Source organism: Triticum urartu, chromosome 7A, assembly GCF_056163025.1.
Source record: "Triticum urartu cultivar PI428250 chromosome 7A, HENAU_Tu73, whole genome shotgun sequence".
Lineage (NCBI taxonomy): Eukaryota > Viridiplantae > Streptophyta > Magnoliopsida > Poales > Poaceae > Triticum > Triticum urartu.
The window spans coordinates 197,475,652-197,546,956 of NC_141879.1; the positions used below are offsets into that span (position 1 = coordinate 197,475,652).

The window sequence follows — 71,305 nt, forward strand, 5'->3', positions numbered from 1 at the left end:
CCTAGAGGCAATAATAATGTTATTATATTATTTCCTTATATCATGATAAATGTTTATCATTCATGCTAGAATTGTATTATCCGAAAACATAATACTTGTGTGAATACATAGACAAACTAAACGTCACTAGTATGCCTCTACTTGACTAACTCGTTAATCAAAGATGGTGATGTTTCCTAACCATAGACATGTGTTGTCATTTGATTAACGGGATCACATTATTAGGAGAATGATGTGATTGACATGACCCATTCCATTAGCTTAGCACCCGATCATTTAGTATGTTGCTATTGCTTTCTTCATGACTTATACATGTTCCTATGACTATGAGATTATGCAACTCCTGTTTGCCGGAGGAACACTTTGTGTGCTACCAAACGTCACAACGTAACTGGGTGATTATAAAGGAGCTCTACAGGTGTCTCCAAAGGTAAATGTTGGGTTGGCGTATTTCGAGATTAGGATTTGTCACTCTGATTGTCGGAGAGGTATCTCTGGGCCCTCTCGGTAATGCACATCACACAAGCCTTGCAAGCATTGAAACTAATGAGTTAGTTGTGAGATGATGTATTACGTAACGAGTAAAGAGACTTGCCGGTAACGAGATTGAACTAGATATTGCGATACCGACGATCGAATCTCGGGCAAGTAACATACCGATGACAAAGGGAACAACGTATGTTGTTATGCGGTCGATAAAGATCTTCGTAGAATATGTGGGAGCCAATATGAGCATCCAGGTTCCGCTATTAGTTATTGACCGGAGACATGTCTCGGTCATGTCTACATTGTTCTCGAACCCGTAGGGTCCGCACGCTTAAGGTTTCGATGATAGTTCTATGAGTTTATGAGTTTTTGATGTACCGAAGTTAGTTCGGAGTCCCGGATGTGATCACGGACATAACGAGGAGTCTCAAAATGGTCAAGACATAAATATTGATATATTGGATGGCTATATTCGGACACCGGAAGTGTTCCGAGTGATTTCGGAGAAAACCGGAGTGCTGGAGGGTTACCGGAACGCCCCGGGAGAAGTAATGGGCCATATGGGCCTTAGTGGAGAGAGAGAAGGGCAGCCAGGGTGGGCCGCACGCCTCTTCCCCCCTGGTCCGAATTGGACTAGGAGAGGGGGGGCACCCCCCTTTCCTTCTCCCTCCCCACTTCCTTTCCCCCTCCTAGTAGGAGTCCTACTCCTACTAGGAGGAGGACTCCTCCTTGGCGCGCCAATAGGGCCGGCCGGCCTCCTCCCCTTGCTCCTTTATATACGAGGGCAGGGGGCACCCCTAGAGACACAAGTTGATCCTCGTGATCGTTTTCTTAGCCGTGTGCGGTGCCCCCTTCCACCATATACCTCGATAATATTGTAGTAGTGCTTAGGCGAAGCCCTGCGACAATTGAACATCAAGATCGTCACCACGCCGTCGTGCTGACGAAACTCTTCCCCGACACTTTGCTGGATCAAAGTCCGGGGATCGTCATCGAGCTGAACGTGTGCTAGAACTCGGAGGTGCCGTAGTTTCGGTGCTTGATCGATCGGGCCGTGAAGACGTACGACTACATCAACCGCGTTGTGCTAACGCTTCCGCTTCCAGTCTACGAGGGTACGTAGACAATACTCTCCCCTCTCGTTGCTATGCATCACCATGATCTTGCGTGTGCGTAGGAAATTTTTTGAAATTACTACGTTCCCCAACACTTTTGTCCCGGTTGGGGGTTTTGGGGGTTAATTTAGGTGTTTCATATATTGTGTTAGCTAGCTAATTAATAGAGAGAAGTGTCCTCTCTTATGTCCGTGCTTGGTCGACGCTATATATACGTATAAAGAGGACTAGACACGCTAGCTAGTAAGCAAATGAAGGAAACAGAAGATCGTCATCAACATATGCATACAGAGAGAAGTGATATCGACCACCTCTCCTTCTCCGAGAGATTGGTCGAACAACAAGTTCTCGTATATCTATCCGACACTACCGGCTACATATATACAATAATTATCTCTTACAATATAATCTCCTAATTATATATGAACACAGGGTCCACATAGTATTCTCCGTCTTCAGCGATCACGTGGTCAAGGAAGAATGCCGCCAATTCCTCTTGAATTGCTCGCATACGATCTGGTGGTAGTTGTTCATCCTGCATCCGAAAGATCTAATTTGAACAAGGGGGTCAATACATATATATATGAATAAATGAAACTCAACAAAAATGATGGTAATAAAATAAAATTGTGAATATTATTGCTTACGCACTTCATATTGTTCGTCAGAGTACCCCCGTTCACAGGTCGTGTGGCGGATGGACTTGCAAACGTAGTATCCACAGAAATCATTCCCTTGTTCCTGCCACAACCACTTTACAATAAATAGAGGTCAATCAAACTGATAAGCAAGCATGCCAAATGGTATTGATGAAACTAGCGCTTGAATCACTAGGAGATGCGCGGAACATGTTACTATAGTGCTTACTTTCGTGTGTCTAAATCGCAGCTTCTTCGGCAGTCCCGGAGCTTTTTTGGTGAATTTTCTCCAAACCCTACTAGACAAATAAAACAATTACTTGATATCAGGAAATGAACAAAGTTGTTGATATGGTGGATAATGATCGATTTAACTTACTTCTCGAGCATTTGAGTCATGTCCGCATAGTCCTGGGGATCTTTTCGTCTCGAGTCTAAGACGGTTACTAGTCCCTGCTCAAGCTTCATCTCTAGGAGAATATAGTGGAAGCTGTGCACGCATGCATAACTCATCAATTACATTACTATAACCTGGACTAATAAGGGAAACCGAATATGCACAAGACAGTAACACTCACTTGAAGTTGTAAGGAAAGAGTATTATATCTTTGTTTTCATTTATTACCAACGATCATAGCAAGTTGGCCTCGGTATCTTCGGCACGATATTTAAACTCAGTTGCATCTATGAGATTTATGTTAATGAACCCAATATCACCGATTTGTCTTTTCTTCAATTCGGCGATCTTCAATCTGCATAATATAGTGAGGATAATTATAAATACATGCAATGAAAGAGCTGACCTATATAGAGAGACTTAATGACAGAAGTAGTACTACTTACAGATAGTAGCAAGTGACCGTTGCTTTATCGAGGGCCTTTTGATTGAAAAACTGAAAGAACTCCTCAAATGGAACATTCAATAGTTCAATTCCAACGAGGTCATGCTCCTCTCTAACTCTCAGCGTCAAAGTATTCCTCCCCCCAGATTCTCTGCAGGTTTTCATGTACCAATCATGGAATCTTCGCATCATCGTTGTTAGAGATCTTTCATCTTTGACGAGAGGCTTCATGTACTCGTATTTGTGTTCCTCCACCTCCAAGAAATCATATTGTACATCATCGGGCAGGTAATCTCCAAGATTGCTATAACCGGGCACCATCCTCGGATCATTAGCGACGATGTCGCTAGACTCCTTGAGCGGGGGGGCACGATTGGTTCGCTTGTTCGCCGAGCTAGGCAATTTTTTTCCCAGCTCGTCGTTCTTTTATCCTTTGATCACTGACAGTACTTCCCGACCGCTCCGCTTCGACAAATGTCTTTGCAATAATGTGCTCATAGTTGCCTTTCGGCAGAGACTTTGATGGTTTTTTCAGGGCAGCCAGAGTGCGCTTCGCTTTCACCGGATCTACCTTCTCCTCTGGAGGTGGATGTTTCTTTGCTTTCACCCCTTGAAAGAAGTTCGTCACTTTGGCTCGCGCGATCTTCGCGTTCTCCTCCGGGGTCCTCTTGTATGGTAACTTCTCTGGAGTCTTTAGAGAAGGACTGAATCTGTATTGCCTCCCGCCTCTGGCTGTACTGCTAGACACCGGCAGAGCAGACGGAGCGGTTGCGGATGTCTTCTTTCCTTGCTTACGAGGCGGAGGAGAAGGACTACGATGCGCCGGAGCAGCCGGAGCGGCGGCGGGTCTCTTCCGCCCTTGCTGACGAGGCGGAGAAGGAGGAGGCTGGCTGTTCAGGCGCGTCGGCGCAGGCGGAGAAGGAGGCGGAGTGCCGCCATGCGCCGGAGAAGGAGGCTGAGTGCCCTGATCACTCGCCGGAGGAGGAGGCGGAGGAGGAGGCGTAGTGCCCTTACTCACCGGAGGAGGAGGAGGCAGAGGCGTCCAGTTCGGAAGGTTGATGAGCTCCTTCCGCCATAGGCATTGAGTCTTCAGAGCAGAACCCAGCCGAGTCTCCCCTTCACCGGTAGGGTGGTCAAGCTGGAGGTCCTCAAATCCCTCCGTTATTTCGTCCACCGTCACCCTGGCATATCCTTATGGAATCACACGACAGTGCAAAGTTGCGCCGGGTTCAGGAGGTTGAACAGAGCCAACAGCCGCCTTAACTTTGAAGTTCTGCCATTGCGTCATAAGGTGGCAATGTTGAGACTCTGTGATAGCATCCACGGGGTAGCTAGCAGGAGCCGTCAAGACATGCTCCGGCTGAAGCATCTCGGTGGAAGCCACGCTACTTCTTCGCTGAGATGGCGGGCTGGCTTCGGGGGTAGTTTTGGCAGGTCGCTTGCTGCGAGCTACTTCTCGTTCCTCTAGTGCTTGAACCCTTTCGTGCAGTGTCTGAATTTGGGCCTGATCCACTTTTTTCCTCCTCTCCTGGCATTTGTAACCACCTGCGTCCGAAAAACCAGCCTTCCACGAAACGGAGCCTGGCATGCCTCGTGTCCATCCAGGGTTCTCAGGATTCCCGAGGGCCATTGTGAGCTCGTCATTCTATCTGTCTGGAACAAACGTCCCTTGCTGCGCTGCATCGATATAATGCTTAAGCCTCTTGACTGGTATTCTCATTTGCTCGTCCGTCCAAACGCACTTCCCTGATATAGGGTCCAAGGTTCCGCCAGCCCCGAAGAACCAAGTCCTGCAACGGTCTGGCCAGTTCATTGTATCTGGTTCGATCCCTTTATCAAGCAGATCATTCTCAGCCTTGGCCCACTTAGGCCGGGCTTTGAGGTAGCCACCTAACCCCGTGCGATGGTGAAGCTTCTTCTTCGCAGCATTTTTCTTATTTGTCACCGACATCTTCTTACTCTTTTCCGATGTCTTGTGGGACACAAATGCGGGCCAGTGATCTCTGATCTTCTCATATTTGCCGATGAATTCTGGTGTCTCTTCTTTGTCGACAAACGTTTTCAGCTCATTCTTCCACCTCCTGAATAGGTCTGCCATCTTCTTAAGAGCATGAGACTTGATTAATTTCTCTTTAACTGGCTTCTCCGGATCCTCCTCTGGCGGTAGGGTGAAATTTGCCTTCAGCTCAGTCCAAAGATCATCTTTCTACATATCATTGACATAAGACACCTCAGGGTCTTCGTTCTTAGGCTTATACAATTGGTGGATGCTGATCAGGATCTTGTCCCTAACAAGAACCCCGCACTGAGCAGCAAATTCTTCCTTTGTCTGGATGGGTTCAATCGGTTGGCCGTCGCGCACGATTGCTGTGATCTCAAACCTTTCATCCGAGCGCAACTTTTTCTTCGGGCCTCGTCTCTTTACCAAAGTTGTGCTCGATCCGGAGGGCTAGAAAAAAGAAGAAAGACAAGAGTTAATTAATATGTGTACATACCAAAACAATGAATGCATCAATTAGCTAGTCAGCACAGGCTTAACTAATATATTTACCTGGCCGGACTCTGTTCGGTCACTGGAGCCGTCACCACGGGCTCCTTCTTGCACCAGCATTGGGTCACCGGAGCCATCATAATCATGTCTTTCCTCCTCCATTATTCGATCACCGTAGCCTGCTTCTTCACCCTGTTCTTCCAGACCATCATTGTCGTTAAGGTACGACAAGACATCACCTCCGGCTAAGATTATGTCCCCCAACACCTCTTCTGCTTCCTCGTCTTGTCTGTGCTCCATTGTTTCTGCAAATATTACAACATGGCAATTATTACACAAACATGACAGCATGTGGATATATTAGTGGCAAACATAGACCTAGCTTATTCCGGGTTTCGGGTGGCCTCGTCAGCGCTTCAAGGGTAGGGGCGCGGCAGGAGGGGGTAGGAGACCGACATCGTTTTTTCTAGGGTTTGGGTGTGTCCTCGAGAGTTTTGGTCGAGAGAGAGGGCCGGGGGGTGCTCCCGTGGTATAATTTATCACTGTCGAAGTTATCCGAGAGGGGGTTATATCGACAACGATGACACACATACATGGGAAAATAATGTTATCGGGGAGGGGGTAGGTCGAACCCCCCCCCCTCGTGTTGAAGTTATCGGGACACGGGGTATATCGACAACGACTTACCCGATTAAATATAAGAAGAAGAAGAAGAAGAAGAAAGGAATAGAGGAGAAGAAGAAAAATAGAAATATTCTATTTTTCTTCTTCTCCTCTATTCCTTTCTTCTTCTCATCTTTTTTCTTCTTTTTTCCTCTTCTTATTTATTTCTCCTCTTCTTCCTCTCCTCTTCTTCTTTCTTCCTCTTCTTATTTTCTTCTTTCCTATCCTTCTTTTTCTTCTTCTTCCCCTTCCTAGCTAGATATATAAAACTTTTCTAAAAATGTAACTTTTGCATATATAAAACTTTTCCATGGATCATCATTTCTCATATATATCGAATATATATCCATAGTCATATATAAAAACTTTCTATATATGAACAAAAAACTTTCTATGAACAAAAAAACATTTTTGACATATATATTTAGCATATTCTAAATTTTCCTAACTCTTTTACAACCAGAAAAATTACATATATGGAAAAAACATTAATACACATATGAACAAAAAAATACATATATGAACAAATTATACATATATGAACAAAAACATGCTCTGAAAAAAACAGAGCCGGGGCGGCGCGGCGGCTCACAGCAGGGGCGGCTAGCGATGACGATGGCGACAGCGGGGGCGGCGAGGGCGCCGGCGCGCGTGGGCGGGACAGGGTAGGGGCTCGGGGCACCGGGGTGGCGCGCGCGTCAGAGCAGGGGAGCTCGAGGCGGGGCGGCGCGTGGGGGCAGGGCGACTGCGACGAGGACCGGGCGGCGACCCGTCGGGGCAAGGGCGCGGGGCAACGGCGACGAGGAGCGGGCGTCGATGAGCTCAATCGGCATCGTCGGGGGCAAATGGTCGATGAAACTGAAAAATTCCTAAGTCCTGCTTATATACACAGAGTATTGGTCCCGGTTTGTGGCACCAACCGGGACCAATGCCCCCTTTAGTCCCGGTTGGTGCCACCAACCGGGACCAAAGGTCAGTTTTCGGCAGCCCAAAGGGCGGGAAACAGAGACCTTTGGTCCCGGTTGGTGCCACCAACCGGGACCAAAGTCCTTGCGCTACGCGTGGCCAAAAGTTTTGTCCCACCTCGCTAGTTGAGAGGGCTCGGAGTGGTTTATAAGCCCCACTGCGGCTGCCCTCTCGAGCTCCTCTCAAATGCAGGCTTATGGGCCTAATCTCACACTATACTGTCTGTGGGTCTACTAGGCCTTCTGTGGGCCTGAATCCTGGCCCAGGTTGGCTTTCTAGTCGTATTCAGGCCGTGGTGGCCCAATAGGTGGCAGTATTTTTTTTTTTGCATTATTTATTTTCTTTTATTTTTTACTTTATTTTTTAATTCTTTTTCCTTTTAGGTCAAAAAAATTATAAACTTTCTGTTATTGCCATTAGTTTTAGAAAAATTATAAACTTTCTGTTAGTGCCATTAGTTTTCAAATTTGAATAGTTAAAATTTGAATTCTTTGAAATTTGTGTGAATCACAAGTTTGTGATTAACTTTACTATAAAAATAGTTTTTTCCATTTTTTTTGTTTTGTTTTTTGAATTATTTATTTTCTTTTGTTTTTTGCTTTATTTTTTAATTCTTTTTTGCTTTTAGGTCAGAAAAATTATAAACTTTCTATTAGAGCCATTAGTTTTAGAAAAATTATAAACTTTCTGTTAGTGCCATTAGTTTTCAAATTTGAATAGTTAAAATTTGAATTCTTTGAAATTTGTGTGAATCACAAGTTTGTGATTAACTTTACTATAAAAATAGTTTTTTTCCAGTTTTTTGTTTTGTTTTTTGCATTATTTATTTTCTTTTGTTTTTTGCTTTATTTTTTAATTCTTTTTGCTTTTAGGTCAGCAAAATTATAAACTTTCTGCTAGTGCCATTAGTTTTAGAAAAATTATAAACTTTCTGTCAGTGCCATTAGTTTTCAAATTTAAATAGTTAAAATTTGAATTCTTTGAAATTTGTGTGAATCACAAGTTTGTGATTAACTTTACTATAAAAATAGTTTTTTTTTCATTTTTTGTTTTTTTGCATTATTTATTTTCTTTTGTTTTTTGCTTTATTTTTTAATTCTTTTTGCTTTTAGGTCAGAAAAATTATAAACTTTCTGTTAGTGCCATTAGTTTTAGAAAAATTATAAACTTTCTGTTAGTGCCATTAGTTTTCAAATTTGAATAGTTAAAATTTGAATTCTTTGAAATTTGTGTGAATCACAAGTTTGTGATTAACTTTACTATAAAAATAGTTTTTTCCAGTTTTTTTGTTTTGTTTTTTGCATTATTTATTTCCTTTTTTTCTTTTTTTTAATTTTTTTGCTTTTAGGTCAGCAAAATTATAAACTTTCTGTTAGTGCCATTAGTTTTAGAAAAATTATAAACTTTCTGTTAGTGCCATTAGTTTTCAAATTTGAATTCTTTGAATTTTGTGTGAATCACAAGTTTGTGATTAACTTTACTATAAAAATAGTTTTTTTCCAGTTTTTTTGTTTTGTTTTTTGCATTATTTATTTTCTTTTGTTTTTTCTTTATTTTTTAATTTTTTTGCTTTTAGGTCAGCAAAATTATAAACTTTCTGTTAGTGCCATTAGTTTTAGAAAAATTATAAACTTTCTGTTAGTGCCATTAGTTTTTAAATTTGAATAGTTAAAATTTGAATTCTTTGAATTTTGTGTGAATCACAAGTTTGTGATTAACTTTACTAAAAAATGAGAATAGATGCGCCTATAGAGAGAATTCAACCTAAATTCATAATAAATTTCTATGAATTTTAAAGAAATTCACTCTGAATTTAGGTCAAATTCCCTGTATAAGGGCATCTATTTTCACTTTGAGAGGAGCTCAACAAGGCAGAGAGGGACGGGCTTATAAACCGGTGTGAGCACCCTTAGGTTGGCGAGGTGGGACTAAACTCTGACCGCAACGAGGACCAACCCTTTAGTCCCGGTTTGTGGCACAAACCGGGACTAATGGTCATGGGCCAGGGGCGAGGCGCATTGGTCCCGGTTCGTGCATGGAAGCGGGACCAAAAGGTCCAGACGAACCGGGACCAATGACCCACGTGGCTGCCCTCTTGAGTGTTCTTGGTGAAAACATAGTTGAGAAGGAGCGAACCGGGAATAATGGTATTATGAGGGCCGAACCATAAGACATTAAAGCATTTCAAATGAACTCTGAAAAAGTTGAAAGTTGGCATGGTATCATAATTTCACCCACATAGCATGTGCATGTACAAAACGGACAATGGTATCATACTCGTCTGTTACAAAATTGGCATGGTATCATCATAATAGTTGCGGGAGAAAGTCTTCACTTTTTCTTCGCTTGTGTCATTTGCTTATTGCGCCGTAACCATGGATAATCTTCATCGTTTATCAGGATGCTTGGGTCAGCCTTGACATTGAAGGGAGGAATTTCATGAAACTTTTCATAATCTTCAGACATGTCTGTCTTGCCCTCCACTCCCACGATGTCCCTTTTTCCTGAAAGAACTATGTGGCGCTTTGGCTCATCGTATGAAGCATTCGCTTCCTTATCTTTTCTTTTTCTCGGTTTGGTAGACATGTCCTTCACATAGATAACCTGTGCCACATCATTGGCTAGGATGAATGGTTCGTCAGTGTACCCAAGATTTTTCAGATCCACTGTTGTCATTCCGTACTATGGGTCTACCTATACCCCGCCTCCTGACAGATTGACCCATTTGCACTTAAACAAAGGGACCTTAAAATCATGTCTGTAGTCAAGTTCCCATATGTCCACTATGTAACCATAATATGTGTCATTTCCCATCTCGGTTGCTGCATCAAAGCGGACACCGCTGTTTTGGTTGGTGCTCTTTTGATCTTGGGCGATCGTGTAAAATGTATTCCCATTTATCTTGTATCCTTTGTAAGTCAATACAGTCAAAGATGGTCCCCTGGACAACAAGTACAGCTCAACACAAACAGTGTTGTCACCTCTGAGACGTGTTTCCAACCAACTGCTGAAAGTCCTGATGTGTTCACATGTAATCCAGTCGTCGCACTGCTCCAGGTGTTTGGAGCGCAGACTGTTCTTGTGTTCATCGACATACAGGGTCACCAAGGTAGAGTTCTGTAGAACTGTGTAGTGTGCTTGAGACCAAGAATATCCGTCTCTGCATATTATTGAGTCCCCTCCAAGCGTGCCTTTTCCAGTCAGTCTCCCCTCATACCGCGATTTAGGGAGACCTATCTTCTTAAGGCCAGGAATGAAGTCAACACAAAACCCAATGACATCCTTTGTTTGATGGCCCATGGAGATGCTTCCTTCTGGCCTAGCGTGGTTACGGACATATTTCTTTAGGACTCCCATGAACCTCTCAAAGGGGAACATATTGTGTAGAAATACGGGCCCCAGAATGACAATCTCGTTGACTAGATGAATTAGGACGTGCATCATGATATTGAAGAAGGATGGTGGGAACACCAGCTCGAAACTAACAAGACATTGCGCCACATCACTCCTTAGCCTTGGTACAATTTCTGGATCGATCACCTTCTGAGAGATTGCATTGAGGAATGCACATAGCTTCACAATGGCTAATCGGACGTTTTCCGGTAGAAGCCCCCTCAATGCAACTGGAAGCAGTTGCGTCATAATCACGTGGCAGTCATGAGACTTTAGGTTCTGAAACTTTTTCTCTGGCATATTTATTATTCCCTTTATATTCGACGAGAAGCTGGTCGGGACCTTCATACTGAGCAGGCATTCAAAGAAGATTTATTTCTCTTCTTTCATAAGAGCGTAGCTGGCAGGACCTTCATACTGCTTCGGAGGCATGTCGTCTTTTTCGTGCAAACGTTGAAGGTCCTCCCGTGCCTCAGGTGTATCTTTTGTCTTCCCATACACGCCCAAGAAGCCTAGCAGGTTCACGCAAGGGTTCTTCGTCACGTGCATCACATCGATTGAAGAGCGGACCTCTAGGTCTTTCCAGTAGGGTAGGTCCCAAAATATAGATTTCTTCTTCCACATGGGTGCGTGTCCCTCAGCGTCATTCGGAACAGCTAGTCCGCCGGGACCCTTTCCAAAGATTACGTGTAAATCATTGACCATAGCAAGTACGTGATCACCGGTATGCATGGCGGACTTCTTCCCGTGATCTGCCTCGCCTTTGAAATGCTTGCCTTTCTTTCGACATTGATGGTTGGTCGGAAGAAATCGACAATGGCCCAGGTACACATTCTTCCTGCATTTGTCCAGGTATATACTTTCAGTTTCATCTAAACAACGCGTGCATGCGTGGTATCCCTTGTTTGTCTGTCCTGAAAGGTTACTGAGAGCGGGCCAATCGTTGATGGTTACAAACAGCAATGCGTGCAGGTTAAATTCCTCCTGTTTGTGCTCATCCCACGTACGTACAGTGTTTCCATTCCACAACTGTAAAAGTTCTTCAACTAATGGCCTTAGGTACACATCAATGTCGTTGTCGGGTTGCTTAGGGCCTTGGATGAGAACTGGCATCATAATGAACTCCCGCTTCATGCACATCCAAGGAGGAAGGTTATATATACATAGAGTCACGGGCCAGGTGATGTGATTGTTGCTCTGCTCCCCAAAAGGATTAATGCCATCCGCGCTTAAACCAAACCATACGTTTCTTGGGTCACTTGCAAACTCAGGCCAGTACTTTCTCTCGATTTTTCTCCACTGCGACCCGTCAGCGGGTGCTCTCAACTTCCCATCTTTCTTACGGTCCTCACTGTGCCATCGCATCAACTTGGCATGCTCTTCGTTTCTGAATACACGTTTCAACCGTGGTATTATAGGAGCATACCACATCACCTTCGCAGGAACCCTCTTCCTGGGGGGCTCGCCATCAACATCACCAGGGTCATCTCGTCTGATCTTATACCGCAATGCACCGCATACCGGGCATGCGTTCAGATCCTTGTACGCACCGCGGTAGAGGATGCAGTCATTAGGGCATGCATGTATCTTCTGCACCTCCAATCCTAGAGGGCATACGACCTTCTTTGCTGCGTATGTACTGTTGGGCAATTCGTTATCCTTTGGAAGCTTCTTCTTCAATATTTTCAGTAGCATCTCAAATCCTTTGTCAGGCACAGCATTCTCTGCCTTCCACTGCAGCAATTCCAGTACGGTACCGAGCTTTGTGTTGCCATCTTCGCAATTGGGGTACAACCCTTTTTTGTGATCCTCTAACATGCGATCGAACTTCAGCTTCTCCTTTTGACTTTCACATTGCGTTCTTGCATCGACAATGACCCGGCGGAGATCATCATCATCGGGCACATCGTCTGGTTCCTCTTGATCTTCAGCAGCTTCCCTCGTTGCAGCATCATTGGGCACATCATCTGGTTCCTCTTGATCTTCAACAGCTTCCCCCGTTGCAGCATCACCGTATTCAGGGGGCACATAGTTGTCATCGTCCTCTTATTCTTCATCGTCTTCCATCATAACCCCTATTTCTCCGTGCCTCGTCCAAACATTATAGTGTGGCATGAAACCCTTGTAAAGCAGGTGGGTGTGAAGGATTTTCCGGTCAGAGTAAGACTTCGTATTCCCACATTTAGGGCATGGACAACACATAAAACCATTCTGCTTGTTTGCCTCAGCCACTTCGAGAAAATCATGCACGCCCTTAATGTACTCGGAGGTGTGTCTGTCACCGTACATCCATTGCCGGTTCATCTGCGTGCATTATATATAATTAAGTGTGTCAAAAACCATTACAGAACATCATGAATAGATAATTAAGTGACCAAATTAATAGAAGTTCATCATCACATTAAAACCAAAGTACATACATAGTTCTCATCTAACAACATATAGCTCTCCAGAACATCTAATTAATTAAACCATACATTGAAACTATGTAAAACATTTCAATGCGAAAACAAATGCGATCATAATCGCAACCAAGGTAACAATTGATCCAACGGCATAATGATACCAAGCCTCGGTATGAATGGCATAGTTTCTAATCTTTCTAATCTTCAAGCGCATTGCATCCATCTTGATCTTGTGATCATCGACGACATCCGCAACATGCAACTCCAATATCATCTTCTCCTCCTCAATTTTTTTATTTTTTCCTTCAAGTAATTGTTTTCTTCTTCAACTAAATTTAACCTCTTGACAATAGGGTCGGTTGGAATTTCCGGTTCAACTACCTCCTACATAAATAAAATCTATGTCATGTTGGTCGACATAATTGTCATAAACAATAAATGAACCAAATAGTTATAAAAAGATAATATATACCACATCCGAATCATAGACAGGACGAGGGCCGACGGGGGCGGATACCAAAACCATCGCACTATATAATAACAAGCAATAAAATAGTAAGAAAATTAGACAAGTATCTATCTAAAGTAAGAATTTTTTTTCTTTCAGAAAGAAGATAAGAACAAGAGGCTCACCACGGTGGTGCCGGCGACGAGATCGGCGCGGGCGATCGACGGTGGTGAAGACGGGAATGGGATGTGACGGGCCGCTAAACCTAGACAAATCTCGAGGAAAATGGAGCTTTGAGGTCGAGCTTCGACAGGAGAAAGCTTAGCTAGTGTGGCTCGGGCATTTCATCGAACACCTCATGTGCATAGGAGGTGAGCTAGAGCACCACAAAGCCCTTCCCTCGCCGGCCAGAGAAAAATAGAGCTCTGTAGTGCTCTGCTCGCGGGTAGGCACCTCATTGGTCCCGGTTCGTGGCATGAACCGGGACTAAAGGGCAGCCTGTGGTCCCGGTTCAAGCCACCAACCGGGACCAATTGTGGTGGGCCAGGAGCGAGGCCCATTGGTCCCGATTCGTCCCACCAACCGGGACCAAAGGAGCCAGACGAACCGGGACCAATGCCCCCACGAGGCCCGGCAGGCCCCTGGCCTCACGAACCGGGACCAATGCCCCCATGGGTCCCGGTTCTGGACTGAACCGAGACTAATGGGCTGACCCGGCCTGAACCAAAACCCTCTTTTCTACTAGTGGTAGATCCGGCAGATGGACACCACGCGGTGTCTAGATATGGCAAGGCTGAGGCCGCTTGAGAGGTTCAAGACCCGGGGCCTTGAGATCTGGAATGAGTACTGCTAGAACGACCCACGGTCCACGGCCATCACCCTCCGCTCGCACAAGGGAACAACCATCACCATCCAGTGTCGCTTCTCGTGGAGGGGTGTCGCCTTCTCCACCCGTGGCAGTCACCTCGTCTTCTTGAGCCTGCACTAGAGATTATAGGGGGCATATCAGGTGCTCCAGCCCCTCAGGTGCTCCCATGATACAAACTCCCGTGGGGCGGTTGGATATGAGATCCCAAGGTTACCAGCCGAGATGTTGGACTTGCGCGCAATTATTTGCCTCCTGGAGTTCTTTTTTGCGATTTTGCCGAAGCTCCTCACATGACCCTTGGATCTCAAATCCAGCGGTTCACAGGAGCTTGTATTATAGGAGCACTTGAGGGGCTGGAGCACCTGATATGTACTCGAGAGCGGACAGCAGAGTGACGAGGACCTCACTGCCACCTTCATCGATGGCAATACAGTTTCCCGATAGGCTCCTCTGGCGGCAACGAGGGAGAGGGACAAAGGGCGGGGCCTGCCGGAGGCTAATGTTTGGTTGTCGCCCCGACGAGAGCGACGTGGACCCGAAGGGGTATCGTGGTCACGAAATAGTAGTGTGGTGGGTGCTTAGCAATTAACAGAGAGATAAGATGATAAATACACACCTCAGATGAGGAGTTGCCGAAATGGGCCGAGTTAAGTAGGAGCGAAGGAACCCCAACCAGGTATAGCCCCACGAAGTTTCCAGGAAAGAGCCGCGGTTACCACTTTACCACACTGTCTTAATGGAGGCCGTGTACATATGCTTCCGTTTCTTGTTTCTTGTGACACTCTAGCTAGGCCGATCGTGTGTACAAATGTCACTAGACAGTCCAATCTTCTCCAGCTAGCAGCGTGAAAGCATTCCTCTCCTCAGTAGACGCCTCGCCACGCACACCTTTGGAACAATGTGATAAAAGGGAACCATTTATGTAGTGCGGCCACAAGAAGCACGGTTGGTAGCAGAGGACAGACCATGGCACGCCACCGATTTGGCATCCAAACAAGGCTCATTACCACGCACCTCTCATCATCTCCCATTTTCACCACGGCCGCCATTGATGCATGCCCAATCAAGCTTTCGTCCAGTTGTCTCCGCTGTCAAAGAGGCGAAGAGCGGGACGGGCCACCAGCTAAGCAGCGCACAAATAGCATCCGGTCACAAATTGCATGCATTGATTCACCCCACTCGAAAAAATACAGCATTAACTCATTGTCGTAGTAACATTATTAAGCATTTCCATATCCTGCTGCATGCACACCCACCCACCCTTCGTGCGTGCGTATCTCCGTGTACAGTGGCGTGCGCGCGCGTCTGACGACGTGTCCCCACCTCGTATCGCCTCTCGCACGGTGGTTCTGGCTCCGGCCGGACCACGTGAGGCTCACGCGGCAGCTTCATCATAGTATATCTAGGGGCCTGGCCTAAACCCTTCCTCCCCCTCTCCAGACACCAGCGGCCCAGCGAGCGACACGGGAGGAGCGCGCGCGGTAGTAGTCCTTCCCCGGCGCGCAGCGGTGCACCATGGCGTCCACCGGAGCCGTCCCCTGCTCCGTCCTCCTCCTGCTGCTCCTCTGCGCGTTCCCGCTGTGCCAGGGCCAGGCCGGACGGCACAACATCACGGAGATCCTCGCCGCCGCCAGCCCGGACTTCACCCAGTTCAGCGCCGCCCTGGCCGGCGCGAACCTCAGCGCCGAGATCGACGCGCGCAGCCCCGTCACCGTCCTCGCCGTCGACAACGCCGCCGTGGCGCGGCTCGCGGAGCGGCGCCTCCAGCCGGACGCCCTCGCGCGCGTGCTCTCCCTGCACGTCCTCCTCGACTACCTCGGCGACGCCAGGCTCCGCACCCTCGACGGCGGGTTCAGGCAGGCCGCCAGCCTCTACCAGGCCCACGGCGCGCCGGGGGCCGCCGGCATCGTGAACATCACGCGGGGCGGCAAGGACGACCACGTCTCGTTCCGGCCAGCGGAGGGGGTGAACGGGACAGCCGCCGTGTTCTACGTGAAGTCGGTCAAGGAGGCGCCCTGGGACATCGCCGTGCTGCAGGTGAGCGACGCCATCTCGTCCTTCACCGCCGAGGCGAAGGTGCCCACGCCGCCGGCCCCGGCCCCGGCTCCTGCTCCCAAGGCGCCTGCGCCTGCGCCTGCTCCTCTGGCGCCGGTCGTGGCCCCTGCACCTGCTAAGGCCCCGGCGGCCCTGCCTCCGTCGCCAAAGAATCACACCGCGCCACCGCCGAAGCCGGCCAAAGAGCCCGTGCCTTCCCCAACGCCCGTGGTGGAGACGCCGGCGGAAGAACCTGGGGCGGACGGAGACCAGCCGCCTGCCGACGAGCACAAGAGTGGCGCCAGCGACTCGGAGCCGTGGAGCCTCGGCGCGGTGGTGGCGGTGGCCGTGCCGGTCGTCGTGTTTCTGCTGTGGTGAGCAATCTGTGCTTGGAATGAATGCCCGCTGTCAGGGGCGCTGGATCCCGCGATTAGTGCTCGCTCTTACCCGATGGAAACAGTGGTTAATGAGCGCTGGTTATCGCTGGCAGATTTGAGCAGAATAATTGGACGATGCTCGCGTTTAGTCAAGGAGTGCATGGCTATGTTTGAATTGTTGCTAGTAATTTATTTCTGCGTTGCATGGACCGAGCTCTAGACTTTCCGATGAATCTTGCAAATCCACCTTTTTCTTTTCTTTGAGGGATCTTGCAAATCCACCTTTGTAAAACAAGGAAGAACACCCATTTAGCAAGGGGGTCTATCGACAAAATTCAAACCTACTCTTGCACGATCACATGGAAACCGATCGATCCAACCGCATTAGTTCATCACATAGGAAATGTTTACTTTTACGGAAATGATGTACAGTGTACGTTCTCTGGAAGCCGATCTCTCGTGCGGCCAATCCCAGCCACAAATCTCAACACGGTGACAATTGCGGCGGGTGCATTGTTCGTTCCATTGCACCCCCTGCGCAAAGCACACAAAACTTTCGATCCCTGTAGCAATCTGAGGGAACAACGCAAGCCCCGTCTTATCCCTTACTCTTCCCCTCAAAATCACATCCGGATGGCAAATTCTTTATCTAGCACATACTCCAAACTAGCATGGACTGATCATCAATCTCACCACACTACCACAGGCACCAAACTAGCATTCAACTGACATGGAAAACATTTACATCTACCAAAACACTATGAGCATCATCATTAACGACAATCAAAACCTATCATACTACCAAAACGGCATCACTAGTATCTGTTCTACCACATCCTCACACACCATCATGAAGCAATAGTCTAATCTACCACATACTCACATATCTAAGCTACAACAAGGTCACAGATCTACTCTACAACGAGTAGGGAGTGATGTTACTTATAGCCATCGGAGTAGCGAGGCGGAGTCGTCAATGAACAACTCGGAGAAGAGGAGGAAGAAGAATCGCCATTGCCAACCATCGTCGACCGGAGAAGATGGCGCAACTTACCTACTTGTCGATGAAGAAGAACCCTAGGAGGGAGTGCTCGAAGGGGAAAGGGAAATGACGGCGCGGGTTCAGACGGTGAGCCGAAGGTAGGTAAATAGGGCGAGCAGTCGGCAGGAGATGACCGTATTACTCCCATCGATTTTTTGGGGACGCCTGCAAGCATGTGTCATCTTCCTATTCACGTGAGCCCAGCATCGCGTTGCCCCTACTTGCACGAGACGAGTCTGGCTGAGTGGAAACTAACAATTATATTGTTACTCGAACGCCTAACTAAGAGGTGCTTTGAGATTCATGTGAGCCAAGATTTTGATGCAACCTACCTGACCAAACGGTCCAAAATTACATCCATGCACCTAACCAAACACGTCCATAGCGGCGCTTGAGACAAGACGAGAAGCGGCACGACTCACAGCTCGACGGCGGGGCAGGTGAGTTGCCTCTACGCCCTACTCCTCCTTCTATCTTCTCTCCAGCGAGCCTCGGGATGTCCGCATGCACCCTCTCTCCCAGCGCCAGTCTACTTCGTCCTCTTCACCCCCCCCCCCCCGGGGCTGATCACTAGATGATGACGAAGAACATAGGATTCTTGAAGATGCCAGGTCCCCCACCTCTCAGCGTCAAAATGATCACTAGGTGCTGAATTTTTAATGGGAATAACTCAAAAGACGGATCAACATCCTATAGGGTGGACATGGTGGGTCACTAATTGAGGTGCGCTTCTTCGGGAGCCTCCCCAAGAGCCACTTGGGGTGGGAAGAGAGCGAGCGCGCTCTCTGCCACCGCTACCTGCCGTGCTCTGGGCACTGCCTCCAAATTTTGTTTTTTATTTTGCTTTTTCACACACGTTTTTGGCTTTTAAGGGTTTTTTGGCTTTTCGGTTTTCTACCATTTTTTCTTAGCTTTTCGACAAAAAAAAGTTGTGCAAAAAACGTTTTTCTTTTGCTTCCGCGAGAGGAAAGGTTTTACTTCTGCGAGAGGTATGGATTTGCTTCCACGAGAGGCACGACCGTGCTTCTCGGAAACATAAAAAGGCGTCTTTCCTAAATAAAAAAATCTTTCGTGGGAGGCACGGCCGTGCCTCACGGAAACGAAAAAAATGTGTTTTCTCTTTTTTTTTGTCCTTTCGTGAGAGGCACGGTTTTGCTTTCACAAGAGGCGCAAGCGTGCCTTTCGGAAAGAATAAAGTGCTTCCGGTTCGGCTTTTTGTTCGAGTTTTTTTGTGAAAAAAGTTTGCCATAATCTATCAATATGTGATCTAGTATTGAAGATCTCGACGCGAGAAATTCAATGGTGAAAACGATTTGAGATTTGAATGCACGGTTTAAGAGATAAAACATTTTAAATAAACGGATCTACGAAAAAAAAAACTCCCAGGTTGCAACAAGTGACACACATGCAGCGTGTCACTTGTCGCAATCCGAAGAGGGTGGAAGTGATCTTTGAAAGAAGTGCTCCTCAATTAGTGATTTCGTGGGTCGTGGCCCACCCTGGAATTTTAAACCGGCCTATATCATAGAAAATTACATATAGACCAGAAAAGAAAACAAGGCCCAACATCAATCTCCCGACCCATCTCAGCCAGCTAGCCCAACAAACATTCTCAAAAAAAAAAGAAGCTAGCCCAACAAACAACGCACGCAGGCACACTGGGACAGACAAAAAAAACTGGGACAGACGCACCGAGCCCCTACTCGCCCTCTACCTCGGCCGCTCGGCTCCTGACCTCGCCGGCTCGCCGCTTACCTCGCCGGACGCCATCGCCCGTCGCTGCCTGCCTCGCCGTCGCTAGACGCCAAGGAGGCGCCCCTTCCCGGAGCTCGGCGCTACCGCGCCCCCTTGGCGCCCCTGCAAACCGGCGCCTGCCGCCCAGTCCGCTGTCCGCCGATTCCGGCACTCGGCCGGCTGCAAGCCAGCAACCCTGCCCAGTGGCCAGCCTTTAGCCCGATTTGAGGACTTGAGGCAAGTTTTCCATTGCGCCACTTCCCATTCCCCAATTTCTGATTTAGGGTTTGCTCTTTGCTGTCTATTGCATTGGAAAGTGCCTCAAATTCCCCAATTTCCTCGTGCCTTCGCCCACCGAGTGGTCAACCAGCCAAAGACCATGTGGCGCCGAGCCGGACCGATCTGCCTCCACCTCGCCGGAATCGCCGGCCGCCGCATCCGACGACCCCCACAGCCTCCTGCTCCCACAGCCACCTGCTCTAGCTCCGCCTTCGCTTCATCCTCTTTCCACCACAATCTTGGAACCTTTCGGGATTCCATCGGAGTTCCTCCCTCTCGAAGCCTATCGAACCAGGCAGGAGGTGATGGCGGCATTGGCGGCGAGTGCTGGAGTTGTGGCGCCAAGGGGGCATTCCTCTCCTGCGGGTCCTGCAGGAGTGTGCAGCCCGTTGATCCTGCGGTCGACTACTTCCGAATATTTGGCCTGTGAGTAGCAACCTTCCTGAACCTTCCATCTTTTGTTGCGTGTTTGTGGGCAATCAGACCATATTTGCCTGTGTGCTGTGTCTTTTGCTGAATTTGCTGTTATTCTAGTTTTGAAACAACTTTATTTATTTTCTTGTGAGAAATGCTGCATCTGGTGTACCGTACTTAACAAATATAATTTATGAGCACACCTGAATTTGCTGCATTATGATGTTAATATACTGGAATTTTGGCTGGTACTCTTTTGAACTTTCGTGTTCCCCATATATCAGCAAGCAAAATAATAAGGCATGGGACTGGTTGATGAATGAACTTTTGTGTGTGGCACAACTTTCTACCTATGATAATAACTGGATGCATATCTTCTGTTGGAATTGTGTCGAATATTTTTACAAGTCAGGTTAAGTTTGGACTTGGATTTGTATGGTGTGTAGATAGGGTATGGAGTCGTGTTCAAGGACACCTGTATCCTAGGCCTCCTATAACCAATGCCAAAATAATAGCACAGGTGCACGGCGGATCTGATGGCATGTCGGTGCCCGGGTGGTCTGGTGTTGGTATTGTAGCCTTTGTTGAGGAAATCGTTAACTGGTAGCTGTTCGGTCGGCTGGTGAGTAGGGGATTAATAGGCTAATCGGCAAGTTAATCGGCCATTTAATCAATTAATCGGACGATTTATCGGGTAATCGGCTACTCGGGGACCCTATGAGTAGGGATTAATCGGCAAGTTAACTGGTTAATCGGATGAATTCTTGAACAGAGTAGCGGTGTCAGCAGGGAGGAGCGCCCGTAGTCATGCCCCGGGGTTGTAGCCGAGTTCGGTGAACCTTGTTAACAAATCTCGATGCCGTGCCTCGTGTGTGATTGCTTGTCCTCGGAAAATCGACTTTGAGGATTGGATTTTCAAACATCTTCAGCCGCTCCGTGCACTTGTCAGTTCCTGTAATGCTACAATATTGTACCATTTGCTTCATCTTAAACATCACTTGCTCACGTCTTAATAATCATATCATTGATTCATCTCCCTTGAAATGATTTCTTGAAAGATCCTAACATTGCAAACATTGTTCATTCTAGTATAGTAACACCCTACGGCTTAAACATATAGAACAGTGGTTGAAATTTTAACTGGTTTCTGTAGGGACAGAGGATATGACGTAAAGGATACCAACTTAGAAGGAAAGTACAAAGACTGGCAGAAGAAGTTACATCCTGACCTTGTTCATTCTAAATCAGAGGTAGAGACTGACATCCTTAGCAAAAGTTGGATATTCCCATTTTAGTTTGAGCCTTCAAACCTCTCCTGATATGGCTTGTGTCTCTTGCAGAAAGAGAGAGATTTTGCGGCTGGGCAGTCAGCACTTGTCATTGAGGCATATCGCACACTGAGCAAACCTTTACCAAGGGCATTGTACTTGGTAAGTTGCTCCAGTGGTGTTCTTAAGTTTCACTGATGCAGAAGTGTTCAACCGTAAAAGCTTGACGTAATGATGTGTGGTTTGTTGGGCCATCCCAGCAGCTGTTATGGTTATATTGAGTTTTTCTTTCGTTGACTTACATAAGTAAATATGAAATTACATCTTACTGCCAAAACGCTTTTCAACCATACCAAACCATTTGGCAGCTGCAACTTGAGGGGATACACGTTGATGAGGAGAAGACTATCAATGATCCAGAACTTCTTATGGAGGTAAAACAATCTCCCCCTTTATGCTTTTGCATGCAGCCAACAAAAATCATCAAATTCTGCTTTCATATAGTTTACTTCCAATAGCTGCAAGAAGAATTAATTATTTTATATTACCAAGAAAATATATCTCGGCACATGATCACTCTGAAGAAAACTATACTTTCATTTAACTTGCAGATGATGGAGATACGCGAAGCAGTTAGCGAAGCCGGTGATTCGCAAACTCTGAAGAAGATCCAATCTCAGGTTCTTCTGAACATGATTACACCATGCCATTATCCCCAATGGGGAAGCAGAATTGGCTCACATTGTATGTAACCTTTCCCAGATGAAGAGTAAGCTCGAAACCTGGGCCAAATCCTTCCAGGAAGCGTTCGACAAGAGGGACTTCGACGGTGCCGTGGAAGCTACACAGAGGATGAGATACTATGAACGTGCTATGGAAGAAACTGTGAAGAAGCTTTGATCTTGGCCCCGACTGGGAGCCATGTAGATTGTTAGGCCTTCAAGAAAACTAGACAGGGTCCACGGCGCCGGGAGTCTGGTGGCTGACATGCGCTTGTAAGCTGGTTGCAGGTCTGTTGAGGCATCCTGAGAGGCAGAGTCCGTACTACGTAGTTTGACTGAATAAAGTGACTCTGTTTTTATACGTTGTTTTCCTTGCGTTACCTGTGTTGTATCCTGGTTGGCTGGTGTGGCCGTGGGAAAATTATACTGCAGACAAAATACTGTGCTGGTTGCTTTTCGTGCGCGTACCGAGGGCAGATCAGGGAACTGTAGCTATCCCTGATTTTGCTTCGTACGTACGTCAGAGGATCTGCATCCCCTGAATAAACCTGATCATATGCCGGGCCGGGCCAGGTTTTGGGCTGGGCTTGAAAAAGCCTGAACCCCGGACTGGCCCGAAGCCTGAAAATGTCCCTTTTCTCAAGTGGAGACTGGCTCGAAAACAAGACTGAAAGCCTGCCTCGAATGCTGTTTTTTAGAAGAGTGTACACATGTAAGGCCAGCTCCAAAACCTGACCTGAAATGCTGAAAAACTGAAGCCCGAGCCTGGCCCAAATGCAGTTTCGGCTGCAAAATGGAGCCTGGGCACGACTCAAATGGCAAGCCCGACTTAGCCTGGCTTGATTTTTTTGGCTGAGCTCGGGACTGGTTGTCGAAGAACATGTTTGTACCGGTTTGGAGATCACCGCAAGATGCCAAGATCTACGAGTTCTGAGAAACTTAGTTCAAGGAGAACAATGTGAGGACTATTGTGCCGTAAGAGCGCTAAGCCTCTTCAACCAAGACGTATAACCAAGCAAAGGTTACTCGTGCGGTGCACATACAGGCTGGTTTCGCCATTAGCGATGAATTGGATTTTGAATAGTTTGAATTTGGGTAAACAAATCATTGTGTCTTCACCAAGCTTACGAGTTACAATTCCTTGAAACATGTATTTTGAGTACATTGTTGTGTTTTGAAGAATTCTTCTCTCTGTCCTCTCTGTGACTTCTGTGAAGACTTATCAAGTACTTCCATTCCATTACTTAATTTTGTTAAGTTATGTACTCATTATTGGTTTTGAGAATTGTGTCTTCTTGCTAGTTTAGTTTAATTGCTTAGTGTTTCTCTATTTACTAGTATCTTACTAGCTCGCTCCTGTCTACTTTTGTTACTACCTCCATCTGGTTTTCTTAGGCCCCCTCGTATTTAGTTCAAATTTTGACCATCTATTTGACTAATAAAATATAAAGCATATGCTAAAAGAATATGTTAATGGATTTGTATTTGGAATAGGTTTTCACTGATATAATTTTCTGACATGTAGTTTACATTTTATTAGTTAAATCTATTGTCAAATGTTAGCCCAAAATAAGAGGGGGCCTAATAAATTCGGACGGAGTAGTAGTTGTTTTCATTGCATGCTCCTAAGTTTAGCTTTCTACTTTTCTAGAATTCACCATTTCTGCTTAGTTGGAGTTTTGTTATTCAACTATTCTTCGAAGAACTTTTCTTTTTCAAAGAATATATTTAAAATACCCATTCACCCCCTCTAATCGTATACTTTGAACTTATAATTGGTATCAACGTAGGATACTTCCTTTGTCTCTGTGATTTGGCTTAACCATCTGACCACCATCGCACCCACAGATCCAACATACGCCAATAGTCTCACTGCTCGTCGTCCACTCGACGACCAATGTCGTGCTCGGTGGGTCACCGCCCGGCTTACTACGGTGGCACGATCGTTGGGACACTAGCGGCGGAGAACCTCCCCACCACCAATAGGGTTTGCCACCAGCGCAACGGAGAAGCAGAGGGCTAGGGTTAAAACTCCCGACTCCTATTTGGCGCCTTAAGCGCCGGTTAGAGTGTATTTTACTAACCGGCACACACCCCCTCTAGGTATCTAGATGGGCCGGCCACTTTAGTGTTTTGCTCCACCAGTTTTTCCCATTTTGTTTCCTTTTTCCTTTTTTGTTTCCTCCTTTTTCTATCTTCCTTTTTTTGTTTATCAAATTCGTGAACTTTTTGCAATTTTTCAAACTTATTTTCAAATTTGAAAACCTTTTTATGTTTGTTGTGAATTTTTATTTCAAATTCATGAACTTTTTTCAAATATTTTTTGAACTTTTCTTTTCCAAATTCATGATCTTTTCCGTTTTGTGAACTTTTGCCAAATTACAAATTTTCCAAATTCATGATCTTTTCTCAAATTCTGAACTTTTAAAACTTTTATGAACATTTTCAAAAAATAACTTTATTGAAATTTCATGAACTTTCTAAAATTTATTGAACTTTTATAAAAAAATGTGAATGTTTCCCTTTTTAAGTCAATGGCTGACTCTCTGAGGTCAACGGTCGCTGGTGGACCGGTTAACGGTCAATGGTCGCATAGGCTCATCAGTCAACCCATTAAAAAACATAGCTGGTCGACCCATACTGTGTTGTGCGTGAACGCCAGTTACCCTAATTGACACAAAATTAAACTGAAAAATTTTAGCTGCGGTGGACTGGCAAATTCTATTAAAATTAATCCCGTTAAGGGCGCTGAGGGCGCTTAAGCAGTCTGGAGAGCGAGGAAGAATAAGATCAGGGAATTGACTTACAGCATCGGAACCGTTCATACGGAGTTTGCAGCGATGAGCAGGATCGCAAACGAGTATTTCCATAATATATTTGCTGCAGACACTACCTTGAATGCATCTGAAGTAGTAAGTTTGTTTGAACGAGTGGTGACGCCGGCTGATAATGACCAGATGTGTGCGCCGTTTACGGACAAGGAGATCTCCGATGCATTGTTTCAAATTGGGCCTTTGAAGGCACCAGGCCCAGACGGCTTTCCCGCTCGTTTCTTCCAGCGTAATTGGAGCACGGTGAAGGAGGGAGTGCTGGCTGCGGTCAGGAATTTTTTCCAGTTCTGGTGTTATGCCTGAGGGTGTTAAATGATACATCAATTGTGCTCATCCCAAAAACATCTAACCTCTCAAGGATGTCTGACTATAGGCCAATAAGTCTTTGTAATGTCACCTACAAGGTAATTTCAAAGTGCCTTGTTAACAGATTAAGGCCCTTGCTGGATGATATAATCTATGTGGAGCAAAGTGCATTTATACCAGGCAGGATTATTACAGACAATGCTTTGGTTGCCTTCGAGTGCTTGCATTATATTAAACAAGAGAAGGATCCCTCAAGGAGTTTTTGTGCATATAAGTTGGACTTGTCAAAAGCTTATGATAGAGTTGATTGGGCTTTCTTGAAGCAGGTGATGCAAAGGTTAGGGTTCTCTCATCGATGAATGCTACCTCTTAAGCACTGCGTTGGTTTTCCCTTAAAGAGGAAAGGATGATGAAGTAAAGTAGCGTAAGTATTTCCCTCAGTTTTTGAAAACCAAGATATCAATCCAGTAGGAGATCACGCTCAAGTCCCACGCACCTACACAAACAAATAAGAACCTCGCAACCAACGCGATAAAGGGGTTGTCAATCCCTTCGCAGTCACTTACGAGAGTGAGATCTGATAGATATGATAAGATAATATTTTTGGTATTTTTATGATAAAGAGAAATAAAGATGCAAAGTAAAATAAACGACAATAGAAATAGCTAAGTGTTGGAAGATTAATATGATGGAAGATAGACCCGGGGCCATAGGTTTTACTAGTGGCTTCTCTCAAGAGCATAAGTATTACGGTGGGTAAACGAATTACTGTCGAGCAATTGATAGAATTGAGCATAGTTATGAGAATATCTAGGTATGATCATGTATATAGGCATCACGTCAGTGACAAGTAGACCGAAACGCTTCTGCATCTACTACTATTACTCCACACATCGACCGCTATCCAGCATGCATCTAGAGTATTAAGTTCATAAGAACAAAGTAATGCTTTAAGTAAGATGACATGACGTAGAGGGATAAACTCATGCAATATGATATAAACCCCATCTTTTTATCCTCGATGGCAACAATACAATACGTGTCGTTTCCCTTTCTGTCACTGGGATCGAGCACCGCAAGATTGAACCCAAAGCTAAGCACTTCTCCCATTGCAAGAAAGATCAATCTAGTAGGCCAAACCAAACTGATTATTTTGAAGAGACTTGCAAAGATAACCAATCGTACATAAAAGTATTCAGAGGAGATTCAAATATTGTTCATAGATAATCTGGATCATAAACCCACAATTCATCGGATCTCGACAAACACACCGCAAAAAAATATTACATCGAATAGATCTCCAAGAGAATCGAGGAGAACTTTGTATTGTGATCCAAAGAGAGAGAAGAAGCCATATAGCTAATAACTATGGACCCGAAGGTCTGAAGTAAACTATTCACACATCACCGAAGAGGCCATGGAGTTGATGTAGAGGCCCTCCGTGATCAATGCCCCCTCCGGCGGAGCTCTGGAAAAGGCCCCAAGATGGGATCTCTCGTGTACAGAAGGTTGCGGCGGTGGAATTAGGTTTTTGTGGTGCTCCTGTATGTTTGGGGATACGTGGATATATATAGGAGGAATAAGTAGGTCGGTGGAGCAACGAGGGGCCCACGAGGGTGGAGGGCGCGCCCCCCTGCCTCATGGCCTCCTCGATTGTTTCTTGACGCCCACTCCAAGTCTCCTGGATCACGTTTGTTGAGAAAATCATGTTCCCGAAGGTTTCATTCCGTTTGGACTCCATTTGATATTCCTTTTCGGTGAAACTCTAAAATAGGCAAAAAACTGCAATTTGGGTTGGGCCTTCGGTTAGTAGGTTAGTCCCAAAAATGATATAAAAATGTAAAATAAAGCCCATTAACATCCAAAATAGATAATATAATAGCATGGAGCAATCAAAAATTATAGATACGTTGGAGACGTATCAAGCATTCGCAAGCTTAATTCCTGCTCGTCCTCGAGTAGGTAAATGATAAAAAGAATTTTTGATGTGGAATGCTTTCTAACATATTTTTCAATGTGATTTTTCTTTATTATGGCATGAATGTTCAGATCCGAAAGATTCAAGATAAAAGTTTAATATTGACATAAAAATAGTAATACTTCAAGCATACTAACTAAGCATGTCTTCTCAAAACAACATGGCCAAAGAAAATTATCCCTACAAAATCATATAGTCTGGCTATGCTCCATCTTCACCATACAAAATATTCAAATCATTCACAACCCCGATGAAAAGCCAAGTAATTGTTTTATACTTTTGATGTTCTCAAACTTTTTCAATCTTCACGCAATACATGAGCATGAGCCATGGATATAGCACTATATGTGAAATAGAATGATGGTTGTGGAGAAGACAAAAAGGAGAAGATAGTCTCACATCAACTAGGCGTATCAACGGGCTATGGAGATGCCCATCAATAGATATCAATGTGAGTGAGTAGGGATTGCCATGCAACGGATGCACTAGAGCTATAAGTATATGAAAGCTCAACAAAAAAAACTAAGTGGGTGTGCATCCAACTTGCTTGCTCATGAAGACCTAGGGCATTTTGAGGAAGCCCATCATTGGAATATACAAGCCAAGTTCTATAATGAAAAATTCCCACTAGTATATGAAAGTGATATCATAGGAGACTCTCTATCATGAAGATCATGGTGCTACTTTGAAGCACAAGTGTGGAAAAATGATAGTAGCATTGTCCCTTCTCTCTTTTTCTCTCATTTTCTTTTTGGGCCTTCTCCTTTTTTATGGCCTTTCTCTTTTTTTTCATTTTTTTCGTCCGGAGTCTCATCCCGACTTGTGGGGGAATCATAGTCTCTATCATCCTTTCCTCACTTGGGACAATGCTCTAATAATGATGATCATCACACTTTATTTACTTACAACTCAAGAATTACAACTCGATACTTAGAACAAAATATGACTCTATGTGAATGCCTCCGGCGGTGTACCGGGATGTGCAATGATGCATGAGTGACATGTATGAAGAATTATGAACGGTGTCTTTGCCACAAATACGATGTCAACTATATGATCATGCAAGCAATATAGCAATGATGAAGCGTGTCATAATAACAGAACGGTGGAAAGATGCATGGCAATATATCTCGGAATGGCTATGAAAATGCCATAATAGGTACGTATGGTGGCTGTTTTGAGGAAGGTATATATGGTGGGTGTATGATACCGGCGAAAAGTGCGCGATATTAGAGAGGCTGGCAATGGTAGAAGGGTGACAGTGCGTATAATCTGCGGACTCAACATTAATCATAAAGAACTCACATACTTATTGCAAAAATCTATTAGTTATCAAAACAAAGTATTACGCGCATGCTCCTAGGGGGATAGATTGGTAGGAAAAGACCATCGCTCGTCCCCGACCGCCACTCATAAGGAGGACAATCAATAAATAAATCATGCTCCGACTTCGTCACATAACGGTTCACCATACGTGCATGCTACGGGAATCACAAACTTCAACACAAGTATTTCTAAAATTCACAACTACTCAACTAGCATGACTCTAATATCACCATCTCCATATCTCAAAACAATTATCAAGTATCAAACTTCTCATAGTATTCAATGCACTTCTATGAAAGTTTTTATATTATTCCTAAAAGCAAATTTCCATGTTGTTCTAAAGGACTCTCAAAATAATATAAGTAAAGCATGATATATCAATTATTTTTATAAAATAAAACCACCGCCGTGCTCTAAAAGGTATAAGTGAAGCACTAGAGCAAAAACTATATGGCTCAAAAGATATAAGTGAAGCACATAGAGTATTCTAATAAATTTCAAATCATGTGAGTCTCTCTCAAAAGGTGTGTACAGAAAAGATGATTGTGGTAAACTAAAAAGCAAAGACTCAAATCATACAAGACGCTCCAAGCAAAACACATATCATGTGGTGAATAAAAATATAGCCCCAAATAAAGTTACCGATAGACGAAGACGAAAGAGGGGATGCCTTCCGGGGCATCCCCAAGCTTAGGCTTTTTGGTGTCCTTGAATTTTAACTTGGGGTGCCATGGGCATCCCCAAGCTTAGGCTCTTGCCACTCCTTGTTCCATAATCCATCGAATCTTTACCCAAAACTTGAAAACTTTACAACACAAAACTTAAATAGAAAATCTCGTGAGCTCCGTTAGCGAAAGAAAACAAAACACCACTTTAAGGTACTGTAATGAACTCATTCTTGATTTATATTGGTGTTAAACCTACTGTATTCCAACTTCTCTATGGTTTGTAAACTCTTTTACTAGCCATAGATTCATCAAAATAAGCAAACAACACATGAAAAACAGAATCTGTTAAAAAACAGTCTGTAGTAATCTGTAGCTAACGCAAACTTCTGGAACCCCCAAAATTCTAAAATAAATTTCTGGACGTGAGTAATTTATCTAGTAATCATCTGCAAAAATAATTAACTAAATATCACTTTCCAAATAAAAATGACAGCAATTCTCGTGAGCGCTAAAGTTTCTGTTTTTTACAGCAAGATCAAAAAGACTTTCCCCAAGTCTTCCCAACAGTTCTACTTGGCACAAACACTAATTAAACAAAAAAACAACCAAAATAGAGGCTAGATAAATTATTTATTATTAAACAGGAGCAAAAAGCAAGGAATAAAAATAAAATTGGGTTGCCTCCCAACAAGCGCTATCGTTTAACGCCCCTAGCTAGGCATAAAAGCGAAGATAGATCTAGGTATTGCCATCTTTGGTAGGCAATCCATAAGTGGCTCTCATAATAGATTCATATGGTAATTTAACTTTCTTTCTAGGGAAGTGTTCCATGCCTTTCCTTAATGGAAATTTTAATTTAATATTCTCTTCCTTCATATCAATAATTGCACCAATCGTTCTAAGGAAAGGTCTACTAAGAATAATAGGACATGAAGGATTGCAATCTATGTCAAGAACAATTAAATCAACGGGCACATAGTTCCTATTTGAAAAAATAAGAACATCATTAATTCTTCCCATAGGTTTTTTAATAGTGGAATCCGCAAGGTGCAAGTTTAAAGAATAATCATCAAATTCACGGAATCCTAGCAAATCACATAAAGTTTTCGGAATCGTGGAAACACTAGCACCCAAATCACACAAAGCATAGCATTCATGATCTTTAATTTTAATTTTAATAGTAGGTTCCCACTCATCATAAAGTTTTCTAGGGGTAGAAACTTCCAACTCAAATTTTTCTTCATAAGATTGCATCAAAGCATCAACGATATGTTTAGTAAAAGCTTTATTTTGACTATAAGCATGAGGAGAATTTAGCATGGATTGCAACAAGAAAATACAATCTATCAAAGAGCAATTATCATAATTAAATTCCTTGAAATCTAAAATAGTGGGTTCATTGATATCTAAAGTTTTGACCTCTTCAATCCCATTTTTACCAATTTTTGCATCAAGATCAAAAAACTCTGAATTTTTGGAACGCCTTCTAGGTAAAGGTGGATCATCTTCGGTCCCATAATTATCAAGATTCATATTGCAAAACAAAGATTTAATAGGAGACACATCAATAACTTTTAGATCTTCATCTTTATTTTCACAAAAACTAGAAGAACACAATTTCACAAAGCAATCTTTCTTAGCACGCATCCTAGCGGTTCTTTCTTTGCACTCATCAATGGAAATTCTCATGGCTTTGAGAGACTCATTGATATCATGCTTAGGTGGAATAGATCTAAGTTTCAAAGAATCAACATCAAGAGAAATTCCGTCAACGTTCCTAGCCAATTCATCAACCTTAAGCAATTTTTCTTCAAGCAAAGCATTGAAACTCTTTTGCGAAGTAATAAATTCTTTAATAATATATTCAAAATCAGAGGGCATCTTATTATAATTTCCATAAGAATTGTTGTAGGAATTACCATAATTATTAAAGGAATTACTAGGAAACGGCCTAGAATTAAAATTTCCTCTATACGCGCTGTTACTAAAATTATTCCTACCAACAAAATTCACATCCATAATTCATTATTATTCTCAATCAAGGTAGACAAAGGCATATCATTAGGATCAGTAGGAGCACTCTTATTAGCAAACAATTTCATAAGTTCATCCATCTTTCCACTCAAAACATTAATTTCTTCTATCGCATGCACTTTTTTACTAGTAGATCTTTCAGTGTGCCATTGAGAATAATTAAACATAATATTATCTAGGAGTTTGGTAGCTTCTCCTAAAGTTATTTCCATAAAAGTGCCTCCCGCGGCCGAATCTAAAAGATTTCTAGAAGCAAAATTCAATCCGGCATAAAAATTTGTATAATCATCCAAAGATTCAAACCATGTGTAGGGCAATTACGTATCATTAATTTCATCCTCTCCCAAGCTTGTGCAACATGTTCATGATCAAGTTGCTTAAAATTCATAATATCGTTTCTAAGAGAGATGATCTTAGCGGGAGGAAAATATTTAGAGATAAAAGCATATTTGCACTTATTCCATGAATCAATACTATTTTTAGGCAAAGATGAAAACCAAGCTTTAGCATGATCTCTAAGTGAAAACGGAAATAGCTTAAGTTTAAAAATATCATTATCCACATCTTTCTTCTTTTGCATATCACACAAATCAACAAAGTTGATTAGATGGGTAGCGGCATCTTCACTAGGAAGGCCGGCGAATTGATCTTTCATGACAAGATTCAACAAAGCAGCATTAATTTCACAAGATTCAGCATTGGTAAGAGGAGCAATCAGAGTGCTAAGAAAATCATTGTTGTTGGTATTGGCAAAGTCACACAATTTAGTATTGTATTGAGTCATCGTGACAAGCAAGCAATCCAACACACGGGCAAACAAAAAGCAAGCGAAAAAGAGGCGAACGGAAAAAGAGAGGACGAATAAAACAGCAAGGGTAAAGTGGGGGACAGGAAAACGAGAGGCAAACGGCAAATAATGTAATGCGAGGGATAAGAGTTTGTGATGGGTACTTAGTATGTCTTGACTTGTGCATAGAGTCCCCGGCAATGGCGCCAGGGGATTCAAATCTTGACTTGACTTGGCACGAATCTCCCCGGCAACGGAGCCAGAAATCCTTCTTGCTACCTCTTGAGCACTGCGTTGGTTTTCCCTTGAAGAGGAAAGGGTGATATAGTAAAGTAGCGTAAGTATTTCCCTCAGTTTTTGAGAACCAAGGTATCAATCTAGTAGGAGATCACGCTCGAGTCCCACGCACCTACACAAACAAATAAGAACCTCACAACCAACGCGATAAAGGGGTTGTCAATCCCTTCACGGTCACTTACGAGAGTGAGATCTGATAGATATGATAAGATAATATTTTTGGTATTTTTATGATAAAGAGAAATAAAGATGGAAAGCAAAATAAACGGCAATAGAAATAGCTAAGTGTTGGAAGATTAATATGATGGAAGATAGACCCGGGGGCCATAGGTTTCACTAGTGGCTTCTCTCAAGAGCATAAGTATTACGGTGGGTAAACGAATTACTGTCGAGCAATTGCTAGAATTGAGCATAGTTATGAGAATATCTAGGTATGATCATGTATATAGGCATCACGTCCGTCACAAGTAAACCGAAACGATTCTGCATCTACTACTATTACTCCACACATCGACCGCTATCCAGCATACATCTAGAGTATTAAGTTCATAAGAACAGAGTAATGCTTTAAGTAAGATGACATGATGTAGAGGGATAAACTCATGCAATATGATATAAACCCCATCTTTTTATCCTCGATGGCAACAATACAATACGTGTCGTTTTCCTTTCTGGCACTGGGATCGAGCACCGCAAGATTGAACCCAAAGCTAAGCACTTCTCCCATTGCAAGAAAGATCAATCTAGTAGGCCAAACCAAACTGATAATTCGAAGAGACTTGCAAAGATAACCAATCATACATAAAAGAATTCAGAGGAGATTCAAATATTGTTCATAGATAATCTGGATCATAAACCCACAATTCATCGGATCTCGACAAACACACCGCAAAAGAAGATTACATCTAATAGATCTCCAAGAGAATCGAGGAGAACTTTGTATTGAGATCCAAAGAGAGAGAAGAAGCCATCTAGCTAATAACTATGGACCCGAAGGTCTGAAGTAAACTACTCACGCATCATCGGAGAGGCCATGGAGTTGATGTAGAGGCCCTCCGTGATCAATGCCCCCTTCAGCGGAGCTCCGGAAAAGGCCCCAAGATGGGATCTCTCGGGTACAGAAGGTTGTGGCGGTGGAATTAGGTTTTCGTGGTGCTCCTGGATGTTTGGGAGGTACGTGGATATATATAGGAGGAAGAAGTAGGTCAGTGGAGCAACGAGGGGCCCACGAGGGTGGAGGGCGCGCCTAGGGGGGTAGGCGCGCCCCCCTGCCTCGTGGCCTCCTCGATTATTTCTTGACACCCACTCCAAGTCTACTGGATCACATTCGTTGAGAAAATCACGTTCCCGAAGGTTTCATTCCATTTGGACTCCGTTTGATATTCCTTTTCGGCGAAACTATAAAATAGGCAAAAAAACAGCAATTTGGGTTGGGCCTCCGGTTAGTAGGTTAGTCCCAAAAATGATATAAAAGTGTAAAATAAAGCCCATTAACATCCAAAATAGATAATATAATAGCATGGAGCAATCAAAAATTATAGATACGTTGGAGACGTATCAATGGATTGACTGGATAATAGTGTGTGTCACACCGGTGAGGTATTCAATAAAGTTAAATGGAACTCTCCTGGATTCATTTGCACCGTCGCATGGGCTACAGCAAGGAGACCCAATCTCTCTGTTCTTATTCTTATTTGTGGCAGATGGTCTTTCAGCTATTTTGAAAAGCAAGGTGCAAGCTGGCGATATTGCTCCAGTAAAAATTTGTAGAGAGCACCGGGCATATCTCACTTGCTTTTTGCAGATGATACCATTCTGTTTTTTCAGGCATCGAGGGATCAAGCGGGGCATGTTAAAGCATCTTTGGATCTATATAGTGCGGCCACGGGCCAAAGTTTGAACTATGACAAGTGCTCGATATTCTTTGGTGAAGCGTGCCCGGTCCCGACTCAGGAGCAGGTCAGGGATGTTCTTAAACTCACAAGTTTGGTATTTGAGGAGAAGTACTTGGGTCTTCCCACTCCCGAGGGACGAATGTCTAAAGGTAAGTTTCAAAATCTTCAGACAAGCCTTACCAAAAGATTTGTCCAGTGGGGAGACGGATATTTGGCGTAGCCGGGGAGAGAGGTGCTTATAAAGTCTGTCGCGCAAGCTTTACCCACATATATAATGGGAGTGTTCAAGTTACCGTTCTCGGTGTGTGACGATCTCACTAGAATGGTGAGGAATTTTTATTGGGGATCGGAGAAGGGGAAGAGGAAGGTTCATTGGAAGGGATGGGATCATCTTATGCAGCCAAAAGATAGAGGTGGGATCGGTTTCCGAGATTTTCGTATATTCAACCAAGCCCTTCTAGCGCGCCAGGCTTGGAGGTTGATCACAAGGCCGGATAGTTTGTGTGCTCGCTTGCTCAAATCCAAATACTACCCGGCTGGTAAGTTAGAAGATACGGTGTTTGCTGGAAATGCCTCATTGTCTTGGCTGGCTATTAGCCATGGTTTAGAGTTAATGAAGAAAGGTTTGATCTGGAGAATAGGCAATGGGAGAAGCATTCGGGTGTGGCGTTATAGTTGGATCCCACGACCCTTCTCGTATAAACCAATCTCAAGGCAGGGAGTTTGTCGCATTCGATATGTGTCCGATCTCTTGAATGACAATGGGTCCTGGAAAGTTCAAACTCTGAACCAATATTTCATGCAAGCAGATGTGGTGGAGATTCTGAAGATCAGGGTCTCACCCAGGCGTGGCGAAGATGTTATTGCATGGGGGCCGGACAAGTTGGGTGTCTTCTCCATGAAGAGTGCATATCATCTAGCGTTTGATGAGTTACACGGGGCCAATGCAGCATCCTCTAGTTCGTCGCCGTCCGGTGCGAGAACCTATTGGAAGTTCATCTGGAGTTGTGGAGTTCCGCCAACAGTGGCAAATTTTGCATGGAGAGTTGTGACCGATGGGCTGCCAACGTGGAAAAATAAGCATAAGATTGGATTGGAGACCACAAGTATTTGCCCAGTTTGTGGACTAGACACGGAGGACAACTTCCACCCGTTTTTGAGTTGTCAATTCGGGAGGGATCTATATTTGAACATGGCAAAAATCTGGAGATTACCTTGGCTACAGTCAATTGATAACTGTGGAAAGGAGTGGCTATTGTAGTTACTTGTACCAAGAAGTGAGATCGAGAGGTGTATGCTTCTTCTTGTTTTCTGGAGAAGTTGGTACATACGCAATGAGGTGGTGCATCATAAACCGGCGCCGCAGATGGATGTATTGGTCCGATTCCTGCAGAGCTATCTTGTCTCACTGATGGCCATCAAGAATGATAATGGTCCTGATTCAGCGAAAGGAAAAGCATACATTACGATGGACAGTAGGTTTCAACCGGTTACTCATAAGGCCAAGTTGCCTAGTTGGGAGAAACCGAAGCAAGGGTGGACAAAACTAAACACAGATAGAGCTTTTGTGTCATGCGATGACGCTGGTGCGGGCATGGTCTTGAGAGATGAGTCGGGAAAAATCATTTTCTCTGCTTGTAGGACGTTACAGTTCTGCCGAGATGCGCTGGAGGCTGAGCTTTCTGCTTGCTTGGAGGGGTTGTCCTCATCGATCCAACGTACAGCTTTGCCGATACAAGTTGAGCTGGATTCTTCTGTTGATGTGGCTATGATCACATGTGGAGATACCGATCGATCGCTCTACTCATCGTTAGCTAATGAGATTAGAGATTTATTGAACCTTCATCAAACTTGTATTACTCTTGTCGCTCGCTCACAGAATAAGACGAGTGACAAGTTAGCTTCTTTTAGTCGTCTTAATAATAGGACTATGACTTGGATAGGGTCAGGTCCTCCTGAAGTTCTGGAGTTAGTTGCTGAGGATTGTAATGATACCTTGATTGAGTAATACAAGGTTTGAGCTCGCAAAAAAAAGTCACCGCAATGAAATTTTTGGTCCCCTCGCCTCCAGTTGCCATCTTGGCGCTGGGAGGTGGGGAAGCCGCGCATTTTCAAGAGTTCTATGTCCTTTGTCGTATTGTGATAATAAGTTTACTCTCGTTATTTTGGCAGTGCCATGAGGTTAGAGAGTTTTTTATCCTCGCATATCTGGTACTCGGATCTGATGGGTTTATGTTGGTGTGTCAAACTTTATTTGTTGGTTTGATTTTTTGTGGGGTTGAAATCTTTCATCAACACCATGGTGAAGATATTGTGATGCGACGGCCTGCACTTCTAGGGGATGATCCCCGGCCCAAGTACGTTCATCGATCAACACTTCCCATCTTTTTGTATGGCGACTCAAGGCGCTTCCAAAAACCATTTTGATAATGTTGTTGCGGGTGAAAGAGTAGCAACATCGTTGCTTCAGTCCAATTGCAGCCTCTTTACCGAAGTCTTTGGAGTATCTCTTTTAGCAGAGATTGATACAACGAAGAAGGTGTTTCTAAGGGCATCTCCAGTCGTTGGCCCCCCAGGGGGCGCCTAAAATCGCCGCCTGGGGGTGAGCCGGCGCAAAAATTGGGCCTGGGGGCGAGTTGGTCCCCAGCCGCCGGCCCCAGGGTCGCCCCCAGGCACGTTTTAAAATAAAAGAAGTTCGGCGAAGTTCGGCTTAAACATGATAAAATTCGGCCAAACACGATAAATTTCGGCCAAACACGATAAATTTCAGCACATTTCGGCGAAGTTCGCGGATTTTCATTACATAGCACATATACATAAACTAATTTAAAGGAAAAACTGGCTGAAGTCGCCGCCGTCGCCGCCATCGTCGTCGTCGGCCTTCTCCTCCTTGACGCGGGCGCCCCTGCTGGACTCCTGCCCGGCGTCGCCATGGCGGACTGCTGGCGGCGCATCATCGTCGTTGTCGCTGTCGCAGATCGATGACTCCGCCTTCGTCGCGGCCGCGTCGACGCTCCGCGAAGCGAAGCAGGGCGGCGCGCTGGCGCTCCTTCACCTTCTCCAGGCGCTCCTTCTCCATCGCTATGGAGTCCCTGCGCGCCCATTCCAGGGCCGCGTCGTCGTCGTCGAGCTCCGTCGTCACCGGCGCGGCCGGCTCCTTCTTCACGGGCTCGAGCCCCGGCTCCGTCTTCAACGGCACGAGCCCCGGCTCCGTCTTTGGCTTGACGAAGCGCGGAGGAGGAGCCGACGAGGAGGCGCGCCGGCCGCCCTCGTTGATGACGATGCCGACGCTGCGAGTGCGCCGGCCGAGCAGCGTCTCCGCCGTGGGCTCGGCCTTGACGCTGAGCAGGGCCGGAGTGCCGGAGGAGTGTGATGAAGATCGGGAGGAGGAAGAAGAGGAGGAGGACCCGAACCTCCTTGGCACCCATGGCCCGGCGCGTCGGTGCTGCGCCGGGGCGGCCGCCCTCGCCGGTACGCCAACGGCGGGTCGTTGCCGCCCTCGAGGTACGTCAGCACGCCCTTGAGTGTGCGGCCGGGGACGCCCCACCACAGGTGGCGCCCCTCGCTGTTCTGCCGGCCGCCAACCACCGGCGCGTCATTGATGGACGCCAAGCGCTGCTGCTGGCGGCGCTCGAAATACGCCGCCCAAGCCGCGTGGTTGTCGGCGGCGTACTGGGGGAGGGAGAGTTGGGCATCGGTGAGGGAGGCGCGCACGACCTCGACTTCCTCGGCGAAGTACTTCGGCTTCGCCACGGCGTCGGGCAACAGAGGAATGGGCACTCCCCCGATGCTGAGCCTCCACCCCGTCGGCCCGGCGCGCATGTCCGGCGGCGCCGGGATGTTCGCCTGGAACAGGAGCTAGGACTCCTGTTCGCGGAGCGAACGGCGGCCGAAGCCGTTGGCCGCCGCCTCGTCTCCGAGGTAGCGTTCCGCCATGGCGACGGGCTCGGGAGAGGTAGAGAGATAGAGGGAGGGGCTGGGCGGCGGCGCTCGGGAGAGGTAGGGAGAGAGAGGAGCTCGGCGGCGGCGAGGGGCGGGGCTGGTGTGGGCACAGGCGAGTGCAGGCCACCGGCTATATAGCCGCGCCGCACCCGTGTGTACGCGTGCGAGGGAGGGGAGGCGTCGGCGCGCCGTCCCGTGACGCGCCGCCCGTGAGAAATCAATGGCAAGGCTGACCGGCGGCAGCCTTGGCATTGATTCCCCGCGGGAACCGAGGCCGTTGGGGGAAGACAAGGCGTCGTGTCGCTGACGCGGCGGGCCCGCGGCTGTTTCGCGCCAAAACAGTTCGCCCCGGCGCCCCCGGGCGCCCCCCAGCGCGCCGGGTTCGGCCTAGGTCCGCCGGCGCTGTTTTCGGCCCAGGCCGGCGAAAATCGGGCTTCTGGGGCGCGACTGAGCCGTTTTTTTGGCGCCGGCGCGAAAAAATCGCCTGGGGAGGCCTTTCTGGGGACGCGGCTGGAGATGCCCTAAGAGATTTTATTGTAATTCTTAGTTATAGGAGTTACTCTGTATTTTTTATCTTAAATTCAGATCAGTGTATCTGTAATTGTTATGAGTATGAATAAAATTAGAAGTGTTTTTTTTAAAAAAACTGTTATTTCCGGACCTGGTGGACAGCTGGCGTCTCTTGGTTCCTTTCTTGGCCATGTACGAGCACGCATCCGAGCACCGGTCCGTTGTTCCTTGCTAAACATAGAAGACATTCTTCGTCCTTGCTTGCTTGTGTAGGAGACGATGCTCACACACTCGCATGGCCCACATGACACGGACGCCAAGAGCAAGTATACGTGCATATACTTCAACATTTCTCTTGCACAAGCGCGCGCCCTGAACCCAACGCCCCATACCAAGATGTCCGAGGCACGGTCCGTCATGGACGCGGCTCCCGGCGGCGACACCGCGCCAACAGCCACCGGTCACGGTCTGCATGGCATCCCCGTGCTCATCACGCCTTTCCACCAGCCGGGCGGCGCCGCCGCGTCGACGGAGGCGATGCGCACGGCGCTCCAGGGCTTCCTCGTCCTCCAGGGGCAAGGGCAGGGGGAGGCCAAGGAGGACGAGCGGAAGAAGTGGTTCAGGGAGATGCGCGGGTGGCTGATGGTGCTGGCGACCGTGGCGGCGTCGGTGACCTACCAGGCCGGCCTGAACCCGCCCGGCGGGTTCTGGCAGGACACCAAGGAGGGCCCCGGCGGGCACCGGCCCGGCAACCCGGTGCTGCGCGACGAGCACTGGGTTCGGTACGTCATCTTCTACTACTTCAACGCGACGGCGTTCGTGACGTCGCTGGTGATCATGGTGCTGCTCATGAGCGAGCGGTTCTACCACGGGGAGGCCAAGGTGGTGGCGCTCATGCTCACCACCTTCGTCGACCTCGCCAGCCTCGTCGGCGCCTACATCGCCGGCACCACCCGCTACGCCACCTCCTGCGTCTACATCGTCGTCATCACCTGCGTCTCCTTCATCTGCGTCGTCTACATCGGAGAGTACGTAGCCACACATCTTTATCCATATTGCATACATACATGCAATATTTATAAATGTATGCGATGTTCTTGCAGGGCGATGGGGGAGATATGCGCCTTCGTCCTGAAGAAGATAAAGTGCATGCGTAATCTGGCGAAGCGGAAGTGGTTCCCGGTGCCGGCGGGTGTGGTGACGAGATCGCTGCCGGACGAGGAGGCGGAGGAACGCAGGAAGAGAGCGGCGAGGAGCAACCGCCCCACTTGCTGCCTGTGCTGTGGGCAGTCACCGGCGACGTCTGATAGGCGCGACGTGGAGGTGCAGTGATCCGGTCGACTAAGCTGTTTGCCATGCACGTTTCATCTCTAGCTTCTTCTTGTTCTCAGACTGTTCACATGTCTTTGGTTTTGTTGCTGGTTAGTTGTTTCGTTGCCAAGATCTGTGCGTGTCGGTGAACTTGTCGGTCTCTATAAAGGAGCGATTATATTTAAGTGGCCTGATTTTTAATTAAGTCTATTTTTCACTGTATATTACTAGTTGTTTCTTCTCTATATACAAATGAGATGTGCATTTTTTACACGTATCTATATTTTGCAAAAAAAAACTTATTAAGGACGTGATGTTTGATGTCCAGTAGTGTTATCTAAATGCTCTTATATTTCTTTACTAAGGGAGTATTTAAAATGGTTGCATGTGTGAACAGATTAAATTTAATTTTCAGAAACGAAGATAAGGATGAATCTAAACTATAAATTTGCATGATACTCTATGTACTATGAGTTGACTCGCTAATAAGCATAAAATCATCTTTTTTTCTTATTAATATTGCATACATATTCATTGTAAACTGAAGGAAACCTGAACAAAAAACAAACTTTATTCTAAGGTGGAATGAATTAAAGGCATTGGTATCCTGAAGAAAAAAATGAAGAAAAAACTCAAAACAAAGGATAACAAAAACTTGCACGTGTTGCATAGAACTTGCACTATTCCATAGTATGCAAAACCAACCATATAGTAGTGTAACTTTCAGACGATGTGATTTGCACACGGATTATATGAAATATGCATGTACACATCCATATTTGTACTCAATATTCAAACAATTAAACAACAATGTTGGAGATTAATCATCTATCGACACGACGAATATGAACTGCACCTCATGTCACCTTCCCATCTCTCTCACGCATGCATATACATCCACATACATACACACATGCATGGTTCCCCAACCCACATGTGTGCGCGCACAAACACATACGGGTCCACGGGTCCAGTACACACACATCAGCATACATATGCACACAGGGAGGGGGGGGGGGGGGGGGGACACTAACACAAACAAAAAAGAAAAAAAAGGATTAAAGGTAAGTAAAAAAAGTGAGTTGCAAAAAGGAATTTTCAGGTGACTTACAAATAGCCCACACAAATTAATAAATTATGCGCATAGAATTTGCTCATAGTTTCTAACAAGTGAACTTGTGTTTGTTTCCTAGAAAGAATATCTTATATACTCCTCCGTGTGTGGTCATTTCCCATCACCAGCAACTGATTCCATTATGAAGAGCTACAACTTGGAATCAAACGTTAGAATCACGATTTACTTTCACCATTAGGTTTCCACGATGGGCTCATCAAAACTAGATCTCATTTGATGAATACTTTTCTAGAAAGAAACTCCAGTTTTAAAACAAAGCAACTTCCTAGTACTAATTGCATACTCCCTCCGTCCCAAAATAAGTGTCTCAGCTTTAGTACAAATTTGTATTAAAGTTCGTACAAAGTTGAGACACTTATTTTGGACGGACGGAGTATGAGTCAAGATTTAGTGTCAATAGTCATAGCATGTACTCCCTCCGTCCCAAAATAAGTGACTTAACTTTGTGCTAACTTTGATTGAATAGTCTGAAACAACCAGCTGAGTGACCATCAAGAAAAAATGACTACTACTCTCGTTTGCTCATCAAGGCTTCTATAATAGGAATCATTCAATGATGTTCTTTGACATTTAACCATCTGTTCATAAAAAACGCACAAAAGATTAATGACTAAAGTAAAATGTGATGTAGAGCTATGATGCTTATTTGTTAATGAATTTAGCAGCTAATCAGACACATGGGATCAGATATAGGAACATATAAAATGCTGCAATAAGACTATGAAGTGAAAGCTTGGCGCAAACATGATGAATGTTACTGCCATTCCAGAAGCAACTAGTTTTCACCCTTTCTACCTGATGATATGGCAGGTAGAGCTGTATATAAGCCAAATCCTGCTAAAACTGTACCCACAAAATAAGAGTTCTCTGCAATACTCAGGCCTCTCGAGTTTCCTTCTAATATTTGAACTTCCAGAACATTGACGAGTGAGAATCATCCACAGCATAGCACAAACTGTCAGAATCACGGTCCATATGACCATAACCCTCAGCCTCTGCTATCAACAACGCCAACAAATCCTTGTAACGAGATTGTTTCTTTTGAAGCACGCGGATGTAGGCAGATAGTCCAAGCCAATTGGTTTCTTTGCGTCTTAGCTTTAGAACTGGGCGCACATTGGATTGCAGCTCCATATCTTGCATACGGCTGACAATCAGACTATGCATGTATCTATTCAACGGAAGAAGGGATTAGAAAGTTATACCTTGTTTGATGAAATAAGTGGATAGATAGTAAACATAAAGCACTTCAGCGTAGTTTTTTATCACAAATATAAATGTCAAGAGAAATGTAATACCTGAAGGTCTTCTTAATGACATGCAGCAACTCGGGTTTGCTTATGCTGGAATAAGGCATGCTCCGCATATAGCAATGAAACTTCATTGCGCATAACAGGAAGGCTTGATATATATTCAGTCTTACAGTGCCCAGTGAGTTGATATTGGAGTCATAGAAAATGGGATGGCACTTCGGACGCATGTAATGGCATAGCTTGCTGCGAAGGTACTTCATGGAAGAATGCATCTTCACAGTGATCGTGGAGATGATTGTAATGCCTAAATACCTGTTTGAGAAATGTGCATACTCATTACTAGTTCTTCAACAGTTTTTTATTAGGAAAATTAGCTTGGACTGGATCACTGGAGAACCAGTAAGACGAACACTGCCAAATTAGGCAATAAAGCAAACGGACACCTTTGTTAAATTTACAAAATTTTGCTAACAGAAGCACTGGAGCTCGTGTGCTCTACTGTAAGTTTTCAACAAGCTTCTAAAAATAGACAAAAATTCAGGAGAATCTTGTATCAACATTTCAACTTATGTAATTGCCTGTGGTTTAAAAGAAATACACAAAAATGATTAATCCAGGTTTCAACAAAAAGATGGCAGAACCACAGCGGTGGTCAATGTATTTCTCAGGGTTATAAACAGGTCAACCGTCCTAGATCCATGTTCTGTATCACTGAAGATGATCTCAATATTGATGAACTGAATCAACAAACTAAAACTAGAAACTGACAGACATACCTTGTATAATCAGCTTGAATTTCTAAATTTTCACAGTTTATAAGCAAACCACTCCATGGTATGAAAGTGACTCCATCATCGCCCATGTAGAGCCTATTATCGCACTGCTCGTTATCTCCAATGTTGAAATTATAACCATATTTGCTGTCATTCATGTAAGTATTGTAGTACACAAAACCTCTTCTCATCCTATTAAAGAAATTCAAAGCATGCTTCTTTGAGAGAGAGATAAACATGAAGTCATCAATGAACCTCATCATTAAAAATTCCGGTTCTGAAATAGCATCTCCTGAATTTCCATCATGCAGAAAATTCAATATCACAGAATTCTCAAGGTGACCATAGTATAGGGAACAAAGGTTAGGGGATAACTTGTTTCCTTGAGCAATCCCTACTTGCTGCAAGTAAAATGTTTGCCCAATCTTCAGAATATTGCACTTGACTTGTTCGAAAAGGACACGTTGAAGCTCTTCCTTCCGAATTGTACTAACAGTTCCCTGATTTCAAAAAAGGTAGAGCTTTAAGATATTCGGTTGGTCAATACTTGTATTCTGTGTGAGAAACAAACAATTGGAAGTAAACAGATTGTCAAAAAAGATAGAGCAACAGCATGGGCAAGCAAAAACTGAAAACATGTTCCAAAATCACTTTCTACTCCCTTAGCCCTTCTCTCAGCTAATGGACCATGGATTTTAACTGTGGTGAAACTTCAATCAAATTTCATGAAACTTGCATATCTTGGTAGAGGACAGAACATGGCAATTATCTGCCAAAAAATCGGTCAAATTTGAAAAATAAGCTCATCGTTCACCGTCCTCACAAAGGCAAGACACCTAATCTGATATGTTCGTGTATTAGGTTAACAGACCAGATGACAAATGTGACCTATGCAGATATACTAGAAATCTGATTGCTCAAGAAGTTCCAAAGTGATTTTCTGAACATGGATGTGTAAACCCTTTTAGAAGCAAAGATTGTGTACATACATCATACATCAATGCAATTGTGTGATCACAGCTTTACTTACCAGATGGATTACATATTTACATTAAAGAACTCACCCCAGAAGTATGTGCCAGAATATATAACATCGCTACATTTTATTATTTATGTTCCATAATTAGTAGGTCCTGTGAAGAACTTCTATTTTTGCATTAGACTTCCATAGACATGAAGGTGGAAATGCAAAGCTGACCCCCTAACTAAATGGGATAGGCAAAACATTATGATTTCAGTAGCTTTCGCCTTTAGTGGCAAGCATTTGCATATTCAAGTGGTTGTTACATATACTCCCTCCGTCCCAAAATAAGTGTCTCACTTTGTACTAACTTCAGTACAAAGTTGCACTAAGCTTGAGACACTTATTTTGGGACGGAGGGAGTACTTAACATCAGTCACGTTCAGTAACAAGTCAAACACCAGAACAAATGAAATAAGCTCTGATACAGTACCTGATCAACTAGAATGCCACCACCTGATGACCGCTGAATTGAGAAATCGTTAATACCGTTTCCGTCGCTGACGACTACATTTGAATCAAAGCGATAAGCCACATTCTTAGACCTACTGTAAATTACTTTGGTACATTTTCTCAAGGCATACTCATCACCTTTCAGAACATCATCCATAATTTTCAGTAGCACGTCATGATTAACACAATCAAATGCCTTAGATACATCAGCAACCACAATATATATCTTTGACTCTTTCAACTGTCTTCTTACTGAAGACATAAAACTGGAAAGATTTTTGTAAACACCATCATAATCAAAAACAGAAGAACCAAACATCTCTGGGTTATCATCCCTTAATTTTTTAATAACTAAATGACACTTGTTGAGAATACCATCCTTTGACTGAGATTTAAAATTTACTAATGGTCTGATATCTTTTGCTTTTGGAAGAAATCTCACTCTTGAAGAACGGTACAAATGTTTTATTGCTCTCCTCGATGTACGACGCAAAATCTTGAAGCTCTGCGCATTTAAGGAAGCAATAGTATTGCTAGTTAGGTTCCTCCACACTGACTTTGGATAATAGAAAACATCATATCGCTTTGTTTCTCTTTCTGTAACATAAAAGTATGTACTGATCAATGGGATCACAATGTCAGAAAATAACCAGCTAATCCAACAATGCAAGAGATTGTTCTGTTTCTGCTCCTCTGTACCATTTGACAGCCCAGTCTCTTCTCCAAGTAGTACAGAACAAAAGCAACTAGTGAATCCAATTTTTGATAGCCAAGAATATTCTGGTGCTTTCAACTCACAAATACAATCAGTTACTTGAAATGTTTCAAACCTGCGTAACCTTATAAACTTCCAAAGGTTCATCCTTAAGGATCTCTTACTAGAAGGATTCCCTAACAAAGGCTGTGGTATGATCCGTGTCAACACTGCCCAGACAAAGGATACTACTTGCTGATGTGTACTGTAAGCTTCCAACTGAGCAAAAGATTCACCACAATATGCTGATTTTCCTCCTGTTGAATATTGTATGTTGCCTGAAGGGAGCCCATCTTTTGCCACCTGCTTTGTATTAAAAGAGAATATGGCATCATTCTTCTAGTTTCACATTAATACATTTGTGCCATTTCGACCAAGTAAACAATATACCAGCCTGTGTAGAATGAAACATCCAAACGCATACATAATGCTGCATGTTTCACCAGCATAGCAGTTAAGAGGCCAGTAAGTCATGCCCTAACAAAAACATTTTTTCCCTATTCTAACCAGATGAAAAGTAGGAGTGGGGTGTTTCTCCTCTCTAAGAGTCAAAGTATATAAGCAGAATCAATTATGCTGAACCAGTGACAGTGGGACGTAGCTTGCCACACTTGACACTAGATTGTGGCGAACTGTAGAAAGCAACAAAAACAAGCCCTATAATTTCAACACTTAAAGCAAATAACTATAGGATAGTTCAGACAAAAGGATAAGAGAAGGCAAAATAGCCATAGACTATTTTATTGTTTGATTCTTAGTAATAGTACTCAAAAGTGGTTTAATTGTTCAAAAGTACCTTAGACTTAACAGAACAATGCTTCAGAAATAGTTTCTTGTACTGGCAGCGTTTAGAATTCCTTACGAGATTTTTCACTAGTTGAAGCATCCAATGATACCTGGTAACAGGAACATTAACCACTTACAATAATAGAGCCAGATAGATAAAAAATCAAAAAGATGAAGTGATGAACATATTATCCTGCATAAGTGTGACAACGGGCGAGAAAGTAATATCTTCAGAATAACGATATCATGGCCTCCATTAATGCATTTGCAGTGGCTTACATAAGGTTAACATGTGTGACTAAAAAAGGATGGGAACGGAGCAAAAATACGGAGACATTTTTAAGGAGTAGTGTATAATGTATATATCTCCATATGCCCTTTAGCACAAGATATAAAGGCCCGCATAAATGTTTACATGTATCTTATTGCAATAGAGGAAAACTGATCCAATCTTTCCTGTTAATAAACAAACAAAATTGTGTTATGACACACCTCCTCATCCAATGGTGACAAATTTAAACCTTTAAGATACTTTATTCGCCTGGCAGTAGGCCACTAATATATTGTCATTACTTTGGATTAGTAATTTAGATAATAAAATATGAAGTAATGGTATCTCAAACAGACGTGTTCAGTAGTAGCATGTGTTTGACAGAGGAAGGTGAAATTGATATCCTCACGTGCAGTCTAAAGCTTATGTGCAAAGTTATGCAAAATGCTGAAATGACACGCTGGCTAGTGGCAATATAATACAAATTAAATTTGTTGACTCACAAGCAATTAGAATTTGGTCTGGAAGATCCATGGCAATCACATTGGAAGAACTTTATGCAGCATTCCTTGATTCCAAATATGCGCTTTAATAAAGACAGTGCGTCTGGTCCTTTCCTTTTATTTGTCAAGTCTAACAGTATTAAGGAAAGTTTGCAGAAGATACTATGACAAATAATATATACAGCATACATACAAATACACGGTAAGATTTGCCGAGTATCACCTATGAACCTCCAAATGTCAGCATTTCAACAATCTAGTGCTTTACGTTTTTTCCATCATGTAACATCTTGTAAAATGTAGGTCCTCAAAAGAGTAAGTATAAAATACAGAGGAAACACATGCAACAAAAGAAGTATTAACATAAAACAAACCAAACACATACCAGAGCTCCGAAATAATATCCACGAGACCTTTTTAGCAGAAGAAATTAGCCTGGAATGAACTGATTTTGGTTTTTCATATATCACACATTCATGCATATCATTTGAAGGGAAGACTAAGAAACTGATTAATGTAAACTATTTACAAGTTATTTGAAACAATTCGGAAGTTTCCTCCGAGTAGCATAGTAGATAACGAAAATTTGCAACTAGATGTTAGTTCAATCTACAAAATTTCATGAAAATATATTCAGATACACATCTCTATCAAAATAGGAACGGTATATTTTATTTACAATATGGTTGAACGTTTGTAAATCAGATGATGTGGTCAATGGTAACTAGGAAAACGTTACTGTGAGTACACCATACGAGATACATGGCAAAATTATCCAGGGAAGGGTGCCAACATACTGTGACAGAGTACACCGAGTGACATACATATGGAACAAAAGCTCCAAAAAATATCCCACGTTGCTATGTAAGTCACCAATTATCTTATCACTTCCGCACAGAACCTTGCTCCCCTCCACCGATAGTCCCCCAACAAGAAAGACAAGAAAACTGAGAGTAGGTTTCGTTCTCCACTTACTGCAACTTTAGAACTATTCTGTTGACAATAATTGCAGGGTACCATTTCAAGAGATTGACACACTTCGAGCTTTGACAGGTACTAAATAGCAAAAGGATACTGCTGCGATGGAAGACATTCTCAGATATTTCTTTGTTATAGAAAATGGCCTGTCTTGCTATCAAAGAATCTACTGACACACATTTCGAAGCATTCAACATTAAGCAATTGAAACAGATGGAACCACTCTGCAAGTAAAAAAAATATGTTGAGGAAACAACAGGTCAACAGCAACATAAAAACTGCAAGTGGTTGTGTAGCAAGCCAATTGATCAGTGCTGCTGAATTTCAAGAACACTCCAAGTAGAAACACACAAAGCCCATTATCAAACAGCAGTAGCAATGTCCACAAAAATCACAAAAAAAGAGTCACATGCTGCACTTAGTAGGTTGCAGTTTTGGCGATTTCCACCGCATGGGCATACAGTATTCACCTTTGGTGGTGACTGGAGAGGTAATGTATAGCAGTGACTAATGCTGTAGCTCTAGAGTTTAACATCCCTTTCGGTATTATTGATCAAAACACAATGGTGGCCTCTCTTTAGAGACTAAAAAACATGAATCAATTCATCAGGACATGGCAAGCAGCTAAATACTTGGGAAACAAACTCAAGCTAATCAATCTAATTAGATAGATATCCTGGCTGACTTGGCTATACAGTCACTGTCCCTAGGGGGGGCATGCGGCAGCACTCATATAAGCAGCCCCGCACACATTTACCAATAGGGAAGCTTGTCCAACACCATCTGAGATGGCTTGACCATTTGAGGGATAAGATCCACCATTAGAATTGAAATTTTTTTAATAACATTATAAAGATACGGTTTTCTGGTCTACTTTTTACCACATGCTGGTAAATTATGCAGTTTGACAATGCAAAGAGGTGCTATTGAGGATTTCATTCCATTGTCTCACCAACATGTGACCCTAGGATCAGCATGTCGGTGAGGCGCTAAGTGGAAAATCTTCAAGTGTCAATATTCGCATCTTCTATTTTCCTCTCATCCAAGTTATTGCTTTTGACACTACTATATAACTTGGAGACTATAACGTTACAACAGTAGTCAAAAATCAAAATGAATGGAATAACTAATGATTTAGGCAGGTAGACAGAACTTGAGTGTAAGCACAAAAGAAACGGTAATAACAAATAACAGGAGATTGGGAAGGAACTGACATTCAGTTGTGGGTAGCTGGAGGGTCCTACTTTGGGACTTGTACATTGGACTCCTGATTTACCGTAACCACACAATAGATCCTGGGAAGGACTAGTATCTAACACAGAGCTAGGTGACTTCTTTAATGACAGGACAGGTACATTGCATGGCTCTTCAGTTTGTGAAACAAATTCACCATTGTTCATTCCAATAGAAATGTTATCTGCAGTATGCTTCAAGGAGTGTGTTTGACCATTCACTCCAGCAGCTGAGCCATCTGATAAGAGATTACACAGAGTGTAATAACTGTCGTTTAATTTACTTAACTCTGTCAACTTATCTTCGTTACAGAACTGCTTCTGCTTACTGCGGCGCTGCCAGCTGTACAATCTTTTTCTTTTCCTAGGCTTCCGGGTAAAGCAATTGGAACAGTTACATCCATCACTTGGACAATTAGGCTTTATAACTCTTTCAGCATCACAACTTCCAGAACTTTGTAGAGCATCATATCTCTGAGTGTTATCTGAACAGTAAAACGCAGAGTCTGAACTGTTGCCACGATTGCCTCCAGTTATGTTTAGTTTCATCTTTGCATTACGCAACACGTGGCACTGAGATCAAAAGACATGCAGTATCCGATCAGTTTATTAGAAAAAATATACCATAGCATTCACAGTGTGCTTGTTTGATAAAAGAACATTCGACAATGAGGTCATCAAGACATTTTAAGCATGTAGTATCAAAGAACATTATCAAGAAAGCCAATTCCTGGTTGAAGAAAACTCGGGACATGGTAATGAATTCTACAACAAACTGGGTGCTGCCATCTTGATTATTTGTATTCAAATGCTTAATCAGTTTGTTTACTTTTTAAATGCAGCTATAAAACAAACCAGAGTAAACTACCAATTGTTTACACCACATAAAGAAGTCAAACTATTAAGAGTAATACTAATGCAACGCTGTTTTCCATCCCCAACGTAATAGCATGTATGTAGAGACTTGTTTGGAATGGAAAAATGGAAGATTCTCTCGGCTATTGAAAACCTGAACCTGCGTGAGGAGCCTTATTTCCATGGCAGAACATCAGTAAAATAAAGTTCATAATGTCATTTGGGTTAGTAACCAGGTGCTTTTTATGATAAGATCCACCCATAGCCGGTTTCGATTAAGGGATAAGATCCACCATTAGAATTGAATTCTTTTTTATTAATATGTCCATATATACTCATCTGACATAGTTTGAGTTGATAGGCCTCTATATAGAGAGGAGCTTTTGATGAATTAATCAAGCAAGAACAATATAAATTAATTACTAGTCTCCTACATCATCCCAGTCTCTGATCTCTCCTATCTCCTTGCAGACGGGCCGTTATAGCTGTTGGATAAACAGCAACTGATCTTTACTAAGGGCCAAAGGCCATTACATATACATGTGTGGTGAAGTGCAGGAAACCCCTTATACAATGGGGATATACCGAAAAGAGACTATACACATCTAACACCCCCCCTCAAACTCATGGTGGATCAACAACACTGAGTTTGGAGAGGAGAAAGCCATGCTGCGCTCGAGTCTGTGCCTTCATGAAGATGTCAGCCAACTGTAACTCAGAGGGCACATAGTGAAGAGCGAGAGTCTGATCCTGCACAGCAGCACGCACAAAGTGGGCATCCACACCGATGTGCTTGGTGAGCTCATGCTTCACCGGATCACGCGCAATACTGATAGCACCGGTACTGTATGACAGTAAGGGAGTCGAGGTAGTAGCAAACACACCAAAATCCTCAAGTAACCACCGTAACCAGATCACCTCGGCCGTCAACATAGCCATGGCTCGCAGCTCAGCCTCTGTACTCGCCGTCTGTTTCTTTGTCTTCCAGGCAATAAGAGAGCCACCAAGAAAGACACAATAAGCAGAGGCGAGCATCGATCAAAGGGATCACTAGCCCAGGTAGCATCAGAGTAGGCCTGGAGCTCAAGAGTGCTGGAGCGGGGAAAGAAAAGGCGCTGAGAGATCGTGCCACGAAGATATCGTAGAACACAGAGGAGGTGACTATAGTGGACAGGGGTGGGGGCTGAAACAAACTGACTCAGGATGTGGACAGGATAGGAGATGTCAGGACGCGTAACAGCAAGATAGACAAGGCTGCCAACGAGGTGATGATACCGAGTGGGATTAGGAAGAGGGTCGCCATCAGAGGCACAAAGCTGAACGTTGAGCTCCATAGGAGTCACAACAGTGCGCTCATCACCGAGAGCAGCGCGAGCAAGAAGATCCGGAATATATTTTTCTTGGGAGACGTAGAAGCCATCAGAGATCGAGGAGATCTGAAACCCAAGAAAATAGCGAAGTGGACCAAGATCAATCATGAGGAACTGGTCGCGAAGGCGAGCCTTAACAAAGGCAATGTACTCAGAGTCCTCACCAGTGATGATCATGTCATCAACATAGAGAAGGAGAAGAGTCCGACCGCGAGGAGACGTGTGAACAAACAACGCGGGATCATGATCACTGGGCAAGAAACCAGCGGCAGTCACCACAGAGGCAAAGCGCTCAAACCAGGCGCGAGGGGCCTGTTTAAGACCATAGAGGGAGCGACGAAGTCTACAGACCATACCATCAAGAGCATAGCACCCCGGTGGTGGCTGCATATAAACCTCTTCACGCAACTCGCCATTAAGAAAAGCGTTCTGGACATCAAGTTGAGAGATAGACCAATGACGAACAGAAGCCACAGCAAGGAGAGTGCGGACAGTGGTCATGTGGGCGATAGGAGCGAATGTCTCATCATAATCACGGCCCTGCTCCTGCTGAAAACCACGGGCCACAAGACGAGCTTTGTAACGCTCAAGAGAACCATCGAAGCGGGTCTTGATCTTGTAGACCCACTTGCAGGTGATGGGACGAACACCGGAAGGGAGGGAAACAGATCCCATGTGCCAGAGCGCTCAAGGGCAGCAAGCTCTTCGGCCATCGCAAGCTGCCATTCAGGCTGAGTCATGGCAGTCCGATAGGAAGTGGGCTCAGCAATAACAGAGAGACCGTACCGATTAGGAGAATAGCGATCAGGCGGAGGGCGAGGCCGAGCACGGAGGTTATGAACCGGGTTAGGCGTGAACGGAGGTGCACCAGAGGTGGAAGGTGCATCAGGCGCGTAAGGGAAAGCATCCTCAGTACGAGGACGGCGAGCATAGTGGAGAGGAAACGGTGAGAGAGGGCGACGGACTGGAGATGATGGTGTAGAGGTGGAGGAGGAGGATGGAGAAGATGGCGTCGGTGGTGAATGAGAATGAATGAGAGGTGTAGGAAGAAGAGGTGAAACATGAGGCACATAGCAGGGTGTATCGGGAAGGAGAAGAAAAGAAATATCGTCCACAGAGAAGCTCGAGGAAGAAGGACGTGGGTAGTAAGAGCGAGGCTCGTCAAAGGTCACATCACACGAGATGCGCAAGCGACGACCAACAGGGTCCCAACAGCGATAGCCCTTGTGCTCATTACTGTAGCCAAGGAAAACACACTCAACCGACTGAGCAGTCAGTTTGGTGCGCTCGTGTGGGGCAAGAAGGGCATAGCACACACATCCAAACATATAAAGAGCTGAGTAGTCTGGAGAGCGACCAGAGAGACACTCCATAGGAATACCATCCTGCAAAGCAGTCGATGGCTGAATGTTGATGAGATAGGTGGATGCAGAAACAGCCTCAGCCCAAAAATGGGGTAGAAGGGAGGCGGCAATCATCAGCGCACGAGCCGTCTCAAGCAGATGACGATGCTTACGTTCAGCAACACCATTCTGAGCATGAGCACCAGGACAGGAGAACTGGGCAAGGGTACCCTGTTCTGCGAGAAAGCCACACAACAGCTAGGAGATATACTCTCCAGCGGAGTCAGCACGAAAAGTACGAATAGGCGTGGAAAACTGGGTGTGAACCATGGCAGCAAATCGTTTGTATATAGAGAGAACCTCGCTACGAGATTTCATGAAGTAGAGCCAAGTGTAGTGAGAGAAATCATCAATAGACAAAACATAGTAGCGATGACCACCTTTCGAATCAAAGGGGGCTGGACCCCAAACATCAGAATGAACTAAGTCAAAAGAATGCTGAGATACCGACTGACTGGTAGGATAAGGTAACTGGGTATGTTTGCCAAGTCTACAACCATTACAAGGTAAAGAAACATCTCCAAATACAGACCCTAAGAGGCCCTGACGCACTAAGGAAGACAAGCGAGAGCCACATATGTAACCAAGGCGATGATGCCACTGCTGGAAGGACGCAAACGAAGAGGCAGCAAGAGCATGAGAGCTGACTGAAGTGGTGGCAGCGGAAGGAACACAGAGCCAGTCAACTTCCCAAAGACCCTCGGACTCACGGCGTCAGGGGCCAGCACCAACCAAAACCTTGGTGCAACGATCCTGAATGGAGCAAGAATCGGTATCAAGAATGACCCGACAACCAGAATCAGTAAGTTGGGCAGCGGAAAAAAGATTCATGGTAAGGCGAGGAACATGTGAAACACCAGGAACAGAAAAGGATGAAGTGGAAAGAATACCACGACTAGCAACAGGAAGAGATAACATTAATAGGAGAATCAAGAGGGCAAAGAGAGGACAAAGCTGGAGAATTAAAGGACATATGAAAGGAAGCTCCAGAGTCCATAACCCACGAAGATGTACCTGACGGTGTAGATGCCGGCGGTGATGAAGTGGTGGAAGCAGTCACAGCAGCAGCAGGACCAGTCAGTGATGAACCAGAGGAAGCCAGAAGGCGTTTAAGCCGTACAATGTCCTGGTCAGTGTGTGACGGAGTCGAGGAAGATCCAGGAGTCCCATTGGGAGAGGAGCGCCTCTGGTCTCGCTTCTTCTCACGGCAATCAAACTCTGGGTGACCTGGCCGAGAGCAGTAGCCACAGAAGGTGTCACAGCGCGAGCGGCCCTTCTTAGCATAAGGAGGGCGACCCACCCCCCACCCCCCTGAAGGTGTAGGTAGGAGCGGTGGAGCAGTGAGCCGAACAGACGACACAGGAGCCCGAGCAGCCAACACAGACGAAACCGCCAGCAACCCCGCAGAGCGAAGGCGGGTCTCCTCAGCACGAAGCTCGGCAAGCACCTCCGAGAGAGGAACACGACCACGAGCAAGCAAGTGAGCACGTCAAGGCTCAAACTCAAAGCAGAGACGAGATAAGAACTCATGAACCCTCTGAAACTCCAAGTCAGACCGCATAGTCTGACAGCAACGGCAAGTTCCACAAACAACTGTCACCCTGCTGAAGAGCATGCTCCTGACGCACTACAGAGAGGTATAGAGCATCACCAAAGGGCTGATAGCGCTGACAAAGATAGGACCACATGGCTGCAACAGTGCCGAGGCCCATGAACTCCGAAGCAAACTGAGGGAGGACACTCGTAGTGAGAACAGCAGCAGCTCGAGCATCATCATTGCACCATTGAGTGTAAGCAGACAGATCATACCGGTAGACAGAAAGAGCATCAGAATAGGCGGATACCTGTTGATCATAAGCGTCAACTGCAGCATCATCAAGAGCCTTGGCTGCATCCCGATCAGCCTAAGAAGCATCAGCAGCAAGCACCGGCGGTACTGGCGGGATAGGAGCCACCGAAGCAACAGGGCAGAGCGGACAGGGTACCTCGCCAGAGAGAACGCCCCACAGCAGAAGACCACGCATATGGATACGCATGAAGCCCACAAACTCAGCATAGTTGGTGTCATCAAAGAGAACCAAGCACCGAGGGACAGCTACATAGCCCGAAGAAGACATGAGGAAGTCTCTCTGCTGCTTCTGCCTCTTTTTTTTTTGGAGTCAACGAGAACAGCAAATCCCGATCGAGATCAAAAGGGATCGAGCGCCCGCTTGCAGGAAGCCCCCACGCGCACTCCCGCACGCCTGCTCGCACGGCCAGGCGAGCAGAGGCCAGGGGCCAGCGGCAGCAGCAGGAAGCGGGGCCAACGAGAAGGAGACGAGTGGCCTGGCCTGTCAGCGGCGAAGGCGCGAGGGAGCGGCCGGCCACGACGCGAGGGGGCGCCGGACAAGCTTCAGGCGACGAGGCAAAGCAGCTTGGCAGTTGGGGAGGGCGGGGCGAAGAGGAGACAGTGGGGTCCGTGACGAGGGGTGGCCGGCCGGGCAAGAGATGGCAGCTACCGGGCCTGGGCAGCCGGATCCGCGACAGGAAGGGCCGGAATCGAGAGTGAAGCTAGCACGGAGTTGCGGCATGCGGGAGAGAGAGGAACCTAACATCTGATACCATGTTGGATAAACAGCAACTGATCTTTACTGAGGACCAAAGGCCATTACATATACATGTGTGGTAAAGTGCAGGAAACCACTTATACAATGGGGATATACCGAAAAGAGACTATACACATCTAACAATAGCTATCTTTCTGGTGGTATTTATCCGTCATCAACCCTAGTGCATCGCAGTATGTCCGAATGGTTTTCGCTGTGCATGTGCCAGTCCAGACAGGTAGTATTTTTGTGTGCATGGAGAGTCATAGCCAGGTTGAAATTAATTGTAACCTGAAGAGCTTCCAGACCGGGACCAAAGATTTAAATTGGCATAACAAGACACGGACCTAAATAAATAATCACTGGGCCACATGATCTGAAGATAAATTCTTACCGTAGGACATTTGACTTTTGTAGATCTGGATTGTTGTTTTCTTGCCATGGTACTGGCAAATATAGGCTTGTGCAGAACAATGTTGAGTGGAACACCAGTCACCTGAAAGTAATCACTCTTTTTAATGGGCAAAAAGACTGATGAATGCCTCAGAATATAGCACATGAGAAGATCCCCAATCTGAAAGACAACAAGTTTCTGTCAAGCAAAGGATATGAGGAACTTTACTAAGCAAAGAAAAAGGATTTCCTTTACACTTACTCTATGCAGGAGAATATTCCAGGATGAAGAAGAAACAAGGTTAGCCTGGCCACCCTAGTAAGCATAAAGATTTAAAAGCATTAATGAAAAATATAAAAAGAGCAAAAAATAATTGTACCAATGGATCAAGCAGTGGCGAATCTAGTAGGGGGGCTTCAACCGGCTCTAGCCTACCCTCCAAAAATACAAAAAAAAATAGTACTACACGTCCCAGCCCAGCAACCCAATATCTTATGCTCTGCCGAACAGCACCAACACTCCAACAGCCCACACGCAAGTAGCACACAGGATATCGAGTAGGGACACATGATAGCGAGATGACGGACCCTCACGCTCCACGGCTCAAGACAAGTATATCAATATTTGTTTGCTGTAAAAAAACATATCAATATTTGTCTGTTTAAGTAGGAAAATATGAAATATATAATCCAATTTGATACTTTTCAAAAACTTCAGAACAACTATAGTAAATACTACATGTTTCCAATAGTAATCTGGCTAATTTTGAGCTTATTTGAAGAAAAGGGATTAAGTGATAATGGCTAATTTTGCTAACGAATTCATATTTTGGTGAAAATTATGATTTTTTAAATCTATCAAATACTACATGTTTCTAGTAGTAATCTAAGAAAGTTTCAGCTTGTTTGGAGCGAAAGGACTGGAGATAATGACTATTTAGCTAGACAGACATAAATTTCCGTTCAAAATTTGATATTTTCAGAAAACCATAAGATGACAGTAATAATACATATATTTTCAGTAGCATTCTGGCAAATATTAGCTTATTTGGATAAAAGAATTAGGAGATAATGCCCTTTTCTCTTTAATTAAAATGATGCTTAGTTTCTTGCTGTTAAGTTTGAGCCCACCCTTCATTGTCTTCCTGGATTCGCCACTGGGATCAAGCATGTCAACCTTCCAATCCAAGTAAAGGTTGTCCTTACCTACTAAGATTAAGCTCCGTATGTAGTGAGGACATAGAGCAGCAAGGATTGGTTATGGGGTTTACTGGTTTATATACAATTTTGAAAAGTTTTACATCGGTACAAAGCTCGTACGATTTTCACATATCCAATACAAATGTCAACAAATATATTGATGGTCAAACATTAAGATCAAATGCACTCATCGTACGATGCCACTTACAAAGTTGTCGATGCCAAAGAAAAGTAGTACAAAACTTTGTACACAAAAGTACATGGTATATTTTCACAACTGAAGAACCTAATCTGATTACACGAATTGCAGACTGCCAATACCACACATCCACAGCACCAACAACCCTTACATGAAGGAAGATGCTACTGAAGTGACACAGCCTTCATCACTGGTTTTCACAACAGCTCACAATTTGTTTCTAGAGAAGTGCGAAAAATGGATAGTAAAGCATAGGAAGGCAATGCTAGACAATAAAACGTGTGGCGGCAATTTCTTTTACATGCCACAAATCATTCCCCGCCTTTCAATAAAAAATGGCATTCATCGTACCTGATGGATACCATTGCAGAGGACGTTCTTGGTTCTACAGGAGCGATCCGTCAAGATCCACTTTATCGTCTCCCGAACGAGCTGAGGCGTACATAGCAATGCAGGCAAACGAACGGCAGCCTCAGATATATACCCAACAACGAAACGAGAAATCTAGCCACCCCAGGCACGACACGAGCAAGGATAGAAAATAAAGAAACCTGTCCCTGTGAGTGCCCGGCGTTCCCTGGGGTGTACCGCGGCGGCAGGGGCGCGGCCGGCGCGGGCTCGACGGCGCAGACGGCGCGGGTGACGAGGCGGCGGTACGCGACGGGGTCACCGTCGCGGAGGAGGTGCGCCCAGCGGCGGCACGCGAGGCACCCGGAGGCCGCGCCGCGGCAGACGGGGCAGGGGGCGCCGGGGGGCGGGGGCGGGGGCAGGAGCGCGAGGATCGCGCGGCCGAGCGGGCGGGCGCGGGAGCCGTAGGCCAGGCGGACCTCTGGGCGGCCGCCGAATGCGCGACGGCGGCGCCGCCGCGCCATTGAGCGAGCGCGTCGCTCGCGGGGCGAGCGAGGGAGGAGACGCCTGCGGCGGGCGGTGGACGGGGCAGGGGCGTTTGAGGCGGGATTTTGAAGCGGCGGGGCGGGTCAAAAAGTTTCCGCCAATTTTTCTCCGGTGCTCTCTTCTCGTGTTGGTTAGTTCGGCGGCGGTTCGTGCGCTTGCGTCGGGATTCGGGGAGAGGTGGGGCTACTATGGCGTTATGTGTCAAGCGGATGTGGTGTGAGCCGGTCATGTCAAAGTTTTACCGTGCTTTTTACGGACCAATCCACGCCAATAAAATTTAAAATAAAAGCAGAAAGTTATTCTCAGAGATGATAGTAGAGATATGATGTGTGTAACCGGCATTAAAGTGTGGGCACTAAAGGCCCCCGTCTCTTTAGTACCGGTTCAGCACGAACCGGTGCTAAAAGGCAACGACGTGGCACGAGTCAGCTCCGGGGGCAGGGAGCCCTTTAGTACCGATTGGTGACACCAACCGGTATTAAAAGGTTAGGGTTTTTGGGTTTATGATTTCTTTTTCACTTAATTTTGTGTTTTCTATTTAATTCTTTTTCGTTTGCTGGTATTTTACGATACTATATATTGTACACGTTATGCATAAATAGAATTTCTAATAGAATCGATCATATATATATATATACACATACACACACATATACATGTGTGTATACATGTGTGTATACATGTGTGTATACATGTGTGTGTATATATATACAATTAGCTAGCTATATACAATTTTTCCTAATTGGTGCCTTCGGAGCACGATGACAATTGGAAGTGGTTCATGGGGGCGGTAGCGAGTAATAGTATTCTCCTTTGGGATCTATGACCTGGTCAAGCAAAAATCCCGCTATTTTCTCTTGAATTGCTTCTATGCGGTCCTCTGCTAGGAGCTGCTCCCGCACCTCTTTGAACTGTTAAGAAGGAGATCAATATGCATGTGTATTAGTTGTGTGACTAGATATCGATAATGGTGTAAAAAGTGTGAATAGTGTTCTGACAAACGTAGCCACTCCTGTCTTTGAGATCTGCTCCTTTCGGACGCCATCATGCGAATGTTCTCGCAAACGTAGTATGCACACAGATTATTCCCCGGCGCCTGCTTCAGGGCCTTTACGAGAATGGAATTTGATCAGATAATAATTAATCAACCATGATAATTAAAGAGATGGCAGCTAGCGAGACAGTACTACTTAATTACTTACCTTGGGTCGATATCATTTCAGCTTTTTTCCATTGGCCTGGAGTGACGCTGATGAACTTTGCCCAAGCCCTGCCCGCCGACAAAGAAAATAAATAAAGGGGTTATTAAATAGTTCATATCAAAAAATGACGAACTAAATAGGCCGAGATATAATTAATAATGGTTGAAATTACCTGTTGACTATCCCAAACAAGATGGTGTAGTCACTTGCTTTTTTAAGTAGTGAGTCCAGTATTTCAACTGTTCCTTCATCAACTTTAATGATTAATAAGATCCAGTGAAATCTGCATGCACACATGTTTGCATGTCTTAATTAAGCGGGCATATATAAGCAAAAACATGTAGCTAGCTAGTAGGCAAAAAACAGAATTTGTAGTACGAGACAGTGTGACTCACTCGAAGTTGTAAGGAAGTAATATATCTTCATTGGTATTGAGGCGCTTGAAGAACTCTAGCATGCTTTCCTCTACACTTTTTTCATAATATGGATCTAATTTCCATGTGTATTCATTAATGGTATTTGGGTCAATGAACTCAATGCCATAGCGTCTACCTTTTTTCATTTCATAAATCTTCATCCTGCATAATACCACGGAAAAGAATATAGTGAAGATAATTACAGATAATGATTGATCAAAATGATCACTACAGCTAGCTTGAGACTTAAATTACAGAAAGAAATCACTTACAGACAATAGTAACTGACGATAGATTTGTCGAGTGTGTCTTGATTGTATAACTGAAATAGTTCTGAATACTCAACAGACACAGCTTTCTCATGGTAGTAATGATCCTTCTTGACATTCACCATGAGGGACTCTTGATTGGAAATCTTGGTAATGTCCATGTACCATTGATGCAATTCATACATTCTCGTTGGGAGCTTCTTGACCTCGTCTGGCTCGACCAAAGGTTAGCTCCGGACATATTTCCGTTTTATTTCCTCCTCTCTAATCAGAGACATGGGCTCGATATCGAGGAGTTATCCAACAGTGATCATGAGGCTTTTAGCCTGCTAAATATACTCCTCGGTTATTACCATATCGCCCAGCCCGGAAACGTTAATGGTTTGCCCACAATAATATTGGGCGCGCGTACTCTCATGTGCTGTTGGCACAACAAGCGGGGGGATTGATTGCGCCGCCTGTTCTCCCAGCTGGGAAAGGTTTTACTGCTCCTTTTGCCAGCTGATTTGCTCGAGTTCGAGCTCGCCTCTTTTTGTAGACGTGCTCGATTTAACTTCCTGAGGTGGCGCTCATAGTCTGTGTCAACAGGCTTGGGAGCTGGTGCTCTAGCCATACGAATGAAGTGGTCAATCTTTTTCTCAGGCACTTTCTCCCTTGGCGGCGGTGGCGCTTTCGGTGCAAAATGGGCTTCCACCTCGGCCTTCGATATGGCTGCGTTTTCCTCCTCGGACTTGTCGTAAGGCCTCTGCGGAAGAGGTGCGAGGTTGCTTGGACCATATTGAGATCGCTTGCCTCCGCCTGTACCTCCAGTACTACCTCGATTTGTACCGCTACGCACCATAGCTGAGGCGGCTCTCTTCCATGATTGCCGAGGAGGCGAAGACGGCTGACGTGGTTGAGTTGGAGGAGGAGGAGTGGCCTGAAGCTGTGCCGAACTTGGAGGAGGAGTGGCCTAACGCGTTGGTGGACTTGGAGGAGCGGGAGTCTGCTGACTCGGTGGCGGACTTCGACGAGGAGTCGGATGATGTGGTGTCGGTGGCCTTCGAAAGATGATGCAATCCTTTCTCCATAGGATGATACGATGGTTGGCCTCTCCCAGTGTGTGCTCCTCGTCACCTCCAGGAATGTCAAGTTGTAGCCCCGAATATTGGTCCACCACCTCATCAACCAAGACACGAGCATAGCCCGCTGGAATCGGGTTGCAATGGAAGGTTGCCTCGGGAGGATTTGTAAAAGCAACAGCGTCCGCCACCTTAATGGATATGTTCTTCATTTTGAAGTGTAGCTCGCAGTTAGTGTTCTCCATGATGGATCCACTGGGTAGCTATCCAGCAATGCATCACCCGGGGCGGAACCCACGCTGCTTCTCGGCATGGATGGGACGGTGCTATCCAATGCTGAATCATCCGCTAGCTGCTGCAGCTGCTGAGACCCCCTTTGCTGGCTAAGTGAGTCGATCTGCTCCTGCTGCCGCTGGAATTTGACTGCCAAGTCCACGTGCGCTGATTCTAGGCCTTGAAGGCGTTCATAGTCCAGCTTCCTCTGCTCCTCCTCCATATTCCTCGTCTTCTCCTCTGCAATCTTCTTTCTCGCACGGGTTCTGTAGTTGGCGTTCCAGTCCGAAAATCCCTCATACCGCGGAATAGCGCCCTTGCCTCGTGTTCTTCCCGGGTGTTCAGGATTTCCCAGGGCATGCGTATGCTCGTCGTTCTCTCTGTTGGGCTCGAACACCCCCGATCGAGCCTCTTCTATTGCAACAAGTAGCTTATCTTCGGCTCCGTCCAGACATGCCTTCTTCGAAACTTTGCCTGTCTTCGGGTCCAATTCCCCCCCCCATGCGCATAGAACCAAGTCCTGCACCTGGGGGGCCAGCTCAATGTTTCTGGAGTGACACCTGCATCCTCCATCTCTTTCTCAGACTTATCCCACTTAGGCATTCCCACCGCGTAGCCACCTGGCCCCAGCTTATGGAACTTATCCTTTTTTGCGGCATTGGCCTTGTTTATTCTCGATCGTTCCTTAGATAATTCCGATTCCTTGAATTTCACGAAATCGTCCCAATGAGCACTTTGCTTCTCTAGTGTTCCCTTGAATACTGGAGTCTTCTTTCCTCCCTTGACGTACTGGTCCCATACACGATTCTTGTGGTTGTTGAATGCAACATCCATCTTCCTAAGAGCAGCGTCCTTGACTTTCTCCACATTTGCATCTGTGAAATGATCTGGTAGGGTGAAATGTTCCATGAGCATTTTCCAAAGCAGAAGTTTTTGTCTATCGTCGACAAAAGTAAGATCAAGAACTCCGCACTGACGAATGAACTTGTCGCAATCTTCTTAGGCGCTAATGTTTTGCCATTAGGTTTGATGGCCTCGATATTGTACTTTACGCCCTCCTTCAACTTTTTGTTTGGGCCTCGTACTGTCCTACTGCCTGAAGATTTGCCCGATCCGGATGGCTGAAAGAAGAAAGATCGATTCGTTAATATATATCTTCAAGTCATTTAAAACATGTGATGATCACCAGATGCCTGCTTATATAAATATACCTCGCCGGTCTTTGTTATTTCAAGATCAACATTTTCTTCATCATGAATAGTTCATGACTTCATCAATTCGGTCGTCGCGATCGAATATCATGTCACCCTCCCCGGTGTTGTTTAGATATTCGGAGCCGTCATAATCCTCTTCATTCTGATCATCATCTGGCCCACGAGGATTGCGTATGATATTGAACAGGGCCTCTTCTCCCTCTCCACCGGTATTGTCCTCCATAGGCTTTATTTAACTAATCCAAAAGAAATATATTCAAATTACAATGCATGGATGCAATCAATTAATAAGGAAAAACTGAATCAATCGTAGTACATAATAAGCATCATCGAATATAATCTCGAATACGTCATCTCGAATAATAGATATAATCTCGAATACATCGTCTCGAATAATATATATAATCTCGAATAAATCATCTCGAATATTATATATCGAATACATCACTAGCTAGCTAGCTAGCTAATAAAGATCGAACACTAGAGAGTAATCTAGGCGGTGGACAACCAAAGTGAAGGAACCATCACTGGATCATAGCTCGGGTGATCTCCCCAAAGAACCTGCTAGGTATTGGAGAACCTAACGTCCATAGCAGCCATGTAGCGATGGACGTGCTCGTCCTCCTCCCTGACACGGCGACGTACCACCTCCGGCGGGGCCGGATCCCTCCGCACTGAAAGTGGCCCACGCGAACGCCACCAAAGGAGATCAGGGTCAACAACGGGACCCGGGGTCGGGTTCCTCACCAAGCGTCGCGCCCCTGAAGGTAGCACCTCCCAGTGCCAGCCCGACGGAGCCCAGTCCCGGACATGCTCTGAAGCAGAACGTCGTCGCGAACTGGTCGACGCCGAGGATGCAGGCCGGGCATCGTCGACAACAAATACTATATGCCGCAAAAGTAAAGTAACATTTTTTAAATGATGGGCTGTGATTTCATATATGCAAATTCTAAATTTTATAACTAAAACTAACATTTCTAATATTTCTATAACTAAAACTAACATTTCTAATATTTCTATAACTAAAAAACATTTCTATATAACTAACATTTCTAATATTTCTATATAACTAACATTTCTATATAACTAACATTTCTAATATTTCTATAACTAAAAAATATTTCTAATATTTCTATAACTAACATTTCTAATATTTCTATAACTAAAAAACAGTGTGTGTGTGTGTGCGCGCGCAGCCGGGGCAAGAGCTCACCGGCAAGGCGCGATGACAAGGGGCGGCGACGGGGACGGAGACGACGGGGCGGCGACGACGGGGATGGGGACGGGCCGGGCGGGGACGACGGGAGGACGGGGCGGGTCGCGGCGACGGGGACGACGGGGACGGCGACGGGGGCGGCGACGACGGTGCAGAGGAGAAAGAAGCAGAGGGAGAGATGAGAAACTGACAAATTTTTTGAAGTGTTTTCTTATATAGAACAACCTTTAGTACCGGTTGAAGCCACCAACCGGTACTAAAGGTCTGTTTTGGCCAGGCCAAGCGGCAGGAACGACACCCCTTTAGTACCGGGTGGTGGCTCCAACCGGTACTAAAGACCCCCCCTTTAGTACCGGTTTGAGCCACCACCTGGTACTAAAGGGGATGCGCTGGCGCAGGTGCGGTGCGTCATGTTTAGTCCCACCTCGCTAGCCGAGGGGCGTCCGTACTGGTTTATAAGCCCCAGTGCGGTAACTCTCTCGAGCTCCTCTCCAAAGCAGGCCTACTGGGCCTAAATGTTCCGTGCTGCCCTGTGGGCCTACTAGGCCTTTGCGGGTCTGCATCCTGGCCCTACAACAGGTTGGGTTTCTAGTCGTATGCAGGCCATTGTGGCGCAGTAGGCGGGCTTTTTTTTGCTTTATTTTTTGCTTTATTTATTTTTGTTTTATTTATTTTTGAGTTGTTTTTTGCTGTATTTAGAGTTTCTTTGTGAATATTTTTGCTTTAGGTACAAAAAATTACAAACTTTCTGTTAGTGCCGGTAGTTTACAAATTTGAATAGTTTAAATTTTGAATTATTTGAAATTTGTGTGAATCACTAGTTTGTGAATAACTTAACTTTGAAAATAGATTTTCCAGTGATTCTTTTTTGTTATGTTTAATATTGCTGTGTTTTATCATTATATTCAATTTGGTAATGCTTAGGTTATTTAAAAAATGAAATGCCTTTGTAACAGATGAGTTTTCATCCGAAACCCTGATACTTCGAAAGAGATTGTCCATTTTGTACACGAAGTGCATCCAGTTTTTGCGGTAACCCTCTCTACTTTTTTGCATATGCTATGTGGGTGAAATTATGATACCATGCCAACTTTCAACCTTTTCTGAGTTCATTTGAAATGCTTTTCAATTTCAGGGTCATTTAGCTGAAAAAATCAGTAAATGCATGAAAGAATTTGTTTGCACATAAAATTTCTTCGCGTTTCAAATGCCAAAACACATAACTACCCTAACTATTACAGAGATTCCCTCCTGGGTGTGAAACACAGAATAAAGTGATGATAGTGAAGCCGATCACATCCCAGATCTTTGGGTGTGAAACTTTTTCTTCGCGTGTGTCCCTTTGCTCCGTAGCCATGGAAAATCTTCATCATTTAACTGGATGCTCGGGTCAATATTCACTGTGAATGGAGCAATTTCATCAAACTTTTCATAATCTTCTGACATGTCTGTCTTGTCATCCACTCCCACGATGTTTCTCTTCCTAGAAAGAACTATGTGGCGCTTTGGCTCATCGTATGATGCATTCTCTTCCTTATCTTTTCTTTTTCTTGGCTTGGTAGACATATCCTTCACATAGAAAACCTGTGCCACATCATTAGCTAGGATGAATGGTTTGTCTGCATACGCAAGATTGTTGAGATCCACTGTTGTCATTCCATAGTGCCGGTCTTCCGTTACCCCGCCTCGTGTCATATTGACCCATTTGCACCGAAACAAAGGGACCTTCAAACCACGTCCATAGTCAAGTTCCCATATCTCCTCTATGTAACCATAATATGTTTCCTTTCCCGTCTTGGTTGTTGCATCAAAGCGGACACCACTGTTTTGGTTGGTGATCTTCTTATCTTGGGCGATCGTGTAAAATGTATTACCATTTATCTCGTACCCTTTGAAAGTCATTATATTCGAAGATGGTAACTGGGACAACAAGTACAGGTCATCTTCAATAGAGGTGTCATGCATGGTACGTGTCTGCAACCAGCCGGCGAAACTCCTGGTTTGTTCACATGTAATCCAGTCATCAGACCGCTCCGGGTGTTTGGAGCGTAGAAAATTCTCGTGTTCGTCCATATACGGAGCCACCAAGGCGGAATTCTGTAGAACTGTGTAGTGTGCTTCAGTTAGAGAATGTCTGTCCATACATATTATTTGATCCCCTCCTAGCATGCCTTTTCCATCCAGTCTGCCCTTATGCCGCAATTCGGGAACACCAATCGGCTTAAGGTCAGGAATAAAGTCAATACAAAACTCAATGACCTCCTCATTTTCATGGCCCTTGGAGATGCTTCCTTCTGGCCTAGCACGGTTATGAACATATTTCTTTAAGACTCCCATGAACCTCTCAAAGGGGAACATATTGTGTAGAAATACAGGACCCAAAACGTTAATCTCTTCGCATAGGTGAACTAGGACGTGCGTCATGATGTTGAAGAAGGATGGTGGGAACACCAACTCAAAACTGACAAGACATTGCACCAAATCATTCTCTAACCTTGGTATGATTTCTGGATCGATTACCTTCTGAGAGATTGCATTGAGGAATGCACATAGCTTCACAATGGCTAATCGAACGTTTTCCGGTAGAAGCCCCCTCAATGCAACCGGAAGCAGGTGCGTCATAATCACGTGGCAGTCATGAGACTTTAGGTTCTGGAACTTTTTCTCTGCCATGTTTATTATTACCTTTATATTCGACGAGAAGCCAGACGGTACCTTAATACTGAGCAGGCATTCAAAAAAGATTCCCTCCTCTTCTTTGGTAAGAGCGTAGCTAGCATGACCCTGATGTATGTCGTCTTTTCCGTGCATACGTTGCTGGTCCTCCCGTGCCTCAGGTGTATCTTTTGTCTTCCCATACACGCCTAAGAAGCCAAGCAGGGTCACGCAAAGATTCTTCTTCACGTGCATCATGTCGATTGCGGAGCGGGCCTCTAGGTCTTTTCAATAGGGCAGGTCCTAAAATATAGATTTCTTCTTCCACGTGGGTGCGCGTCCGTCAGCGTCATTCGGAACAGGTTGTCCGCCAGGACCCTTTCCAAAGACTACCTTCAAATCCTTGACCATATCATGTACATCAGCACCAGTACGGTGGCGAGGCTTCATCCGGTGATCCGCCTCACCTTTGAAATGCTTGCCTTTCTTTCTTACGGCATGCCTGCTCGGAAGAAATCGACGATGTCCCAGGTATACATTCTTCTTACAATTAGCCAAATATATACTGTCGGTATCGTCCAAACAATGCGTGCATGCGCGGTATCCCTTGTTTGTCTGTCCTGAAAGGTTACTGAGAGCAGGCCAATCATTGATGGTCACGAACAGCAATGCCTTTAGGTCAAATTCTTCCCCCATGTGCTCATCCCACGCACGTACACCTGTTCCATTCCAAAGCTGTAAGAGTTCTTCAACTAATGGCCTTACGTACACATCAATGTCGTTGCCGGGTTTCTTAGGGCCTTGGATGAGCACTGGAATCATAATGAACTTCCGCTTCATGCACAACCAAGGAGGAAGGTTATAAAAACATAGAGTCACAGGCCAGGTGCTATGGTTGCTGCTCTGCTCCCCAAAAGGATTAATGCCATCTGCGCTTAGACCAAACCATACGTTCCTTGCGTCATCTGCAAACTCCTTCCCGTACTTTCTCTCGATTTTTCTCCACTGCGACCCGTCAGCGGGTACTCTCAACTTTCCGTCTTTCTTACGGTCTTCTCTGTGCCATCGCATCACCTTGGCATGCTCTTTGTTTTGGAACAAACGTTTCAACTATGGTATTATAGGAGCATACCACATCACCTTGGCAGGAATCTTCTTCCTGGGGCGCTCGCCCTCGACATCACCAGGGTCATCGCGGCTGATCTTATAGTGCAATGCGCCGCATACCGGGCAAGCGTTCAAATCCTCGTACTCACCGCGGTAGAGGATGCAATCATTAGGGCATGCATGTATCTTCTGCACCTCTAACCCTAGAGGGCAGACATCCTTCTTTGCTTCATACGTACTCTCGGGCAATTCATTGTCCTTTGGAAGCATATTCTTTATCATTACCAGCAACTTTCCAAATCCCTTGTCAGATACACCATTCTCTGCCTTCCATTGCAGCAATTCCAGTGTGGTGCCCAGCTTTTTCTTGTCACCTACGCAATTCGGGTACAAAATTTTTTTGTGATCCTCTACCATGCGCTACAACTTCTTCTTCTCCAAATCACTTGCGCAGTTTCTCTTTGCACCGGCAATGGCCCGACCTAGATCATCAACGGGCTCATCCGATGCCTATTCTTCAACTTCTTCCCACATTGCCGGCTCAACTTCTTCCCTCATTGTTGTATCATCATATTCAGGGAACCCATGGCCAGGATAGCTGTCGTCATCCTCTTCTTCTTCATTGTCTTCCATCATAACCCCTCTTTCTCCGTGCTTGGTCCAAACATTATAGTGGGGCATGAAACCGGACTCAAACAGGTGGACGTGAATGGTTCTTGACGTAGAGTAATTGTGACCATTCTTACAGCCAGCACATGGACAAGGCATAAAACCATCCGCCCGCTTGTTTGCCTCAGCCGCAAGCAAAAACGTATGCACGCCATTAATGAACTCGGGAGAGCATCGGTCATCGTACATCCATTGCCGGCTCATCTTCAATACACAACACCGAAAACACCAAATTAATACAATACATAAAGTTCATACAACACTTAAATGCAACAAACAAATAACTCTCTAGCTAAAGAATTTAAATGCAACAACAAATGCGATCAAGATCGCAACTAAGGTAACAATTAATCCAATAGCATAATGATACCAAGCCTCACTATGAACGACATATTTTCTAATCTTTCTAATCTTCAAGCGCATTTTCTCCATCTTAATCTTGTGATCATCGACGACATCGGCAACATGCAACTCCAATTTCATCTTCTCCCCCTCAATTCTTTTCAATTTTTCCATCAAATCCTCGTTTTCTCTTTCAACTAAATTTAACCTCTCGACAATAGGGTCGGTTGGAATTTCCGGTTCAACTACCTCCTACATACAAATATCTATGTCAACTTGATGGGCATAATTTGTTATAAACACGAAATGCAACAAATAGTTTTAAAAGAGAATATACCACATCCGAATCATAACCCGGGCGAGGGCCGACGGGGATGGATATCAAAACCATGGCACTATGTATAACAAACAACGTATGGGTAAGATAATTATACGAGTAACTATATATCCAAATCACACAAACATCAATTTTTTATATAAAACATTCATGAACAAGAGGCTCACCACAAGGTGGTGCCGGCAACGGGACGTTGTGGGCGATCGACGATGGTTACGACGGAGATTTAGAAGGCACTAAGTAAACCACACCTACATATGCAAACTAAGTGTTATTTTTGACCTCAAATTGCATATAAATCAAATACTAGCACATATATATAATTCCTCCCAAATTACTAAACTCAAAAATCAATCACTATATAAAGCATTGCACGAGCTAATATAGCAATGAGAGATGAAAGGACAAAGTTGCTAACCTTTGTGATCATTTGAATGGACGGGGGCCATCAAATCTTGACAAATTTTGGGCAAAATGTGTGATGAGCTTGAGAGGAAGATGGAAAGAACAGAGAGGAAAGGGGAAAGGGGTGGACGAAGGGTGTATGTAGGACGACCTTTATGTAACACCCCGTATGTAACCTGCCATATTTGTATTCCAACTCTTGCCATTTCCGGCACTAAGTTATGATATTTCCTTGTTGTCGGGTTTTTGTCTTCTTGTTGCTTTTGTCTTTGTCATGCATCTCATATCATGCCATCATGTGCATCGCATTTGCATACGTGTTCGTCTCATGCATCCGAGCATTTTCCCCGTTGTCCATTTTGCATTCCGGCGCTCCTATGTCCCCCGGTGTCCCCTTTTACCTTTTTTTGTGTGCGGGTGTTAAACGTTTTCGGATTGGACCGAGACTTGCCAAGCGGCCTTGGTTTACTACCGGTAGACCGCCTGTCAAGTTTCGTGCCATTTGGACTTCGTTTGATACTCCAACGGTTAACCGAGGAACCGAGAAGGCCTCGTGTGTGTTGCAGCCCAACACCTCTCTAAAGTGGCCCAAAACCCACCTAAACCCCCTCCATCATCTAGGTCGTTCGATCACGATCGCGTGGCCAAAAACCGTGCTCAGTTTGGAGCCTCCTAGCTCCCTCTACCTATAAAAAGGCATCTCCCCTGAAATTTTCGGATCAAACCCTAGTCTCTCCCTCTCCTCGCGCCGCCGGACGCGTTCGTCCGGGTCGGACGCGTCCGCGCCGCCGCCACCGACGAATCGCGCTGTGCCACGTCCTCGCCGCCGACCCGCCGCCGCCGAGGCCCGCAGAGCCCGAACCGGGCCCCCGCGGCCCATCCGGGTGCCACCGCCTGCGCCTCCCGGCATCCTCGCCCGCCCGTGGTCGCCCGACCTCGCCGGCGCCCGGGTCCCTGCCGCCGCCTTCATCCCGCGCTGGCCGGCGACCTCGCCGCGCCGCCCCGGCGACCCAACTCCGGCGTCGCCCTGTCACTGTCTCGTCGTCCGGCGTCGCCACCCGCCGACTCCAACCACTGGAGCCGCCGCGCCCTCCTTCCCCGGCCGGATCCGCCCCTCTCCCTCGACTCCCGCGTCTACTCTGGCTTCGGCGAGCACTGTTCCGGTTGACCTAATTTTGCCCTAGTTCCAATATTTTTTTTTGCATTTTTCATCATGTCATATCTCTGCATCCGTGGTTCCGTTTTGGGCGTGTAGCATGTCAAATTGTTCGTCTCGACGAGTACTTCATTTCATTCCATTGCACCATGTCCATTTGAGTTCATCTTGATGCCCTAAATGCTGTTGCAAGAGTGCTATGAAATGTTAGTTTCAGATTCTTAGCAGAGATTGGACATTTGTCATTTTTGTCATGTTTAATGTGTGCCTCCTATGATCTTGAGCCCTACATGTGTTTTGAAGTATGCCATGCCATCTTTACAGGGGTGTATGTCATGTATTTTTGTGATCTTTGTGGTGACTAGCACAAGCATGCAAAGTAGCTCTCGTAATGTTGCTGATTTCAGGGACTTAGAAATCTTCTAAGTCTTTGCCCTGTTAATATTTTTATGCCATGTATTCTTGTTGCTACAGAGAGATCCATGCCTCTTTTGAGCATGATCAGTAAGGATGATTTTGAGATAATGTTATGCTCTATCCATCCATGTCTTTGTTTGTAATTATGGAGCACCCTAGCTTGACTCAATCAAGCTCTACTTTTGCTATAAAATGTTCCTGGCAGATTGTTTACGTGTTAAGCATTTTTGCCGAGGTTGTTGTAGTTGATCCATGCATGCTATGAGGTTGTTCTTGCCATGTTTAGCTTCTATGCCATGTCTACTTGCTGGGTGTATGCTTAGTTTGTCATGCAATGCCTTGTGGTGAGTGCATCGAGCTCGTAAACATGCCTACGTGAATCTGTTTTTGCCATATTCCAGTTTTCCGCTAAGTCCGAATCTGTTAACGAAACTTGCT

At 45.0% G+C, this 71,305-nt stretch overlaps 4 protein-coding genes and 2 pseudogenes across 6 annotated transcripts; 4 read left to right on the forward strand and 2 right to left on the reverse strand.

Moving 5' to 3' along the window:
• The first annotated feature begins 15,726 nt into the window (after positions 1–15,726).
• On the forward strand, positions 15,727–16,901 carry LOC125521642 (fasciclin-like arabinogalactan protein 1). The gene has a single exon (XM_048686703.2). It carries the CDS (start codon positions 15,831–15,833, stop codon positions 16,725–16,727), a length of 897 nt encoding a protein of 298 aa, XP_048542660.2. The 5' UTR covers positions 15,727–15,830; the 3' UTR covers positions 16,728–16,901.
• A 2,512-nt stretch (positions 16,902–19,413) lies between these two features.
• LOC125521624 (DNAJ heat shock N-terminal domain-containing protein) lies at positions 19,414–22,565 on the forward strand. Of its 2 annotated transcripts, none has more exons than XM_048686685.2 (6): positions 19,414–20,207; positions 21,355–21,445; positions 21,536–21,625; positions 21,832–21,897; positions 22,075–22,143; positions 22,226–22,565. In XM_048686685.2, exons 1-6 carry the CDS (start codon positions 19,882–19,884, stop codon positions 22,361–22,363), a joined length of 780 nt encoding a protein of 259 aa, XP_048542642.2. In that variant the 5' UTR covers positions 19,414–19,881; the 3' UTR covers positions 22,364–22,565. The 2 variants fall into 2 exon arrangements, with proteins under 2 accessions (XP_048542642.2, XP_048542641.2); XM_048686684.2 differs by having other exon boundaries at positions 19,417–20,207; positions 21,349–21,445.
• Positions 22,566–39,047: 16,482 nt separating this feature from the next.
• LOC125520372 (uncharacterized) lies at positions 39,048–40,347 on the forward strand. Its single transcript, XM_048685278.2, has 2 exons — positions 39,048–39,787; positions 39,863–40,347. The coding sequence occupies exons 1-2, from the start codon at positions 39,156–39,158 to the stop codon at positions 40,089–40,091; spliced, it is 861 nt and encodes a 286-aa protein (XP_048541235.1). The 5' UTR covers positions 39,048–39,155; the 3' UTR covers positions 40,092–40,347.
• A 770-nt stretch (positions 40,348–41,117) lies between these two features.
• On the reverse strand, positions 41,118–58,225 carry TERT (telomerase reverse transcriptase). 2 transcript variants are annotated; one of them, XR_007288659.2, is made up of 13 exons: positions 57,786–58,224; positions 57,586–57,666; positions 56,098–56,151; positions 55,837–56,016; positions 49,212–49,802; positions 48,095–48,221; positions 47,020–47,149; positions 46,256–46,355; positions 44,686–45,762; positions 43,235–43,731; positions 42,504–42,770; positions 42,001–42,376; positions 41,118–41,783 (listed from the first exon to the last, which is right to left on the reverse strand). XR_007288659.2 is itself a non-coding variant. In XM_048685277.2 (12 exons), exons 1-12 carry the CDS (start codon positions 58,104–58,106, stop codon positions 42,103–42,105), a joined length of 3,699 nt encoding a protein of 1,232 aa, XP_048541234.2. In that variant the 5' UTR covers positions 58,107–58,225; the 3' UTR covers positions 41,834–42,102. The 2 variants fall into 2 exon arrangements, 1 of the variants encoding a protein (XP_048541234.2); XM_048685277.2 differs by lacking the exon at positions 41,118–41,783 and having other exon boundaries at positions 41,834–42,376; positions 57,786–58,225.
• Positions 50,977–52,894, forward strand: LOC147958973 (uncharacterized; annotated as a pseudogene).
• A 6,847-nt stretch (positions 58,226–65,072) lies between the features above and the next one.
• Positions 65,073–68,414, reverse strand: LOC147958974 (uncharacterized; annotated as a pseudogene).
• Between the last annotated feature and the right edge of the window lie 2,891 nt (positions 68,415–71,305).

Excerpts from the sequence above, each read along its gene's own strand:
- LOC125521642 (XM_048686703.2), top strand. The coding sequence starts at position 15,831 with ATGGCGTCCACCGGAGCCGTCCCCTGCTCCGTCCTCCTCCTGCTGCTC.
- LOC125521624 (XM_048686684.2), top strand. The coding sequence starts at position 19,882 with ATGTGGCGCCGAGCCGGACCGATCTGCCTCCACCTCGCCGGAATCGCC. Across the intron at positions 21,446-21,535 it reads TTGTTCATTCTAAATCAGAG|AAAGAGAGAGATTTTGCGGC; the intron begins GTAGAGACTGAC and ends TGTCTCTTGCAG. Across the intron at positions 22,144-22,225 it reads TGAAGAAGATCCAATCTCAG|ATGAAGAGTAAGCTCGAAAC; the intron begins GTTCTTCTGAAC and ends AACCTTTCCCAG.
- LOC125520372 (XM_048685278.2), top strand. The coding sequence starts at position 39,156 with ATGTCCGAGGCACGGTCCGTCATGGACGCGGCTCCCGGCGGCGACACC. Across the intron at positions 39,788-39,862 it reads TGCGTCGTCTACATCGGAGA|GGCGATGGGGGAGATATGCG; the intron begins GTACGTAGCCAC and ends ATGTTCTTGCAG.
- TERT (XM_048685277.2), bottom strand. The coding sequence starts at position 58,106 with ATGGCGCGGCGGCGCCGCCGTCGCGCATTCGGCGGCCGCCCAGAGGTC. Across the intron at positions 47,150-48,094 it reads GAATGTCTTCCATCGCAGCA|ACTTGACAAATAAAAGGAAA; the intron begins GTATCCTTTTGC and ends TAATACTGTTAG. Across the intron at positions 43,732-44,685 it reads GTGGCATTCTAGTTGATCAG|GGAACTGTTAGTACAATTCG; the intron begins GTACTGTATCAG and ends TTTTGAAATCAG.